At 35.8% G+C, this 72,089-nt stretch overlaps 4 protein-coding genes across 4 annotated transcripts; all 4 read left to right on the top strand.

Annotated features, from left to right (window-relative positions):
- The first annotated feature begins 7,812 nt into the window (after positions 1 to 7,812).
- Positions 7,813 to 8,865, top strand: LOC133795528 (uncharacterized). The gene is made up of 2 exons (XM_062232977.1): positions 7,813 to 8,163; positions 8,266 to 8,865. Exons 1-2 carry the CDS (start codon positions 7,813 to 7,815, stop codon positions 8,863 to 8,865), a joined length of 951 nt encoding a protein of 316 aa, XP_062088961.1.
- A 17,749-nt stretch (positions 8,866 to 26,614) lies between these two features.
- On the top strand, positions 26,615 to 29,142 carry LOC133797602 (probable glutathione S-transferase). Its single transcript, XM_062235556.1, has 2 exons — positions 26,615 to 27,081; positions 28,542 to 29,142. Exons 1-2 carry the CDS (start codon positions 26,767 to 26,769, stop codon positions 28,884 to 28,886), a joined length of 660 nt encoding a protein of 219 aa, XP_062091540.1. The 5' UTR covers positions 26,615 to 26,766; the 3' UTR covers positions 28,887 to 29,142.
- Positions 29,143 to 43,219: 14,077 nt separating this feature from the next.
- Positions 43,220 to 45,461, top strand: LOC133795527 (uncharacterized). Its single transcript, XM_062232975.1, has 4 exons — positions 43,220 to 44,110; positions 44,215 to 44,298; positions 44,398 to 45,037; positions 45,211 to 45,461. The coding sequence occupies exons 1-4, from the start codon at positions 43,220 to 43,222 to the stop codon at positions 45,459 to 45,461; spliced, it is 1,866 nt and encodes a 621-aa protein (XP_062088959.1).
- A 5,514-nt stretch (positions 45,462 to 50,975) lies between these two features.
- LOC133797601 (probable glutathione S-transferase) lies at positions 50,976 to 53,557 on the top strand. The gene is made up of 2 exons (XM_062235555.1): positions 50,976 to 51,410; positions 52,957 to 53,557. Exons 1-2 carry the CDS (start codon positions 51,096 to 51,098, stop codon positions 53,299 to 53,301), a joined length of 660 nt encoding a protein of 219 aa, XP_062091539.1. The 5' UTR covers positions 50,976 to 51,095; the 3' UTR covers positions 53,302 to 53,557.
- Positions 53,558 to 72,089: the final 18,532 nt, after the last annotated feature.

Genomic DNA, 72,089 nt, shown 5'->3' with positions numbered 1-72,089 from the left:
CTCGTGATGATGAGGGGAGCGACCATAATTCTGGAACCATTGCGTAATCATAAATCTCCACTAATAACAAAGGAGGTTATGGAAAAGTAAGTTTTTTAGTTTTAATGTATTCATTGTTAATTTTTTAGAGTTGTGATTATAATATATAGATAATTAATTTTAATTTTTGTAGAGCATACACACAATGTTGGGGAAATGAATACATTGGAGAATTTATAATACTGACGAGAGGTTTTTGTCCAAGATAGCCTGAAATTCATGAATGTCTATTTTATGTATTAAAACACATTTACGATCTTGTAAATGCACCAAATCTGGCAGAAGTTATCAAGAAGAAAATATGTTATATTTTTTTGTTTAAGAAAAACTATATATATATATATATTACTTAATCATCTATTCTATATTTACATGTCAATTTTGTAGTGGTTTGACAAAAATGTATTCAATGTCAATGATGACCTACTCCCAATACAAACCGATCAATGGTTAGCAAGATTGATGTCATTTATTTATGAAGTCTAATTTTTCTCATGTGTAACTAACTAACTTGATTTGTATGTTCTTGTTAATTTTTCTTGTGTGTATACCAAACTACTAATATATATATATATAAATGCCATCTTTGAATTAGTAATGATATGTGAATATTTTTCTTAATTTTAATTTATACATTATATTTATTTAGATAATAATTTATAAAATTAGGTATATAATAATATGTTATATGTTATACTATTATATAAAATATGGTATTTTATATTAAAAAATTTAAATATAATTTGGTATTGAATATGGTATTATTAATACAATTCTATTGGTATTAAAATAAAATATTTAATCTGAAATCAAAATATATATGAAAAGAAAACAAAAATAATTCTAAATAAATTTTTTTTATTTAGTTATATAAAATATGGTATTTTATATTAGAAAATTTAAATATAATTTGGTATTGAATATAATATTATTAATATAATTCTACTGCTATTAAAATAAAATATTTAATCCGAGATCAAAATATATATGAAAAGAAAACAAAAATAATTATGTATAAAAAAATACGACTTTTCTCTGCGGTTTTTCCGTGAACTTTTTTCTGTGGTCGATTACACTGCGGTTCCTATTACTCCCAAAAACCGCAGTGTATTAAGAAAAAAAACCACAGAGAAAACTCTATATTGTAGTAGTGTTTATAGTGGGGGCATCATTTTTGCTCTTACCAATAGGGACATCTTTTTTTTCGGTACGTGGAGAAATCATAACCCAAATTTTTTTATTTGACAATGTACTTTAGGCATATGTGACGCCCTAATAATCTAGGGCAGTCACATCATGTGTTTAAAATAGTTATTAACTTTCTAAGCGAATAATTTGGACTCAAAAGTGTGATTAAAGATAAATAAAAGTTGAAACACGAAAACTTGATTAAAAGATGTAAACCTTCTCATTAAAAATTATAAAAGTCTACATGGGATCCCAAAATGTTTAAACAAAACATATTTACAACCATTGTTCTCAAAATAAGTCGACCTAAGCAAAAAAAATCAAACTTTTACCCTAAGTCCATCAGATAACTCAACCCTAAAGGTCGAGCAAGCCGAACATGTATGCATCGCTGCCAAGCTCTCCAACTCATGGCTGATATACCTTCCATTTGCCCTTACCTGCACCATAGAGCACCGATGAGCCAAGACCTAGCAAGAAAAACTAACATGGCATAATAATAATCACATTAGACATGAATAAAAATTAGCTGCTTTGCAGATTATAACCACATTCATTCCAATCATATAAACAGTTAACACAACCTATGTCGAATAAGGTGCATCCCAGGGCACCAAGATTATGTCCTATGTCGATTGAGTGTATACCGCACTCCAATAATGGCCTGCCATCACAGACTACATTCTGCATGATTATAGCCGAATACGGTCCATGCCGAGTAAACATAACAATTCAATGCAAATAAACACAGCACACACAGATATGCAACAAGGGTACATAACCCTAGCTAAATTTCTAATTACACGGTCATAACCGTTTACATATTAATATCGGGGCCAGTGCCCGCTCTATGTGCATTTGCAAGTTTTCTTACCTGGATTCCAGAAATAAAGCTCACGTCAACCCAAGTGTGATTCTCTTCAAGCATCCTTAGATAGCCTAAGTCACAATCAATATAGTGTAGGCTTAATTTTTCCTTAAACTCAAACCTACCGTAACTTTTCTATAAGCTTTACTAGGCTCCAAATACACTTTAAACATGCCCAATTATGTATTAGGAATCTTAGTTCATGATATCCTAGGGTTACACTTTGAAAACCATTGAAAAAGGACCCAAAATCACATTGTCAGCATGAATTAGTCGACTGCTTACGTCAAACGGCCGACCAGTCCAATTGCCCTATACTGGTTGATCAGTTCAAGTTAGAGATCTTTTCTCTACATTTTTTTTAGAAATCCAACCTTAACCAATTCGACACCAAACCTGTGTCCAGCCAATTCCAAGCATAGTTTTGACCCCAAAATAGATATATAATACCAAATACATCTTCTAGGGACCATTTAAACATCAAATTTCAAGTTCTAAGCAAGGATTGAAATTTCAAGGGTTCTAAAATCTTTTTTCCCCCAATTCCGAAATTTAAACCTCAAATTCATTCATAGACATGTTTCTAACATCAACACATCCACCTAAACAACCTACATCCATCAATTTTTGAAATTCAAGCAAAACCTCCAAATTTACTCAAGAACAAATAGATAAATCCATATATCACTTCTATGTTTGATTCCCTATGGTGGGGAAGGAACTAATGGCTGCAAATTATCCTTTGAAGCTTGGAGGGTGTTTGACTCCTTAACTAAAAAACTGTTTTTTGTTTTTAAAATCTAAAAACTATTTTCTTAAAACAAGTAGGGTTGTTTGGCATTGTTTTCAAAAAATAATTTTTAAAAACAAAGTTACAAAATACAGAAAATTTTGAGAACAACAAAAAGTTATTTTTTAGTTGTTCTCAAAAAAAATTTCTTACATAATCTTTTTAATTATTATTATCTCACATCACTTTCTCTCTCATTAATTTATCTCTCCTCACTTTTTCTCTCATCACTTTCTCTAACATCACTTTTGATCTCCTCATTTTCTCTCTCATCACTTATTATCTCATTATTTTCTCTCCCATCATTTCCTATATCATCATTTTTTTCGATCTCGTCATTTTCTCTCCCATTTTTTTTTCTTGCATCAATTTCTCTCTTCTCAATTTTTCTTCCTCAAAATTTCTCTCTTTATTTTTCATCACTTTTTCTTTCACATTACTTTATCTTATTATTTATACAAACTTTTAAAAGATTTTTCTCTTTGTAATTATATTTATTAATTTTTTATGTAAGATTTTTTAAAAAAATAAAACTAAAAAATTATTTTTAGAAAACACTAACCAAACACCTGTTGTTTTTTTAAAACTACAAAAATTGTTTTCTGTTCTCATTTCTGAAAACAATTCCATATAAGCTCTTGAATTCTGAAAGTACTTAGTAGTAATCTTATGGCATGTTTACTTAGAGGGAATGGGAATCACTTTATGTTAACTATTTCCATTTAAAGTGTTTACTAAATTTTAAGAATGGAAAAGTCTAATAGACCCACATAAATTTAGGAGAAAAGTAAGGGAAAAGTTTTCCTCTCATCTTTTTAATGAATGAGATTACGCTGAAAACTTAATTTGATTTTTTACTTTTTATTTTTTATATTTAAAAATTAATAGACAATTCTACCCTATAAATATCAGTTTAATTTATCTAACGTAAACATCATTTTTTTTCTCTTCTTATCGTTTTTCTTCTGACTTCTTCTCTTCTGCTTTCATCATTTTTTTTTTCTCTTCTTGTTTTTCTTCTTGACTTCTGTTTACACAATCAAATTACTTCCATTGTGGTTATTCCAGACATGCACTTCACCTTCAAGGTAACAAATTATATTTTTTAATTTTTTAATTCTTTTAAATTAAAGATATATTATGTTATGGTATAGATTTGTGTTTGTGTTTTTCACTTTAGTTGTAATTAATCTTCCTGCATCTAGTTTATGATACATATATAGATAGTTTCAATTCCCAACATGTTAACTCGTTATAATTATTTATACATATATAGATAGTGAACATTAAATTCTATGAATCTTTTTTCATTATCAACTTTTGAAAACAATACATGATAGAAGTAAATTTAAATGATCTTAATCAAAACTAATTTATTTCATTTTTTATATAAAAAAATAAAATAGAAAAAAAATCAACATATGGATATTCAAACATATATTTAAGAATTTGAATTTAAAAAGTTATTATTTTCATTATTAATATTATTGTGATTATTATTATTTAGGATAAATATTTTGTTAGAAATTTAAATAAAAATGCATATATAACTAGAATGCTATAAAATCTCAACTAATAATGAGTTTTGTTTTGAATAAATTTAAAAAAAAAAATTGGTAGGCATGTTAGTTTTAGAACTAATCTATAGTAATATATAGAAGTGGTGATCTTCAAATATAGCTCAAAAGATTCCTTAATGAAAGAATATTTCTATATCTATTTAAAGAAAAAAAATATCTAAGCAAATTTCTACTAATGGATCATGTGGACAAATAAATGAAAATGGTATACATCAGAACTTTCCAAACTCCAAACAAATATTAATAATAATATTACTCCACTACACTTTACTTTTTCTTTCGAATTTTCCTTTTCACATTATTATTATTATTTAATATTATTATTATTATTATTATTATTATTATTATTATTGGTGATATGATCAACTCATTCTATCCGGATAACATCGACTGCAAACAACAAGTCAAGTACTCTATGTATACCCACGTCACAATATTTAATGCCTCTACACATACAAATATAATATTTTTATGTATTTCATATTGAATATATTTATATATATATATATATTAGATACACATACAAATAAAACTTCTATATACCTATTATATATAAATGTACAAGTACTGATTCATTATACTTCTTAAGACTGTTTTAATTATATAAAAAAAAACTTTTTATATAAATATTATTATATAATTTTTTAAAAATATTATTATATGAAAAATGTGCACAATTTATTATACTTCTTAAGACTGTGTAGGCAATTAAAGAGATAACTTTCTTAAAAAAAATATTTAATTTTGTTTCATCATTTTAGTTCTGACAATTTTTTTTTCTTATGATGATATATCTCACTAACTTGTGATGTATTTTGTTTTTTAATTGAATGTACTTTTTTTTAAATATGTTCTTTTTATTTTATTTTATTTTTTCATTTGTTTTTATCTATTAATTTACTATGTTTATAATTTACTATATATAAATGGACGATTGTTATTTTCTTAATAAAATAGAAGGAGATTATAATTTGGGATTAGATATTACTTTCATGTTTCATTATCAAATTTTTAATCTACAATCTCAGTTATTAATGATATATATTATTAAAAAAAATTTACATTTATTATGCAGTTTTTTTTAGGTTTGACTTTGTTTATTATAATTTTTTATATAATATAAATATTAAATTACAAATAACCTAATAAAATAAATTACTAATTTATTATAAAGTAAGGTATATACATTTTGAGTAATACTATGTAATTAGTATAAGTAATACATTAATAATAAGAGATGGATAAATAAATAAAATCAATAATAACATGAAAAAATTGTAATAATTGAATTGATAATTATTTATTTAGAACATGTCACTTTTTTTAAAATAATAATAATAATGAAAGTAGTAGAATAATAGGCAATGTATTGTATTATAATAATAGTATTTATGTAAGATATTTTTATTAAAGAAATAATAGTTTTTTTAAAGTTATTATTTAATTAATTATTACAAAATGTTACAACAAAATAAAGTGGCACAGTAGTTTTTTTGTTTTAATAAAAGAAGTCTAACTCATTTATGTACAATATAGTGGCAAGAAGAAAAGAGGAAAAAACAATTAAAAAACATAAAAATAAATAATAACAAAACAAAAGAAAACGATAAATAACCAAATTATTTATATATATATACATAGTATATATATATGTTGTTAATTAATTGGTTGCTATATTTATATTTTGAAAAGAGAATTTGACTATTTATTTTTTATACCAAAACATTTTGTTAATTTATGTTTTTTTTTTGTAGACGAATGACTTCGTTAAGTTTGACAAGGAAACAAAAGATTATTGTCGTAGTACAAAATTTGATTGTACTATTACAAATTATTTTGAGTGTATGTACAACTACATGTGCTTATGCATGGATAGGTCACAAAAAACGTCTCAATCATCTGTTATCTATTATGAGAGTCTATAGACAATTAGAAAACTTACATGATTTAGTGTATGAAAGTGATGTCAAATGTGTTTCAAAATTAAGAATGGATAGACAAACTTTTCAAAAATTATGTAGCATACTCACTACAAGAGGAAATTTAAGAAGGACACGCAATGTATCGATTGAGGAGATGGTAGCAATGTTTCTATATATTCTAGCACACCACCATAAGAATCGTGTTGTTGGTTTTAGTTTTAAGAGATCAGGAAAAACTGTTAGTAAATATTTTCATGAATGTTTAAAAGCAATGATTCGCTGCCAAAAAGAATTTTGGAAAACACCTGAGCCAGTATTAGAGACCTCAATCGATCCAAGGTGGAAGTGGTTTAAGGTATGAATTATGGATTACAAAATTTAGTTTTTCATTGTTAACTAAAATTTGTTATAATAAGTGGAATGAATTTGATGTAGAAATGTTTGGGAGCATTAGATGGAACCTGTATAAGAGTGCGTGTACGTGAAGCTGACAAATCAAGATATAGGATAAGAAAAGGAGAGATCGCAACCAATGTTTTGGGGGTTTGTTCACAAGACATGCAGTTTATATATGTCTTACCAGGTTAGGAAGGTTCAACACACGATGGACGAGTATTGAGAGATGCCGTGACTAGGAGAAATGGGTTAAAAGTCCCTAACGGTAAAATAATAAATTATAGTAAATTTGTAAAAGTTTAATCTCAAACTAACAATGTAGTTTTCCATCGAATAACAAAATTTATTTTATGTTGGTGGTAGGTTATTATTATTTAGTTGATGTTGGATACACCAATGGTCAAGGTTTTCTTGCACCTTTTCGAGGAACACGATACCATCTTAATGATTGGGATGATGGACACCTTCCAAACACACCGGAAGAGTTCTTCAATATGAAACATTCAAGTGCTAGGAATGTAATTGAGCGTTGTTTTGGATTGTTGAAAATGCGATGGGCAATTCTTAGAAGTCCATCTTTTTATGACTTGAAAACACAACGACGTATAATTTATGTTTGTTGTATGTTGCACAATTTTATTCGAAAAGAGATGAACATTGGTCCAGTGGAAAATGAGATGAATAATTTTCCAGAAAATAATACTACAACAAATTATAATTATATAAATAGTGTTGAGTCTTCAAATTCTTGGACCACATGGAGACAAAATTTGGCCGAAGAAATGTGGAATACATGGCGAGCAAATAGAGGTTTAGGATAAATTTTTTTAGTATTTATTATTCTACTATTTGTATTTGAGCACTTTGATCATATTTTGATGTATTAATGACATATGTACATTAATTTGAAATGTGCATACTTTTTGTCCAAGTTGTTTGAGTTTAATTTCATTCATATTGATTTATGAGTACTTAATTCTTCTGAGTTTTGTTTTTATACTCATGAGAAGTTTTATATGAATGTACAGGATGAGTTCTAACTCTAATGTAGGTCAAAGAGGGAGAGGTCAAAATAAACATTACTGGACTCCAATAGAAGAAAATGCTTTGATCGACTGTCTTCTAGAGTTAAGCCAAAATCCTACATGGCGGGCTGATTTTGGATTTAAAAATGGATATTTGCAACAAATAGAGATTATGTTAGAAACAAAATTACAGCGTTCTGGATTGAAGGCCTCACCTCATATTGAATCTTGTATTAAAACTTCGAAGGGAAAATATTGTTGCTTGACTGAAATGTTGTCTTTAAGTGGTTTTGGTTGGGACAATGAGCATGTGATGTTATTATGTGAAAAAAGTGCATTTGATGAGTGGGTGAAGGTAAATACAATATAGTTTGACATATATTTATATATAATAATATATATATTAATGTCTGTTATTTATGATAACATGTGATTGCATTGTTTTGTGAATACACAGAAACGTAAAGATGCAAGTGGATTATATGGAAAACCATTTCCTTATTACTACAAGCTAGCAGAAATATATGGTCGAGATCGTGCTACTGGAACAAATGCTGGTAATGCTGACGATGATGAAGAGGAAATACGACAAGAGGATACAATTGGTGTGGATTTTGGAGTTGATGATAATATAGCTGATGGAGAGGATGATGAAGAAATAGATGAGTTTGATGGTGTCTCAAATACTCAACACCCTAGTAATATGCGTCGTAGATCCACTGAGAGTACTACTAGTGCCCAACAACGTAATAAAAAGAAAAGGTCAAAGGTAATGGATGGTATGTCAGCTAATATTGGTGCATTAGCAGAATCTGTATCAGAAATCGTCCCCAAGCTTCAAGGACTAATCAATGCATTATCAAATGATAAAGAAGTAGCTGATATGCAAGCCAATTTATATACAGAAATAAGCAAGATTGACAGCCTAACTGCAATACAATGTATTAAAGCCACCAACATGTTAGCAGAAAAGCCCTCATTGATGCGAGTGTTTTATGCAATGTCAGATGAGGTGAAAATACAATATATTATGAATATGTTGCAAAATGATGCCTAATAGTTATTTTGAGATATTAGAACATTACTATTTATGTTACAACCTAGACTTTTGTGTTTGTGTTTAAGTTTGACATTTTTTAAGATTGTTATTAGCTATACTTTTTTTGATTTAGTTATATTGACTTCATAAATAAATAATGTGTATATTTACTTTTTTCTTAACAATATTATACTAATCTAATAAGTCTAAGTCTAGGATTTGATAAATAACGTTAAAAAATATTATTATATTTATGTGTAACATTTTGGTTGTGTTTGATAAAATTTTTGTTTTTGAATTTTTTAAATACAAAAATAGAATTATTATTTATATTTTTTTCATTATTTTAAAAAAATAAAAATATGTTTGATAACTATTTTTGTTTTTAAAAACAAAAAATAATAAATGCGTTTGATAACTTTTATATTTATGTTTTGTTTAACAATATAAAATGATGTGCTGATTTGAAGAAAAAAAAAAGAAACTAAAAATGGAAAACGGTTTAAAAAAAATTTAAAGTGAAAATTTTCTATTTTCAAAATTTAATAAATTTTGTTTAAAATTTAAAAAAATAATAAATAAAAATAGAGTTATCAAACACTATTTTATGTTTAATTGTCAAATTTTTAATTAATTAAATAAAAAACTATTTTTTTAATTGTTACCAAACAACACATTTATAATCATAATATTGTATTTTAAAAATATATACCACCCATACCGTATGATATACATTTATGAATATATATTTTTATTCGTTACTCACTTTTTAATTATTTATTTTAATAAATAAAAAATAAAATAAAATTCTTTTTAAAAGGGTAATTTTGTCAATTAAAGCATTCCGATTCTCTTTCTTGGTTATATAAACAAGATAAAATGATTCTGATTCCTTTTCTACTCAGTTTTAGTAAACAACATAATACAATAATGATTCCGATTCTTCTAGATTTTTTTCTCATTCATTTCTCATTGATTTATTCCAATTCCGATTACTATTTAGTAAACGTGTCCTTAAAGAACTTTTGGTGAGGGAGTGTTCTTGGTGATAAAGAGGTGAAGAAAAAAAGTAAAAATAGAAACCCAAAGAAGCTAATAGTCATCTATTACTATTCCTATCATCAAAATACCAAATTGCCCTTCCTACTAATTCCCTTCCTTTGCTAATCCCAAGGGTAATATAGTAATCGCACCCATATTTTATAATTACTACTAATCTCTAATTACTCTAATAATATTAATTAAACATAAGAATTACAATAATACCCCAATACTTGACCAAAGCCGAATATTTCTCATTATGACATTCCGCTATTATCGCTTGAAGGAACCCGCTATTGCTGCAAATCACATACTCCCACATAATAATGTGGTCACATTGCACATAACACATATAATACATAAATGATTTATACATTTTTGGACTATATGTTTTGTCATATTACTTATTTGGACTCTGTGTTTTGACAAATTATTTTTTGGACCCTATGTTTTGAAAATTGTTCAAATAGAATCCTAAACCCGATTTTGGTCAAAGTATTCTCAACTGAAATCACAAATAATTCACCAAACTAACAATTCATAACAAAAATAAAATCATTCTGCTTAAACTGTGTTGTTATATTCTATTTTTTTCATCAAAATTAAGTTTATGGGTCTATTTAAACCATTTTACAAAATATAGGGTCAAAAAATAATTTTTTTAAAACACATGGTCCAAACAAATAATCGAAAAAAACACAGGATCAAAAAATGTATAAAATATACCATCAATAGGTCAAAATTACGAAAAATGTGTGTTCTCACTATGAAGATGACTTAAACACATTTAATTCACATAGTCAAACATATTCAATTATATAATAATATAATTCATCAATTAATTCCATTCATGTCCTCCAGGCATACCATTAAGGTACTTAACCTCATTAGGAGTTTCAGACGTTACAACATCCCACCATTTTTTGATAAATTATAAATAATTTACGATGCCATAAAACCAAGTTCAAAATAGTCAACTGCATGCGTGTAAAAAAACAGGTATGCGTGAAACCGACTGTTTGAACTATGTTTTTGTCACAATAAATTATGTAAATTTTCTTAAAATTTGGTGGGATGCTTGCTATAACTACAATATACATTGTCATATAAAAAAATTGTGCTATAATTTTTCACATGTCGAAAACAGAAACACCCCTACCAACAACGACAAAAATAGCACCCTAACTATAAAATTACCCAAAAAATTATATATGCTAAAAATAGGGTAAATACCATTTTGGCCCTTGTCTTTTGCAAAAGTTAACGATCGGGCCCTCTATTTTATTAAATGATAATTTGGATCATGTGTTATGTAAAATAGAACAAAATAATAGCCTGATACTAATTTTGGTCAAATAATTTTTCAATATGACCAAAATACCCTTATATTTTTTATTTAATGAATTTTAAATATTAAAAATAAATAAAAATGAAAAAAAAGTCATTTAAAATTAAAAAAATAAAATATTATTTAATAAAAAATTTGATATAAAATTAAAAAAACAAGAAACATTGTTAAAAAAACTAGAACCATTTTGTTGTTAAATAAAAATGAAAGCAAATTATGGATCTAAAATACATCAAAAATTTAATTTGAGGTTGAGCCAATCCTAAATCTCTAATCTTCATCTTCATCCTCTTACTCTTTGTTATACCCAGATTTCAAGCCATGAAAATTGTGACCTCGAAATCTGGATTCATAATGAGTGAACTCGTAAAGTCTGGAATATGTTTGAAATCTAAACAACAAGCCTACGAAGCAGAGACGACTTCGAAGATGGTAGCCTCGAAATCCTCACGAGCTCGAAGGATAGGCCCGAGGTGCATCTGTTCTCTGGGATGACCTCAGATCAAGGGATTCGAGCCTGATGCGCGTACGAGCTCGAAGCCATGTGGCCTCGGGATATGTCATAGCTCGAAAGTCAGTAAGAAACCTGGGAGAATATGGCCTTGGTGATATAGGATAATAACTTATGAGTCATCAATAACAAGACGCGGTCTACATTTATTACTGAAAATCCCCTACAATCAGGGGATATTATTTGATTAGTTATACACCCCCTGGTCTTCAGGGGACGTTTCCTTTTACATCGGATTGCAGGCATTTAATGCCATTTAATCTATTTGCAAATATAGAGTAACTACCTGAAATATGTGGGATAGTATTCTGCAATCTTCTCTATAAATAGAGAGGTCATGCACCATTGTAAAGGACCGAACTTTTGTGAGCTTAAGGAAAACTCTGGAGAATTCATCCTTGAAGGATTTTCAGAGATATTCTTAAGTCTTAATAAGAAAGACTCGTGGACTAGGCAGATTTAACTGCTGAACCACGTAAAAAATCGTGTTTGTATTATCATATTTTTATTGGTCATTACTGATTATTGTGTACGTGCTCTTCTTTCACTATTGACGAAAAATAGCATCAACAGTTTGGTGCTTTCATTGAGAGCCTTAAGCATTCATTCCTGAAAAAGTCATGGCCACTAATAATCAGAATACACTTGAAGAGAATTATTTAAGACATCCTAGGAAACAACCGATGGAAAACCCAGATGTCGAAGAAAGGAGTGGATCCTCTGATTCTAGGGGACCACCTCCTCCACCAAGAGATGAGGATATGTACTACAATCCCGAGCGATATGTTCCTATTGTGGAACTCGAGAACCGGAAATTGAAACAGCAGTTGGTGGAGGCCAACAAACGGAATGAGGAGTTGGCAAGGATAGTCGCAGAGGCGCAGGTGGCTCAGCCCCCGCCTCCGCGTGAAAACCAAGCCCCTCCTCCAAGGGACGTACACGTTCCTCCCCGTAGACCTCGTGGGCGTCCACAGAAAGATGCTGCCACGAGGAGGCCGGATCAACCTCCGACACACACAGAGCCATACGCCCCACCTAGGCCCCAGAGGAGTACTCGGGCTAGGGCCCCAGTTAATCCACCTGTGGAAGCACCTGGGGGAACTGAGAACAACCGAGCCCCTGCAGAGGCTCAGACTCAAGCCCCTGGGAATGCACCACACGCAACCAACCCATCTCGGGCAAACTCCGGATCATCTAGGCCGCGAAATGGGTGGCAGCCACCGTCGCCCATACGGTTCCCTCCATCACCAATAAGATATCCTTCGCCCCCTCGCAGGAATGCTCAATTAGTTCGAGATCAGGGAGAAAGGCGTGCGGGAGAGAGACAAGGAAACGAGGAGGCTTTCCAGGAATGGAGAGGTGCCCCATCAGAAAGAAGTCAAACATCCCGGTCTCGCACGGCAGAGACGAGGCGGCATGGAAGAAATCCATCTCGAAATAACTATGCGACGAGTTTTACCAGCCACAATTCTGGAGACACCAAGTCGGTCAGCAAGCATGACCGAGGTCGTAAGAATAATGGAAGCCGCAGAAATCGCCCCGACCTGCGAGAACGCCTGAATCAGAGTCGGGGTAATGTTGACCCGATAAATCCGGACCTGAGGGATCGCTTGAATAGGCGTAAAGATCCTTTACAGAGTCGCGAGCCTGGAATTGTGATCGACGACAACCGATTCCAAACTTTGCCTCTCGCGGACCCAGTCCAAGAGAGAATCGATCAGCTGGAAAAGGCATTCAGGCTTTTGAAAAACGAGTAAGAGCATGATCGATATGAAGATTCTGATGAGGAGCTTGAACCATTTGCTCCCCATATTTCCAACACCCCATTTCCACAAGGGTTTCGGATCCCTCACATCCCAACGTTCGAGGGAAAAACCGACCCATATAGTCATCTGAGTACGTTAAACACCATAATGAGAGCCAGTAACGTGGGTTACGAGCTCAAATGCATGTTATTTCCAGCATCATTGACAGGACCAGCTAAAAGCTGGTTCGAAAAATATAAGAGACATTCAATAACCTCTTGGGAGCAGCTGTCTAAGGACTTCAAAAGCAGTTCAAAGCCATGATGGGGGTTTGACCTGAGGCGTCAACCCTAACTAATGTTCGGCAACAACCAGGCGAAACATTAAAAAGTTACCTTACAAGGTTTAACTTGGAAGTCGCTCGAGCTCGGAACGTGGATGACAATGGAAACTTAATGGTTGTCCAGGCCGGAGCAATGCCAGGAAGCGCCTTCTGGGACGATATGCAAAGAAAACCGGTGAGGTCCCTAATCGAGTTTAATAGACGAGCGCAGAGGTTTGTCAATGTAGAGGAAGCGAGGTCGACACTTAATGTGACTTCCCAGCCTGAAACTACAATGATAAACGTAAACTCTGCCTCAACCTCGGTGGACCCAGTAGCTTCGAAGCCCGCCGTGGAAAACCCTTCCAAGAGAAAAAAGAACGAAGGAAGTAACCCCGAGGCCGAAGGAGGAAAGAAAAATAAGGGGGAGAGATATTTCTCCATGTATAGAGTGTACACCGAGGTCAACGAGTCTCGGGAGAACATATACCTGGCTAATGAAAACCAGGTCCCCTTTAGGCGTCCGGACCCGATGAGAAATCAAAAGTCCAAGAGGGATTCAAGCAAGTATTGCCGATTTCACAGAGACACCGGGCATACTACCGATGAATGTCAACAACTGAAAGACGAGATCGAAGGATTGATCTCAAGAGGTTACTTCAGACAATATGTCAAGAACCAAAGTACTAATCAGGCATCCAAGAACCAGAGAGTTGCCGCATTGCAGTCCACACCAAACAATAATTCCCGAACTCGGGAAGAGGATAGGCCCCCACCGATTGATGGAGAGGATGTGATAACCATCTCGGGAGGGCCTCACCCCGCAGGAACGGGCAGAAATGCCTAAAAGAGATATGTTAACGAGCTAAAGACCGGGGACGAGTCTCCCTACGAACCCGAACCTAGAGCTCCAAAAAGTCAGAGAATTGAATCCCAACCAATCACTTTTACTGAGGAAGGCGCGTCCCATGTTCAGTTTCCTCACCATGATCCGCTGGTCATCACTCTCCAGCTAGCAAATAAGAGGGTCCACCGAATTCTTATAGACAATGGGAGCTCAGTTAACATCCTCTATAAAGTAACCCTCGAGAAGATGGGACTCTCCCTTCGTGACCTGAAAGCATGTGCAACTACTTTATACGGCTTTTCATGAGAAGGAACCGCCTGCATGGGCTCCATAAAGCTCCCCGTAACCTTAGGAGACTATCCAGTCTCGACAACTAAGATGATGGAATTTGTGGTAGTGGATCTACCTTCAGCCTACAATGTTCTGCTCGCGAGACTCGCCCTGGTTGGGCTGGGGGCAGTCTCATCGGTAAGGCATCTGGCCCTTAAGTTCCCGACCCCAAGCGGAGTTGGAACATTGAAGGGAGATCAATTGGCTGGGAGGGAATGCTACAGCATTTGCTTGAGAGGAAAGAAACAGACGAGCGCACAAGCGCTCGCCATTATTCAAAATAAAGACGGGACAATCTTAGAAATTGACGAAGAGATCGATCCAAGGGTTGAGGAGAAAGCTGACCTCGAACCCTTAGAAGAGCTCGAAGAAACCGACCCCTCGAAAAAGGTGAAGGTTGGAAAATACCTCCAAGATGAGACAAAATAGCAACTAATTTGCATTTTGAAGAAGAACCAGGATGTCTTCGTGTGGTCACACTCGGACATGGTGGGAATAAGTCCGAATATAGCTAGCCACGTGCTGAATATAGACAAAAGCTTCCCTCTGAAGCAACAAAAGCGAAGACAACTGGACGAAGACAGAAAGAAGGCACTGAAAGAGGAGGTCGATAGGTTGAAAGCAAACCGATTCATTAGGGATGCCTTTTACCCTGACTGGGTAGCCAATCCGGTGTTGGTCCCAAAACCCAATGGGACATGTCAGACCTGTATTGACTATTCAGACCTCAACAAAAGCTTGCCCGAAAGACTATTTTCCGTTACCAAGGATTGAACAGCTCGTGGATGCCACGGTGGGGCATGGCCTGATGTCCTTCATGGATGCCTATTTTGGATATAACCAGATTCCCATGCATGCCCCCGACCAAGAACATACGAGCTTCATAACGGATAAGGGGCTATACTGTTATAATGTCATGCCATTCGGGCTCAAAAATGTTGGGGCCACATACCAGCGGCTCGTGAACATGATGTTTTCAGATCAGATAGGCAACAACATGGAGGTTTATGTTGACGACATGCTTGTCAAATCTCAACTTAACGATAACCATGTTGATGACCTCGAAGAGTGCTTTGGCGTGCTCCGAAAGTATAACATGAAACTGAATCCTCAGAAGTGCACTTTCGAGGTATCATCAGGAAAATTCTTGGGCTTTATCGCAAACGCTCGTGGAATAGAAGCTAACCCCGACAAGATCAAGGCCCTGATTGACATGCCCTCACCTCGAAGACACAAGGATGTCCAAAGTTTGACCGGCAGGATGGCGGCCCTGAGTAGGTTTATTTCGAAGTCTACGGACCGTTGTCTCCCATTTTTTAACCTTTTGAGAGGTGGAAAGAAGTTTGAATGGACAGAGGAGTGCGAGCTGGCATTCCAGGAACTTAAAAAGCACCTCGCCAAACCCCCCATCTTATCAAAACCTGAAACGAGAGAAATACTGTACCTATACCTTTCCACCACCGAACACGCAATAAGCGCAGTACTCGTTCGAGAAGAAGATAAGGTACAAAGACCCGTTTACTACATCAGTAAAAGATTACTAGGGGCAGAGTCGAGATACCCCTTGATGGAAAACCTGGCACTCAGCTTAATACATTCATCTCGTAAACTTCGCCCCTACTTTCAGGCGCATCCCATTCATGTGTTGACTGATCAACCACTTCGACAAATCTTGTCTAAACCAGAAGCTTCAGGTCGACTTCTTAAATGGGTTGTTGAGCACGAACAGTTCGAGATCACCTACCACCCGAGGACGACCATTAAGGCGTAAGCGTTGGCGGACTTTATAGTGGAATGTACTGGTATGACCAACGACGAATTCATAACCCCGGCCCACGAGCTGTGGAAACTATACGTCGATGGCTCATCCAATGAAAATGGATCGGGGGCAGGAATCATTTTGATTACCCCTGCAGGAAGCAGATTTCATTCTGCCTTGAGATTCAACTTCAAAGCGTCGAATAATGAAGCCGAATACGAGGCTTTACTCGCGGGACTTCATATAGCAAAAGAGCTCAAAGCCAGAGCTATACATTGCTACAGTGACTCCCAGCTCGTGGTTAATCAAATCTTGGGAGAATACCAAGATCGTGGCACGAGGATGGCAGCTTACTTAGAGAAGGCAAGATCCGCATTAGAGCGTTTCAAATTTTATGCGATCGAACAGGTTCCCCGAGAGCGGAACTCAAATGCAGATGCTTTAGCTCGGCTCGCTACCTCCGCTGAGAATGATGAACTGAACGTTGTCCCTATAGAACACCTCTCGACACCTAGCATTCACGAGCAGGAGGAAGAAGACGTATGTATGATCGAGTCCGAGCCAACATGGATGACCCCGATAGTGGAATATCTCGAGACCGGTGTCCTTCCAAAAGACCGGAACCAGGCTCAAAAGTTAATGTATTAGCTTCCCCGATACACCATGATGGACGGAAAGCTATATACAATGGGGTATTCCATGCCATTACTACGGTGCGTAACTCCACCCGAAGCCAAGAGGATCATCGAAGAAATTCACGAAGGGTTCTGTGGAGACCATACTGGGGGGCATAGCCTGTCCAAGAAAATCATACGCCAAGGATATTTTTGGCCCACCATTAAGTCAGATTCTTTCGAATATGTAAAGAAATGTGACAAATGCCAGAGATTCGCCACGATTCCTCGAGCTCCACCATCCGAGCTGACCATGTTGACATCCCCATGGCCATTCGCGGTATGGGGAATCGACCTCATTGGCTCTCTCCTAACTGGCAAAGGTGGTGTAAAGTATGCTGTGGTCGTGGTGGATTACTTCACAAAGTGGACGGAAGTTGAACCGTTGGCAACAATAACTTCCAAAAAAGTCCTTGACTTCGTGGTAAAGAACATTGTATGCCGATATGGGGTGCCGAGGAAGATTGTGTCCGACAACGGAACCCAGTTCGATAGCGACTTGTTTACCAACTTTTGTGAAAATAATGGAATAATAAAGATTTTTTCGTCAGTGGCTCATCCTCAGGAAAATGGCCAGGTCGAGGCTGTAAACAAAACTCTCAAGAGTTCATTAAATAAAAAGTTGGAGGAAGCGAAGGGACGTTGGCCCGAAGAATTGCCCCAAGTCCTATGGGGTTATAGGACCACTGCTCGAACTTCAACGGGACATACCCCGTTCTCTTTAGCATACGGATGTGAGGCTATGTTGCCTATTAAGGTCGAAATTCCAACAGTCCGAACTCAAATTTACGACCAAGACTCAAACCACACTCATCTCGAAGAAACCTTAGACTTGATTGAAGAAAAAAGAAACGAGGCTCAGCGAAGGAACGCTGCCTACCAGCAACGAGCTACCAGGTATTTCAACAAGAGGGTTCGAGATCGAAAATTCGGTGTGGGAGATCTGGTGTTAAGACGCGTATTCTTGGCGACACGAGATCCAGCAGCTGGTGTACCCGGGTCGAATTTGGAAGGACCATACCAGATAGAGTCAGTCATCCGGTCCGGTGTGTACAAACTTGCGAGATTGGACGGGAGCCTGGTACCACGAGCATGGAATGGCGAACACCTTAGACCTTACTATCAGTAGTATAGGAAGTGTGTTGCTTGTAACCATGATTGATTATCTGTACTAATTTGTCTATTTTCGAATTTCGTTAAATAAGGATCTATTTCGTTCATTATGTTATCTCTTTTTATTTTTGCAATCTCTCTTAATTTAATAACCTATGGTCACACTCATAGGATATTAAGGGGGCATCATTGGTACATTTACCACCATCAGCTTAAAAAATAAAATAACATACACGAAAAACATAAAAGTATTTGGATATAACCAGATACGCGAGCTTAGATAGTTTGGACATAACCGAATTATCAAAAACAAAAGTATTTGGATATAACCAAATGCGCGAGCTTAGATAGTATGGACATAACCGAATTATCAAAAACAAAAGTATTTGGATATAACCAGATACGCGAGCTTAGATAGTTTGGACATAACCGAACTATCAAAAACATAAAAGTATTTGGATGTAACCAGATACGTGAGCTTAAATAGTTTGGACAACCAAATTACCAAAAGATAATAACGTTTGGATTTAACCAGATGTGCAAACTTAATAGGTTTGGAACAAACCAGCTAAAACTAATCGACGAGTTGGAATGTAAACCTACTTCGAGATAAGTCGAGATTGAGGCTGGAATATCTTATGGGAAAATAGTTTCGAACTCATAACTTCGGAGAAATAACCGAGGACGATGAAAAGTAACTAAGCAATAGGATATAACTAGACCATTCACATTACATACCATATGAGTACCTTTGGGTTCATGGTTAAAGTAATATCCGACCTTGATGAATAACGAGATCAGAAGCGGATAATTTGAACAAACTATGCGCGAATGCATCGAGTTTCGAGCCTAAATCCAAACTATGTTTGTATGAAGAAATAAACATAAACAACTCATTAATATAAAATACGCAAAATATTTCGAGCTAGGAAATGTAAAGCATATATAAGTTAATATAAAAAGAAATTGTATCAGCCCTACGGGCATAAATTAAAATAGTTACAAAGAATAAAGGGACGCAGCCCCGAGGTGAGGATAAGGAAGGAGAAGTTCCCTTGGCTTTTCCAGCGTCAACGGCACTAGACCCCCCAGGACGAATAGCATGACTATCCTTCTGAGCAGCCTCTCGAGCGGCTTCACTCGCCTCGAGACGGGCACTCCACCGCTCTACATACTTGGCCTCAAGAGGACCCAGGAAGCTAGTATCGAGGTCGGCATTGTCAACCCAAATTTTGTACATGGCCTGGTCAACCGCCTTCTCCTTCTGCTCTTTGAACTCGTTCAGGAGGCGGGCCTTCTCGCTTTCCATGGTGTCGAAAGTAGCAACCTTCTCCAGCTCAGCAAGATGAGTCTTCGCTTGTTCAAGCTCGGCTTTCATCTTCTCCAGCTCTGCGAGACGGGTCTTCACATTCTCGAGTTCGGTCTTCGAGTCCTTGAGTTCATCAGCCATCTTAAGCTGGAGATCCCTCGACTCTTGGGCCAGAGACATACTCGTGTGCACCTCATTGGTCAGTTTATAATTAAGCTGTGCTGAAACGACAAGGGCCTGAAATTCAAAGAATGAATTAGATCACGAGCTGGGACATAAACAATTAAAGGAGAGTCGCGAAGGTTACCGCGACATTAAGTTCAATACTCTTATCATAAAGAGAATTACAGTCTGAGGCCTTGTGCACAAGGTCCCAATGGTCGGCGCCGAAGCCTGAAAAACTCTGACCCACTCGAGAGAGGACGTCTGAGCTAAGTACAACCCCTTGGGCCCCAGCAGCACCGTTAAGCACGAACTCCTCAATATGAGGTCGGGCCATCGGAAGTAGGACCATGGATACGGAAGGCTTCTTCAGAGGCCGACCGACTGTTATTTGAGTAACGGTTGGAGGAAGCAAGATGGGCGCGGTTGAACCAGATGCATCAACCTGGACGATCGGCTCCTCGGTTGTGCTCGCAGTAGCCTGAGCCATTGGGGTCTTCTCGGAGCGTCTGGGGACCTTGGATGGTCGGTCGGACCTCCGCGAGGCTCTCGGGCGCTTACTCTTCTGTGCTCCAGCCCCCTCATCACTAAAGAGCACTGCGTCAAGGTCGGGATCCATGGCACCTGCACAGTTCCAATCGAGGTTAGACATCATGCTAATAAACTTGAAAAAAAAAATAGGGAAAAAACCAAGTAAAGAAAGACCTAACTGGAACTCTCCCCCGAACTAGAGCTCGGGGACCATGAAATTCCCCCATCTTCAGAAGAGACGGGGGGAGTACCTTCCTTATAGGAGGGCGTCAACCTCGAAAGGTACCTATAATCATTGGTCCCATATTGGACGACTATCCCGTTCCACACCTCGTTTAGACTGTACATGGTGTCATACTTCCTGAGCCAACTATCAAACCTATGAACTCGATCATCTACCCGAGTCCATATGTAGAAGTGGTATCTATCATACGGGCATGAAACTAACCTATCGGGTTTATGCTTTAATAAGGTGGGAGACCACATTCTCGAGGTAAGGATGACTTTACCTTCTTCATCCGAGTCTGAGCTCGAGGCTTCATCATTAGCCTCATTCCCCGACGGTGGACTCCTTCGGCAAGCTGGAGGTGGAGGCCTCACCTCTCTCCTCGGGGGGAGGGTGCCTGTGGGCAAGGGCACCTGCTCCCAATGATCATACTTCTTGTTGGACCAGTCCGAGGTGAACTGGCCATCTCCCAAAAGCCCGCAAGCTCGGAGCTTGCTCTCATGTAAGAGGTACGAGAGAGACCTCCGGCCGTAAAGGAGTTGGAGCAGAGTCTCTCTATGCTCCTTCATGGCGTCGATAGGTATAGGGTAGAGAAAGTTGGCTGGAAAATAAGGCACATTGCAACTTAGTACGAACCTACAAATAAGAACCCGAGCACAGAGATAAAGAAGTTTGGAATACTTACGAATCCGCCTGAATGAGTAGCATCGAGACGGGGACAGGCCATCTGTCCAGAATAAGGCTTTTTTGAAATCAGGTGGATGATTAGGGAGATCCTCAAACACCTTTTTCTCTTTGGGATAGCTCGAAAGGTAGTAAAAGCCATCTCCTCCCCGAGCTCGGGAGGGATTACTTTTCAGACAGAAGAGATATAAAATCTCTTGCGGCGAAGGTCCTTCCCACTTCAGCTCGTGGTATAATGACCTCAGGGCAGACAGGACCCTGTAAGAATTGGTGTTGAGTTGGAACGGAGCCAACCCAACAAAATCCGTGAAGTCCTTAAAAAAATACTTCAAAGGCAATAGCGCTCCTGCCTTCAAGTGTTCCTGACTCCATGCTGCATACCTCAGCCTGTTGTCTGGGCTTCCAGCCCCTGGGGAATTGCAGCTACGTTCGTTAGCGGTCGGAGCTTGACATCTCAAGGAGCTTGACAACCTGAGGCCATGGAAAGCCAGAATATCAGTTACCTGATTTATCGAGGTAACCGAGCTCCAATAGTGCTTGGCCTCGAAGATTTCTCTCCACGGTTGCGAAGTAGAATGCTCCCCCATGAGTGAAAATTGGAGCTCTCCCGGGCTGAACGCAACGGTCACTGTCAATTTAGGGTCAAGTGGGATCGGCCTGGGCCCTGAGTTGGATTCTGGATAGATAGCCTCTCGAAGGATCCTCCTTATCTTCTCTATGACTTCGTCTATTTGGCGGCGATAATGAGCTCGAATATCTTCCTATTCGCGCGCGAGATCGTACTCACGAATCCGACGTTGATTCCGAGCAAACAGCGACTCCGGGCTCGGGGTTTTTGGCGAGTAAAGGATTGCTAGCAACGACCCCCACCGTCTTTCCAGATTCTGCGACATCTAGCGAGAAAGAAAAAATGGTGAGGGCCATGCATGCAAGAGTTCAAAGGTTACGAGCATGACAAGACAAGCTCGGAGCTTAAGAACGAACCGAGTTCGAAACTAAGACCCTTATTAAAGAGTCAGAATGTGTATTCCACGAGAGAAAGGAGGAGAGTGGACAATTTTTTTTGAAAATCCTGAAAATCAGGGGAAAAAGAGAGACGGATATCCAGAAAACGTAATCTTGGGTATCGTGCGTTCTTCAAGGCCAAGGTTTTATACCCGATATCTTGGTGTACAAGAAATGTCTTTTAAAATTTTAAAACCCAGAAAAAAGAGATCTTGCTCAAACACCAAAACTGGGTATGGAATCAGTGATGTAAACCCAGTATGGAGACTTAAAACGTGAAAGCCTATCGGTCAAAAATTCCCTAACGTACCGTACTAAGAAAATAAACTAGTACATTCGCAGGAATAACAAGAACAATATGAACAGAAACGGGTATAAGGGAAAATAAAAATTGGACACTTACACAATAATGGTGATTGCAGAGAAATCGTTGACTGAAGGAGAGGCTGCAGATATGAGCTCACGGTCTCGAACAAACTGGAGGTCCTTTGTTTTTTCGGCTGAGAGAACATGCACAAGCAGGAAGTTCTCTGGGATGGCCTCTGGTTTTGTCCCTTCTCTTTTGTTTCTGATGCGTGTAGAATAAGAAGAAGAAGAAGATCTTATATATATAGAGGGAAAAAAGTGATAAAAAGGATTAATCTGAGCCATTGGCCAGAATCCTCATAAAATCCAACGGTCAGGAATTGTTGACATGATGGTGCCGAAAGGGTGGCAGACGAATGATCGTGGGCAGATTTCCAAGTTACTCGAGTACCCTGAATGGGCAATACCCAACTGACACGTGTCCATTCTCAAGTATGTGACGGTACGGTTCCCGAAGAAAGTAGTTCAAAAGTTTCCTTCTCATAGGATTCGAACAAATACTTTTGAGGGGGCAAGATGTTATACCCAGATTTCGAGCCATGAAAATTGTGACCTCGAAATCTGGATTCATAATGAGTGAACTCGTAAAGTCTGGAATATGTTCGAAATCTAAACAACGAGCCTACGAAGCAGAGACGACTTCGAAGATGGTAGCCTCGAAATCCTCACGAGCTCGAAGGATAGGCCCCGAGGTGCATCTGTTCTCTGGGATGACCTCGGATCAAGGGATCCGAGCCTGATGCGCGTACGAGCTCGAAGCCATGTGGCCTCGGGATATGTCATAGCTCGAAAGTCAGTAAGAAACCTGGGAGAATATGGCCTTGGTGATATAGGATAATAACTTTGAATATCCTAATGAGTCATCAATAACAAGACGCGGTCTACATTTATTACTGAAAATCCCCTACAACCAGGGGATATTATTTGATTAGTTATACGCCCCCTGGTCTTCAGGGGACGTTTCCTTTTACATCGGATTGCAGGCATTTAATGCCATTTAATCTATTTGCAAATATAGAGTAACTACCCGAAATATGTGGGATAGTATTCTGCAATCTTCTCTATAAATAGAGAGGTCATGCACCATAGTAAAGGACCGAACTTTTGTGAGCTTAAGGAAAACTCTGGAGAATTCATCCTTGAAAGATTTTCAGAGATATTCTTAAGTCTTAATAAGAAAGACTCGTGGACTAGGCAGATTTAACTGCTGAACCACGTAAAAAATCGTGTTTGTATTATCATATTTTTATTGGCCATTACTGATTATTGTTTGCGTGCTCTTCTTTCACTATTGACGAAAAACGGCGTCAACACTCTTCTTCAACTAGGGGCTGGGCTACCAAGATTCTAACATTTTCTCGCCTTCAAACAAAACCCAGAAATGATAATTGCTCCAAAGTCTATCGTTCACGACTCTTCAGAATCATCCCTGAAAATTTTAGGTTTTTCAACTTCCAAAGAGTAGGCAGTTTCTGAAAACCTCCATATCCAATCCCAGCTCTGATTTGCATCCTCAGACCTTCAGATCGACGATCCATGTCCTCAGATCTCCAGGTCCGGCTCCGAATCCAAACCCATCTCCGACTCGCGTCCTCAGACCTTTAGATCGACACCCCATGTCCTCCAATCTCCGGGTCCGGCCTCGACTCTTTTAGATTTGCGCCAAGCTTCTCAACTCCATATCTGCGCTAAACTTTTCAACCAGTTGGGATTCTTTTGCAAGATCTTCCACACACATAGCATCTGTTCGAGAGATTCTCCCTGTTAATCCACAAGATCCAACAGGTAGCAGAGATCCTCCCTATGATTGAAAGTAAGTAATAGTAGTGAAAAAGGAGACATACAAAGGTGAAGATGGAAGAGTTGGCTTTCAGTGCACTATTCCTCTCCTTTCATCCATGAGATTTTTTATTTTTTTTTGTATATTGCGTGATTTTTTTTTAAATGGGTTGTTGTTTAAATTTTTGTTTTAGTTTTGCTTTTTATTTTTTTCATTTGTTAAATATGATTTTTTTTAAAATTATTTTTACCAATTTTATATTATTTTAAAGTTAATAACATTTTATATTTAATTCTTAAATGAATTAATTTATAAAAGCAAGGGCATTTTGGTTATATTAAAAAATATTTGGACTAAAATTGAGTCCAGAGAACTGTTTTGTTTCATTTGCCAAAACGCATGGTTCATATTGTCATTTAACGAAACACATAATCCAATTAATAACTTTTGCGATTAAAAAAATAATTTAATAAATAATTTTTTTTTTAGTTATTTTGCCTATAAATGTTTTAATTTAACAAGACGAAGTTGTCAAAGTAATTCATTGAGAAACTTATTACATTAAACACAATCCACTAGTAAGTTCATAGTAGTTTTCATTTTGATCCCATATTTGATGTGTCGATGTTCCGAGTTATATTCTGGGTGTTGGGCATTCAGAAGATGAATTCTACATCGCTTAACTTTTACAGTATCTCTATGACTCTATCATGCTTAGAGGAAAACAAGGCTGTAGAACTAGAAGTAGCAGTTGTAGTTACTACGTTATCCATGACATCATCATATTTGACTAACAATAGAAAAGAACCACATATTAAATTTAGAATAAATAATATTTTTGACTTTTAAGCTATGACTATTGTATGATCGTGCTTCCTGAATAATTCAAGAAGTTAAAAATTCTCTTCGAACTATGCACGTTACTAAAATATGAGTCTTTTATTAGATTTCGTCATATGTGGCTAACAAATTGATGACGTAGCATATTGTCTGTTGATGTGACAGTGTCATGTGTAGAATAATTATCAATTTTGTCCCCTGAACTTTGACCATTACTAAATTATACCCATTTTATAAAAATATATATATGTTTTTTCTTAAAAATACTAATCAAATCCTTAATAAATAAATAAATTTAATTATCAACAAATAATTCTTTTTTACTTTTTCTTAAACAATATTAATTAAAATTATTTTAGAATGAATATTTAAAATAAATACTAAAACAAAGAAAAATCTTTTAATTAAAGACGTGGACAAAAGACTTAAATAAATAAATACAAATTTTAATTTAAGAAAAAGATAAAAGAAAATAAACTTTGTTTTAAGATTTATTTTTTAATTTTTATATTAACATATATATTGTAAAAGAAAAGAAAAAGTTAAAAAAAATTATTCACTGTTAATTAGATTTTTATATTTTGAGTATTTAAATTTTATTTAATTAATTTGAAACTTTTATTATTGGTTATTTTCTTAATTTTTTAAAATAATTTTTTTTTTAATTTTTAAGAATTTAATTATCAATTTTGACTAACAATAACGTTATCCATGACATCATCATATTTGACTAACAATAAAAGAACCGGATATTAAATTTAGGGTGTATAAATGATCTGTTTGGTCTAATTATTTATTTATATTATGTGTTTTAATAAATTATTTTTTGAATTTTATATTTTGTAAAATAATTAAAATAGAATTTTAAAGTCAATTTTAGTTAATATTTTCTCAACTAAAAATATAAATAATTTATCAAAATAATAATTCAGAACAAAAATAAAATTATTCTACTTAAAAATTGTATTGTTATATTCAATTTGTTTCTTCATCAAAATTAAATTTAGAATTCTATTTTAAATATTTTATAAAATACAAATTTAAAAAATAATTTATAAAAATACAGAGTTTAAAAAAATTACGAGACGAAACACCAAACAAAAATATATATAAACCATTAAATTTATATATATCCAAAACTGTTGGACCAATAGAAGATAAAGTGTGGTTATACAAAACAAAATTCGAATCTGGTTTATTCGTTTTCTATATAAAGGGAGCTCCATACTCTATACCCTCCGACTCACTGTCACTTCATTCATAATTATTTTTCTCAGCTTATTTTTGGCTTTTGCTCGCTCACCTCTTGTTTGAGAAAATATCACGATGGCGGACGAGGTGATTCTGTTGGATTTCTGGCCTAGCATGTTCGGCATGAGGGCCAGAATAGCTATGACTGAAAAGGGTATTCATTACGAGTACAGGGACGAGGATCTGAGGGACAAAAGCCCCCTGCTTCTGAAGATGAACCCGATTCACAAGAAGATTCCGGTCTTGATTCACAATGGAAAGCCGGTCTGTGAGTCACTCGTTATTTTGCAGTACATCGATGAGGTTTGGCCTGGGGAATCTCCTTTGCTTCCCTCTGATCCTTACCAGAGAGCCCAAGCTAGGTTTTGGTCTGACTACATCGACAAGAAGGTAACTCTTTTTAAGCATCGGACTTTTCTTATCTTTTGTCTTTTTGATCTGGGTTTGAGCCTTTCTTATATATGATTATTCAAGTGAGAAATACTTACACGCATTATGATACCTTTTTTTCTTCTGAAAAATGCATCCGAACTTGGAAATGAATCAACACGGGAAAGCTATTTAGTTTTGAAGATAAGCCCTCTGTCATATTCAGTTTTTGAACTATTATAAAGCAGAAGTTATTAAAAGAGGAATTTGGTCAAAGGGCTACGCTTTAGCAGCTTTTTTTTTTATCAGTAATGAAATGTGTAAAGAAGTTATGCAAAAGTTTAACCCATCAAATTTAGTTTAGGTGTTCTCTATATTTTTAAAAAAGAGTGTGGAATAAATTTTTTTTTTTAATTTTAGTGCATATATTATTAAAAAAAAAATTAATTTTGTTTTACTGACACGCAGATGCAATTTTTTTTTATTATTATTTTCAAAATAGAATGATACTTTCTTTGGAGAGTCTTTTTAGGAGTTTTTTTTTTTCAATACTATACGTGGTTAAAATTATGAACTAAAACATTATAATCATTAGTGACTAGTCATTTTTATTTAACATCAAATTTATTTGAGTTGAAATTCCTTATTATAAATAAGGATATTTGCGAAAGTACATTTTATCTATGTGTTGATGCAGTTTAGTACAATCGTTAATTCTTACCGTTAAATTCGATTGTAACACGTAAACAAAAGTACCTAATTAAATGAATAATTGCGGCGAAAAAACATAATTAAATGGATATTTGTGACGAAAGTACCTAATTTAAAATATATTTGTGGCAAAAATACCAAATTTAAAAAATATTTGTGGTGAACATATACCAAAATTATTAGTAAATTTCATGTCATAGTGGCAGATTTAACGGTGAAACAAATAGATGTACTAAACTGCACCAAAATATAAACAGAATAACATAATGTACTTTTACTGCTAAAATAATAACTTAAATATTTAAGTCATAGTAATTTCACGGTAAATATCTCTTATAAATATCATTATTCTATCTTTTTCTAAATAGAGCATGTAGGTACAATAATTGTACAGTTGACAAGCCTTTACTATAATTTGGCCGTTGAATCAGTTTATTTATATTTTATTCTGTTGATTCAAATTCAATATATAGATCTGAACCTCAAATATTCAGCATTAATACAATTTTTGGCCCTTTTCACTTTTGATTATAGTTCTAATATATATACAGTAGTGTGTACTTGTAGCGTTATACAATTCAAGTAATGTATTCTACTTTTAGCTAAAAACGACTTCTCTGAATCATCAAATGATAAAAATAATAATACGTAGCTGTTGGTACTATACATATTTGTGAGTAAGTAGTAAATATCTGAGCTAAATAGAGATGTATTTGAAAGAAAGCCAACTTGAAAAAGTTATTAATATATTTGTACTGCAAAATATGCAGGTCTTTGATTGTGGAAGGAAGATATGGACCACAAAAGGAGAAGAGCTTGAAGCAGCCAAGAAGGAATACATAGAAATTTTGAAGGTGTTGGAATCAGAGCTTGGAGAGAAGCCATTCTTCGGAGGGGAGAGCTTTGGGTTTGTAGATGTTGCCCTTATAGGATACTACAGTTGGTTTCCTGCCTATGAGACCTATGGCAACTTCAGCATTGAGGCCGAGTGCCCCAAGTTCATTGCATGGGCCAAGAGGTGCATGCAGAGGGAGAGTGTCGCCAAAACTCTACCTGAGGGGAACAAGGTGTGCGAATTCGTCAGCATACTGAGGAAGAAATTCGGCATCGAGTAGAGAAAATCAGAAAGCCTCGAAGTCGTAGCTTGCTGAGGCTGCTCTAGGAGGATGTTTTACTCTGCATGAGCCTGCTATTTTTTCTTATGTGTTATTGTCTTTGTTTAATGGGGTTGTATGCTTTCTTTTCTGCCTGTAGGCAGCTAGTTGGGTTATCTAATTAGACACTTTATTGTGTCTGATTATGTTCTGTTAAAACAGCTAAGACTTCTTTCTCATGCCAATAAATAAAAAGCTTCCTCATTGGTTTGGTTAACATTTTTTTCTTTTTCCATTGAGTTGCTCCTAATTGGTTCATCAATAAGTAATGCATAAAAGTGAGATAATATTACAATAGAAGGATAAAAATCTGGTCCGAACTTTGGTCAAAAGTGGTGTCCAATAACAATACACGGGTTGGATTTTGACAAAAATACCAAGAATAGACCTGCTGTGTGCTTCTATTTCAAACATAGAAGTACTGTGCACATTTTATTCAATGCACGTGTGGGCGCAAAAGTTTCAGAAATTTTCTTTGATTATTTCTAGATAATACCATTGACAAACTAATCCTCGAGCCAAACAAAATTCTTTTTAAAACGGTAATGTTACGTACACGTTTCTCTCTTAGTTGGATAATTCTAAATAATTTATCATGTCGAAAATTAAATTCAAAACAGGTTTGAACCTTATTTTGGCAATATAAATTATTCAAAAAATTTTAAAAATTTGAAAGATACTATAAGAGCTCGAAGAAACTTGAGAGATTTTGAATGGAAATGAAAAACTAGAAATGAATGAAAATGAGCTTGATGTTATGATCTTGAGCTCATGATATTTATAGATGAATAAAGCGAAGCTCAAGGTGAGCTGTTACAACAAACTCAGTGCAAGGGACTGCAAGTAATTGAATAACAGAAAACTGAAGTCGTTATAACGACTGTAACTAACCAAAGCTAGCTAACTCGTCTAATACCCCCCTCAAGTTATACTCTGTCGTAACTGAAGAGTTAACTTGTTACACAAAAACTGAAAACTCGTAATAGGGAGTGGCTTGGTCAGAATGTCGGCTAGTTGCTGATCTGAGGGAATGTAGCGAACCTCCAAGAGTTTGTTGAGAACTCTATCACGCACGAAGTGAAGATCCACTTCGATATGTTTTGTACGAGCGTGAAAGACCGGGTTGGAAGCTAATGAAGCCGCACTAACGTTGTCACACCATAAGATCGGGCAAGGAAGAACAGGTAATCGAAGCTCATCAACACGGGATTGGATCCATATTAACTCAGCAGTCGCAGCAGCTAACGCACGGTACTCAGATTCGGTACTTGACCGGGCTGTAACAGTCTGCTTTTTCGAAGACCAGCTAATCAAATTTCCTCCAAGCATAATGGCATACCCCGAAGTGGACTTTCTGTCGTCTGGACACCCTGCCCAATCTGCGTCTGTAAAAGCCTGAATATCAAGACGACTGGTTGGTGTGAAATGTAAAACAAGTGTTGAAGTGCCAGTTAGATATCTTAGAACTCTCTTGCAGGCCGTCCAATGAGTAGTGGTGGGAGCTTTTAGGTACTGGCTCAATCTATTAACAGCAAAGGAGATATCAGGGCGCGTCATGGTTAAGTACTGAAGGGCACCTACAACACTTCGATAGATGGTTGGATTAGCAAGTGGAGTCCCTGAAGAGGATGCTAGTTTAATACTGGGGCACATTGGTGTAGGTTGAGGAGAGGCATCATTCATACGTGTTTTAGCCAGAAGATCACGTATATACTTGGTCTGAGTAAGATGAATACCAGTTGCATCACGAGTAACTTCAAATCCCAGAAAGTAATGCACTTGCCCGAGAACTTTCAAAGCAAACTGAACATTGAGATCAGTAATGAGTCGATGTATCTGCGCAGCATCATCACCTGTTATGAGGATATCGTCGACATATACCAGAACTAGGAGTCTCTTGCCACCTTTGTTGAGGAAAAACAAACTTGTATCTACTACTGAGTTGGTGAGGCCCCATCGAATTAGTGCCTGTTTCGAACGATCAAACCAGGCCCTGGGGCCCTGTTTGAGTCCGTAAATTGCCTTATTGAGCCTGCAAACATGGGAGGGAAATTGGTCACTTTCAAAACCTTGGGGCTGCTGCATGTAGACTGTCTCTTGTAGGGAACCAATGAGAAACGCATTGTTTATGTCGATCTGCTGGATTGGCCAGTTGTAAGCAGTTGCTAGTGTGAAGATGACTCTGATGGTGCAAGGTTTGATCACTTGACTGTATGTCTCGAAGAAGTCAATCCCAGGGGTCTGCTAAAAGCCTTTGGCAACTAACCTCGCCTTGTACCGATTGATGGTGCCATCTGCATTGAATTTTGTCCTGAAAATCCACTTGTTATTGATAACAGCCATATCAGATGAGTAGGGAACAAGGCACCACGTGTTGTTCTTCAGAATGGCCTGATACTCCACTTGCATTGCCTGTCTCCAATTGGGGTTAGTAATAGCATCTTTGAAAGATGTTGGTTCAAGATCTGTTAAAAGATTAGCAACAAAAGTCCTTGGTTTAAGATGACCAGTTTTAGATCTTGTTACCATTGCATGACCCTTTTGAATTTGAGGAGGAATAGGCATAGAGATATGAATGTCTGATATTGGAATGGAAGGAGGTGAGCTATCTGTACTGGGTTCGGATTGAGAGGTGTTGGGAGTATCAGTGGATAAAGAAATGGCAGGAATATCATTTGTTATATTAGGCTGAACAGGACTGTGATGTGGGGTCAATGGAATTGGTGTTGGGGGCTGAGTTGGTATAGGAATGGTTGGTATCCTATATGCATTAGAATCTATGTTTGGGGAAGTAGTGGAGGTACTTGGTGACACAGGAGTGAACAGAGATTGATATGGGAATTCTGACTCATTAAAGGTGACACTCCGAGCTATGTAAACTCGGCCAGAGGGGTGAAGACACTTGTAACCTTGATGATAGGGACTATAGCCAATGAAGATGCACTTAGATGATCTGAAAGACACTTTATGTTGTTGATAGGGTCGAAGTAAGGGAAAACAGGAGCAGCCAAATGTTTTGAGTAGATTGTAATCGGGTTTGATGTGATGTAAGGCTTCATAAGGTGATATGAGGTTGAGGGTTGGGGTGGGTAGTCGATTGATTAGGTAGGCTGCTGAGGAAAAAGCTTCGAACCAGAATGACAAGGGCATGTTAGATTGAGATAAAAGGGTGAGGCCAATGTCCACTACATGTCTGTGTTTTCTTTCTATGTTTCCTTGTTGTTGGTGAGTATGAGCACATGAATTTCTTCTACGGATACCTAAGGTAGTGAAGAGATCATAAAGGGGTTTATACTCTGTACCAAGGTCAGTTTGTATGCTTTTAATTTTTGTGTTAAAGTGTCTTTCAATAAAGGAGTTATAGTGCTTGAAGATAACCGAAACTTCAAATTTTTGCTGCATGGGATAAATCCAAAGATAACGAGTGAAATCATCAAGAAAACTGATATAATATTTGTAGCCATGCATTGTGGGATAAAAGGAGGGACCCCAAACATCTGAGTGTATAAGCTCAAAAGGAGAACTTGTATTATTAGAGGTAGTTTTGAAACTAAATTGATGTAACTTGCCAACTTGGCAAGCATCACAGAAAGGAATGTTATTACATTTGGTATTAGGACTTACAAAAGATAGTTCTTTACTTAAGATGGGAAGAGAGGGATGTCCTAATCTACGGTGCCAAACAGAGGCAACTTGGGTTTTGTCATAGACAACATTACTAGTTGTAGTACAATTGAAAGCATGAAAAGGAGTACACTTTGAGGTGGCTTGACCAGAATTGGATGCGGATGCAGTAGTGCTATCAGATGGTTGAACATCAAGAGTATAGAGTTCGTCATGAAGAGAACCCCGAAGAAGTACTTGGTTCGAATTCTTGTCCTTGACAAGGCAAGAAGTGGAATCAAACATTAGAATGACATTATTGTCTCGAGTGAACTGGGAAATACTTATGAGATTTTTGGTTAAAGTGGGTACATGCAAGATATCTTTTAGAATTAAGGACTTATTTGCTTTTAATGTAGAAACAGAATTTGAACCAATATGAGATATTGAAAGAGCATTACCATTGCCTACCATAACCTTGGCCTTGCCCTTGTAATCCACTTTGTCATGAAGTTGAGTCAGCTCATTGGACATGTGATTGGTTGCCCCACTATCAAGAAACCACGAACCTGGGGAGGCATCAGAGAAGTGAGCCTCGGATAGCATTGCTTGAGGAGAGTCTGTTTGTTTTGATGAGGGTGGTTCGGTCGATGTGGGAGGGCCCAAGAAGTTGATGTCGAATCTATGGTAGCACTTCTGAACTGTATGTCCAACACGGCCACAGAGCTGACAAGAAACTCTATTTCCACGTCCTGAATATCTGCCATTATTGGGTGGCCTGTTTCCGCGAGAAGCACCACGAGGAAACCTGTTAAACTGCCTGTTTTGACCACGGAAAGAAAGACTAGAAAGATTAGCTTGGATATTATCAAGATTGGAGGCAGATAGTTGTTGGATGCGCATCTCATGACTGTGAAGACTGAATTGAACGTCTTGAAGAGTTAGAGGATCCGATCGATTCGTCAAATGAACAATGGTTGCTTCGAATTCTTGGCCAAGTCCTCCAAGTATGTAGAGGCACAAGCTGTCGTCTGAGATTGGTTCTCCTGCTTCAGCCAAGGTATCTGCAAGTTGTTTCATCTTTAGAATGTACTCGTCGACGGAGAGAGAGCCTTTCTTGGTGGATTGCAAGAGGCCTTTGATCTGGAGTACTCGGGCTTTAGATTGAGTAGCAAACAGGCGTGAAAATACGGTCCAGACCTCAGCCGCGGTTTGACATTGAACAATGTGACCCAGCATCGTTTCATGCACAAAATTCAACAGCCAATGAAGTAGAAACTGATCAAAGCGATTCCAGAGATGATAAGCAGGGTTTGGATCGATAGTACCTGGAAGAAGTACCGGAGGTTGAGGAGTCGATCCAAGAAGGTAACCATCAAGATCGTACGCTCGTGTGGCAGCAAGAACAAGCGCTTTCCAGTATGAGTAGTTGTTGCGATCCAAGCGAACGGTGAGAGGAAGAAGATGATTGCTAGGCAAAGCAACTGGATCTTGGTGGACGATCGGTGGAGGTGGAGGGATTTGTTGTGCATTGTCAGCTTTGGAATCGTTCGTTGCAGCAGACGCCATGGCCCTAGGGCTCTGGTACCATATAAGAGCTCGAAGAAACTTGAGAGATTTTGAATGGAAATGAAAAACTGGAAATGAATGAAAATGAGCTTGATGCTATGATCTTGAGCTCATGATATTTATAGATGAATAAAGCAAAGCTCAAGGTGAGCTGTTACAACAAACTCAGTGCAAGGGACTGCAAGTAACTGAATAACAGAAAACTGAAGTCGTTATAACGACTGTAACTAACCAAAGCTAGCTAACTCGTCTAATAGATACTCTAAATAATTATAATGTATACAGTCATAAAAAGTAAATTTGCTAAAAATACCCAAAAGTGCATCAGTGTACTTCTTTTACAGGGGTGCACCCGATAATTTGTGTAAAATATCATGTCAAATATTTTAAAAATTAATATCAATATAAGTGCTAACAATAAGAGAAACAATTAAAAATTTATGTTGCACTATTGGTCCGTGAACAAATTGCTATTGCCATGTAGTGAAAGTGTTGGTTTAATTATTATTATTATTATTATTATTATTATTAAAATGATGTCATTGGTGGTGTTTCATCCTTTGTTGCCCACAAGTTATTTGGGTGTGGAGATTAGTTTTATATAGAGTAATGATATGTGCACACAAATTATACACAAATATTACATACATCTATGTGGCAAATCACTTCAACCAATCATATTTATTTAAAATGAGTCTCACTAAGTAAAATTGATTTGCCACATAGCTATGTGTAATGTGTTATGATTGGTTAAATACATGTTGAAAGTGGTTAGGTACGAAGATGTACAAAAATCATAACGATTTCACAAAAGTCAACATATGAGAGTTGAGTTTCAGTATATGCATTTATTAATCATCATTTTGGGTCTAAAGTATTTCTTTGGAGTATATGAGAGTACCCAAAAAGTTTGGGAGTATTTGGGGATATTTCGAAACAAATTTTGGAGCGTCAAAACAGATGCATCAGCGATGCATCGCATGGCCAAAAAATGGTAGACCATGCAACACGTCGCCTAGGCCATCCGTACAGTCCCATACAGTGACACATTTTTTGCTCAAAAATTCAAACTAAAATTCTCTAATCTCATTGGTTGAGTCTGATGAGGTTCATATACTATTTAAAGGGTTCATTTGAGTTAATTGGTGACTTGATCACTCACCCCTCTCTCGCTCCACTACTACAAAACTGGATTATCCCGACACTCAACCACAACAATCAACTTGGTCAGCGTGACTCTACGCGGACAGTTAAAAATTATAGGCATAGAAACCAACGCCAACTTTTAATAATTGTCACAATTGCTTTTGACTGTCGCTATTGACCCCAACACCGACAATTAATTTGAGACCAATGCCGACAGTTAAAAATTATCGTCGTTGACCCCAATGCTGACAGTTAATTTGAGATCAATACCGGCAGTTAAAAAATTTTGGCGTTGACCCCAACGCCGACAATTAGTTTAAGACCAATGCCCACAGTTAAAAATTGTCGTCATTGACACTAACGTCGACAGTTAATTTAAGATCAATGCTGACAGTTAAAAAATTTCGTCATTGACCCCAACGCCAACAGTTAATAAAAGTCCATTACTAAAAGGTAAAAACTGTCGTCAAAATTCAAAAAAAAAATCTAAAACTATAATTAATGAATATTATAATTTTAAAAATAAACTAAATTATGTAAATATATTTATAAAAATTATGTATTAATTACAATATTAATAAAATATTTTACTTTATTAATTAGATCAACTTTATAATAATTTTTAAAATCTCTACAAGTTTCTTAGTTGTAATTTTTTTATTATATTATTCTATTTTTTAAATTAGTTAATTATATTTGAAATAATTAGTAAAAAAAGAACATTAAAAAATATTTTATATGTGAATAGTAGATAATTTTCTTTTTAAAATAATTATATATGTTAACATTACATTATTATATTGTAATGTCATATCATTTCTTTTAGTATTATTATTTTTTGTATTAGAATAATTTAATAAAAATGTCAATCTACAATATGATCTACATACACATTGTGGTATTATGTTATTTCCGGAACATTAGCAAAGTAGATAAGATCGGATGTATTTGTTACATTGATCATGACCAATATTGACAGTTGATAGGGTAAGTAAACATACCGTTATTATCTATTCTAGCCATATCATATAGTTGACCATGAGTCAATTTAATCTCAATTCTGAGTAGTTAGTATTCTAACTGATTGTATTATTTGAGTTCTTTGACTTGTTCGTTACCAGCTCACCCTACAGACTAGTCCATACTTACATCTTGGGAACTCGGTAGTATAATTGAGTGGGAGTGTTAATCATAGATATGAACATCTATAGCTTCTGATGAAGAAGTGAAATGATGGTTTCCTTTTAGTTTGGTTCAAAGTGCTAAATGATGGAGATCTCATTTCAGTAATTAATATTAGTTTACTGAAATATCATGTACAAGGAACTAAATGTTTTAAGGATAAAATACAATGAGGGGTAAAACGGTATTTTAGTCACATCTCATTGTAGACCTTCTATAGAGGATTGAGTGACAATTATGGTTGTAACAATGGATAATTAATAGTGTATCTATATTTGTTATAGAGCGTTCTATAAATTCAAGAGTGCAATTCTGAGTCTTTAGTGGAGTCACGGGGAATTAATAAGTTAGTAAATTTATTTGTTAGATTTATGATAATTTATTGAAGCTTGATTTCATAGGCCCATGTTCCCCACTGTACCTTGGATAAAATCATCTAGATAGTCTCAATTAATTGATTTAATTATCAATTGTAATTATCAAAGTTGACCAGATCAATTTTGGATAGTTTCACAGAGTTATACAATTTAGAGAAGAAAAAAGAAATTATGGCAGATTTATTAATTAAGATAAATTGGTATCTAAATTAATAAATAGGTTTAAATCAAGGTTCAAATTATAAATAATTATTTAATTAATTAAATCAATAGAAAATAATACATGCCTTGATTTTAAGTCCAATAGGCTTATAATCAAATGGGAAATTTCATGGGCCTAAAGCCCATGATAATTTCAACCTAAAGTTGATTATTGACTATTATTTTATTGATTTTTTAATTAGATAAATGACATAATTGAATTTATAAAAGGAATGTTAAGTGAGAGTTGAAAACACAAGTTTAATCACTCATTTTATGATAGATTCTCTCTATAAACATAAGTCATTTTCTAAGTCTCATTATTCTTTCTCTTCTTCTCTTTGTATCTATCTCACGTGTTGAGAATTGCCCACCCTAGTCTAGGTGATTCTAAGGATACTTTGGAAGACTGTAAAGAAAATTGAAGAACGGTTCAGTTTCTTAGTAATACTCTGCGATAGAAAGGATACAAGGGTTAGAGAAACTGAAGGAATGACTCATTCATTCCGCTGCGTATAATGTAAGTATTCCTATCATTATTTCTCTTTGAATTCAATTTTAGAAACATGTTCTAGTTTATCTCATATTAATTTGTTTAATATTATATCTACATGAGAATAAATAAATATCTTGTATAATTTTCCTAACAATATTATTATATAAGATTTAGTTATATAAAATATGGTATTTTATATTAAAAAATTTAAATATTATTTGGTATTGAATATAGTATTATTAATACGATTCTATTGGTATTAAAATAAAATATTTAATCCGAAATCAAAATGTATATATGAAAAGAAAACAAAAATAATTATAAATAAAAAAGTTATTTATTTAGTTATATAAAATATGGTATTTTATATTAGAAAATGTAAATATAATTTGGTATTGAATATAATATTATTAATATAATTCTATTGGTATTAAAACAAAATATTTAATCCGAGATCAAAATATATATGAAAAGAAAACAAAAATAATTATGTATAAAAAAATACGACTTTTCTCTGCAGTTTTTTCGTGAACTTTTCTCTATGGTTGATTACACTGTGGTTCCTATTACTCCCAAAAGCCGCAGTGTATTAAGAAAAAAAACCACAGAAAAAACCCTATATTGTAGTAGTGTTTATGGTGGGGGCATCATTTTTGCTCCTACCAATAGGGACATCTCGTTTTTCGGTACGTGGAGAAATCATATCCCAAATTTTTTATCTGACGATGTACTTTGTAGTTATAATAAGCATATGTGATGCCCTAATAATCTAGGACAATCACATCGTGTGTTTAAAATAGTTCTTAACTTTCTATGCGAATAATTTGGACTCAAAAGTGTGATTAAAGATAAATAAAAGTTGAAACGCGAAAACTTGATTTAAAGATGTGAACATTTTCATTAAAAAATATAAAAATCTACATGGGATCCCAAAATGTTTAAACAAAACATATTTACAACCATTGTTCTCAAAATAAGTTGACCTAAGCGAAAAAATAAAACTTTTACCCTAAGTCCATCAAATAACTCAACCCTGAAGGCCGAGCAGGTCAACATGTATGCACCACTGCCAAGCTCTTCAACTCATGGCTGGTCTACCTTCCATTTGCCCTTACATGCACCATAGAGCACCTGTGAACCAAGACCTAGCAAGAAAAACCAACATGGCATAATAATAATAATCACATTAGACATGAATAAAAAATTAGCATGCTTTGCACATTATAAACACATTCATTCCAATCATATAAACATTTAACACAACCTATGTCGAATAAGGTCCATCACAGGGCACCAAGATTGCGGCCTATGTCAATTGAGTTTTAACCGCATTCCAATAATGGCCCTGCCATCACAGACTACATTCTCCGTGATTATAGCCGAATACGGTCCATGCCAAGAAAACATAACAATTCAATGCAAATAAACATATTAGGCACAGATATGCAACAAGGGTACATAACCCTAGCTAAATTTCTAATTACACGGTTGTTGACTGCGTTTTTGGCCAACGACGTGAGAACGACAAAAACGATAAAACCTTCAAGAGAAAATAAACGACACAGAGGATTTTATAAAGAAAGTAAATAACACACGCAATTTTTATAGTGGTTCAGCCCCAATGTGTTGGTAATAGCCTAATCCACTTAGAGTTGCGATTATAGATATATACTCAAGATCAAATGAACTGAGCCAACTGAGTTTCTTCAGTACAGATTACAAGAATACAAGAATTCTTTCACGAAAAAGCTCTTTCTCTCTCTAGAAAATTCAAATCCCGAATTCCAAAAAAGAAGAGCCCCTTTTCTAATCCCATAAGCCATATATTTATAGGCTTAGGATCATACATCTGCTATCCCCTAGAATCGGGATATTTTATTATATTTATTACATTTAAATTACAAAAATATTCAAAATGTAACAGAACACCAAATTTGTGGGAAGAATGAGAGATTCCCGCGTATGCCAAGACCGATTCTTGTTGAAGCCGTTTCTGGGAACCTTGACGTAGTCAGTTCTATCTGGTTGATAAATATCACCTTCTGGTCGGCCATACCTCCACTGGGCAGTCATGCACTTAACTGGTAGGACATGCACTTTACTGGTAGGACATGCACTTGGCTGGTAGGACATGTGCATGACCGATCGGCCAAGTTCATTCCTGGGCAGCAAGTCATTCCTGGGCAGCAATGTCACTCCTGGGCAGCAATGTCACTCCTTTGGTCTAACATGTCATATCTCTGGTCTAACATGGCACATCTCTAGTCTGGTCTAACATGACACATCTCTGGTCTAACATGGCACACTGGTCTAGCATGACATTTCTCTGGTCTAACATGGCACACTCTAGTCTAACATGACACATCTCAAGCCAGTCAAAATTCTTCAATGGCCTACTCGGCTACTCCTAAGCCAGATCACTTTATCACAACTCTGAGGAGCCAATATATTTATTGACTTATTAATGTGTCTTTTACGGACCATGTACTGCCACTTGTCACCTCTATTGCCACGTCATCGATCTCCAATTTTTGGGGATTGCATGTCCTACCAGCCAAGTGCATGTCCTACCAGTTAAGTGCATGACTGCCCAGTGGAGGTATGGCCGACCAGAAGATGATATTTATCAACCAGATAGAACTGACTACGTCAAGGTTCCCAAAAACGGCTTCAACAAGAATCGGTCTTGGCATACGCGGGAATCTCTCATTCTTCCCACAAATTTGGTGTTCTGTTACATTTTGAATATTTTTGTAATTTAAATGTAATAAATATAATAAAATATCCCGATTCTAGGGGATAGCAGATGTATGATCCTAAGCCTATAAATATATGGCTTATGGGATTAGAAAAGGGGCTCTTCTTTTTTGGAATTTGGGATCTGAATTTTCTAGAGAGAGAAAGAGCTTTTTCGTGAAAGAATTCTTGTATTCTTGTAATCTGTACTGAAGAAACTTAGTTGGCTCAGTTCATCTGATCTTGAGTACAGATCTATAATCACAACTCTAAGTGGATTAGGCTATTACCAACACATCGGGGCTGAACCACTATAAAAATTGCATGTGTTATTTACTTTCTTTATAAAATCGTCTGTGTCGTTTATTTTCTCTTGAAGGTTTTATCGTTTTTAACATTCTCACGTCGTTGGCCAAAAATGCAGTCAACAACGGTCATAACCGTTTACATATTAATATTGGGGCCGGTGCCCGCTCTGTGTGTATCTACAAGTTTTCTTACCTGGATTCCAGAAATAAAGCTCACGTCAACCCAAGTATGATTCTCTTCAAGTGTCCTTAGATAGCCTTAAGTCACAATCAATATAGTGTAGCCTTAGTTTTTCCTTAAACTCAAACCTACCATAACTTTTCTATAAGCTTTACTAGGCTCCAAATACACTTTAAACATGCCCAATTATGTATTAGGAATCTTAGTTCATGATATCCTAGGGTTACACTTCGAAAACCATTGAAAAAGGACCCAAAATCACATTGTCAGCATGAACTGGTCGACTGCTTTCCTTAAACGGCCGACCGGTTGGCCAGAAAATGTGTGTGCCGAACCTTAAGGCGGTCGACCGATTGCCCTATACCGGTTGATCAATTCAAGTTAGAGAGCTTTTCTCTACATTTTTTTAGAAATTCAACCTTAACCAATTCGACACCAACTGTGTCCAGCCAATTCCAAGCATAGTATTGACCCCAAAATAGATATACAATACCAAATACATCTTCTAGGGACCATTTAAACATCAAATTTCAAGTTCTAAGCAAGGATTGAAATTTCAAGGTTTCTAAAACCTATTTTTCCCCAATTTCGAAATTCAAACCTCAAATCCATTCATAGACATGTTTCTAACATCAACACATCCACCTAAACAACCTACATCCATAAATTTTCAAAATTCAAGCAAACCCCCAAATTTACTCAAGAACAAATAGATGAATCCATACCTCTCTTCTATGTTTGATTCCCTATGATGGTGAAGGAACTAATGGCTGCAAATTCTCCTTTAAAGCTTGGAGGGTGTTTGACTCCATAACTAAAAAACTGTGTTTTGTTTTTAAAACCTAAAACTATTTTCTTAAAACTGTTTGACATTGTTTTCAGAAAACAATTTTTAAAAACAAAGTTACAAAAAACAGAAAATTTTGAGAACAACAAAAAGTTATTTTTAGAAAATATAGCTGAGTGTTGGTTCGTTCTCTCCCATGGTGAAGAGGAAGAAGCTAATACATAAGCCAGTTCTTCGGGTAGGAGAGCAAGATATGCAGCTGGTTTCAGAGGAGAAGACTCCAATTCATGCTTTGGACAATGATCGGGTGCCTGACGGCCAGGGGTTTGCTGTAACAGAAGAAGAAATTGCGACCCATGCTGCGGAATTGACTCATCAAATAGAAGAAATATCTGGATCAGGGGAAAAAGGAACCCAGGTTTTTACCAATGTAGGGAGTGGAAATGATGCTACGACTTCTACAATGGATTCATGGGCAGATAAGGTGGATGAAGGAGACTTCCAAGCTACAGCTCAGAGACAGTGGCAAAATTTCACAGCAAGTAAATTGTCCTTTTCGGACAAAAAGCTTGCTTTCACTGAATTGTTATACAGGGAGGGATGGAAATTTGCAAGCATTGATGTTGAAGAGGTTAAAATACAATCTGCAAATTGGAGCTCGGCAGTCATTTGCATGGTTCTAGGTGCTAACCCCCCAATGGCTGTATTTGAAGGGTTCATAAAAAGGGTTTGGGGCCATCTAGGGATAGCTCAGATATCAAGAATGACTATGGGTTTGACTATGGTCAAGTTCAATGATGATGCAACCAGGGATCATGTTTTAGAAAATGACATTCTTCATTTTGATAGGAAGCCTGTTATTGTCCGGCCATGGACGACAGATCTGAATGCTATTCGTCTTGTGCGATCTGTTCCTCTTTGGATTCGTTTACAAGACTTGGGGCTACAATATTGGGGTAGTAAATGTCTCAGTGCCCTAGTGAGTACAATTGGCAAGCCAATTATGGTGGACAAATTCACAAGGGAGCGTTCACGTATTCAGTATGCTAGAATTCTAGTAGAAATGGAAGTTACAGAGAACCCTCCTAAAATTATACAATATATCAATGAGCATGGTCAAATCATGGAGCAGGGGGCCGAGTATGAATGGGTACCGATTAAGTGTAAGACTTGTGCTGGTTTTGGTCACTCAATGGCAGACTATAGGAAGGCCCAAAATACTCAATGGGTTGTGAAGGAGCCTACAACTAAAACGGAGAAAAAGGATCAGAGTACTGAAGGACTTCATGATGTAGAGGTGGAGAAGCCTACAACTCAGGCTAGTTCAGATGATGGAAAGGTTTAGGGCAATCCAATCGAAACTATATAGCCTTCAAGTGAGATATCAGCTGCTAATGACAAAGGTAATCAGGCAAGCCAACCTTGGCTCACTCCGAAACGAATTGCTGCTCTAGCCAAGGAAGGACAGAGTTCAGGAATTACTACTAAAAACTCAGGTCAAAAGAACAAGAAATCAAATAAGTTTGTGGTGCTACAAGAGCAAATGGTAAGTGGTAAAGAAGGTAACACTATTTCTGTTTCCTCCAATGGATAATAGTAATATTTTGAGTTGGAATGTTAGAGGGCTTAATGGTTCTAATAAGCATAGCCCTGTTAGTGACCTTTGTTGCATAAATAAATTGGAGTAGGTGGTCTTTTAGAGACTAAAATGAAGGGAAACAACATAAGGAGGTTTATGGAACATCATTTTTCGAACTGGGATTTTCACACTAGTTCAGTTATAGAAGGCCGACTGTTGATAGTTTGGATAAAGTTATTTGCTAAAGTCAATATTATTGAGGAATCTAATCAATTTGTTCATTGTTTGGTGAAGTTGGCTGGTATGCAGCAATATTTTGGTGTCATTTTTGTTTATGGTCTTAATTCGATTGAAGGTAGGAGAACTCTCTGGGAAGGGTTGCAAAGGCCTGCTCTTATGGACAAATCATGGTTAGTTTTAGGGGACTTTAATGCCCCTTTTTCAAGTAAAGACAAATCAGGTGGTAAGCCAATTTTCGATTTAGAAATGGTTGATTCTGTTCAGTGGCTTGCGGATGCTCATGTTGAGCCTCTAAGAAGTGTAGGTTCGTATTTTACTTGGACTAATAACCAAAATGGTGCAGCTAGAATATACTCAAAAATAGACCATGCTCTTATGAATGAGAAATGGATTGATTTGTTTCCTCAGTCCACTCCAGTGTTTAGATGGGAAACTATATCAGACCACTGTTCCTGTATAGTTAAAATTCAGCCATTAGAGAAGATGGGGTTAAAGCTATTTCGGTTCTATAACTATTGGACAAAGCACCATGATTTCCATGACCTGGTTTTATATAGCTGGAGGTCTCCGATTAGAGCCACAGGTATCAAAGCAATTTTTCTTAAGTTGCTGAGACTTAAACACTGTTTGAAAGTTTTTAACAGGGACAGAATTGGTGATCTGAAGGCTAACTATTATAAGGCTAAAGAGACCTACCAAGAAGCTCAAATGCAAGCTCAAGCTTATCCTCATATATTTAGTTATCAGGAAGATGTGAGAATAGCAGCTGAAGATTTTTCGGTTCAGGAAAGACTTTATCATAGATTTTAATCCAGAGGAGCAAGATCACATGGCTGAGACAGGGTGATATGAACACTTCATTCTTTTATGCTTTTTTAAAGAAGCATAAAGCTGAAAATGGTATTGTCTCTTTTATCACAGAAGACGGAAAATTAGTGGATAACTTCTCAGAAGTTGTTTCTCATTTTGTGAGTCATTTCAGATGCTTTTTAGGTAGTCCTAGCTCAGCTACAGGCAAAATAAATATTTAGAATGTTGAGATGGGATCTAAGCTTTCTGTCGAGCAGCAATTGAAGCTTCTTAAACCTTTTTTGAAGAAGGAGATTCGGGATTCATTGTTTGGCATTCCTATTACCAAATCTCCAGGACCTGATGGATTTGGTTCAGACTTTTTTAAAGCTATTTGGCAAGATATAGGGGATGAGGTCTGTACAACAATAACTCAGTGTTTTGAAACAGGTTATTTCCCATCTGAGCTTCATGAAACAGCATTATCTCTTATTCCTAAGGTAGCTAACCCCTCCCGGGCTGTTGACTATAGACCCATAGCTTGCTGCTCTACATTGTACAAGTGTATGGCTAAATTGATTTGTAAGAGACTGGCATTAGTTCTCCCTGATCTTGTACAGCCAAATCAGAGAGCGTTTGTTAAAGGTCGTTCTATAGCCCATAATATAATGATATTTCAAGATCTCATCAAAAACTATGGGAGGACTTCTACTTCATCTAGATGCGCTATCAAGATTGATCTAAGTAAGGCCTATGACACTGTAGACTGGGAATTTCTTGAGGACTTGTTAAAAGCTCTAATATTTCCTATGAAATTCATAGGATGGGTTATGACTTGTGTTCGGAATACATCCTATTCTCTTCTGATGAATGGCAGAGTTCAAGGAAAATTTAAAGGAGAAAAAGGGCTGAGACAAGGTGATCCCATGTCACCTCTGTTATTTGTTCTTATAATGGAATATTTGACAAGAAGTCTTCAACTAGCAGCGCTCCAATCCCCCCTTAGATATCACCTTATGTGTAAAAGTCTCAAGCTAATTAATCTATGCTTTGCAGATGATTTGCTTTATTCTGTAAGGGTTCTATCTCAGCTGTAAAAAGTGTCAAGGAGGTTCTTGATGAATTTGCTGCTGCTACAGGGCTTTCAATCAACTATGGTAAGTCTCATATTTTCTTTGGTGGAGTCACTAGCAATGACAGAGCTCGGATTGCCCAAGAAGTTAAGCTGGCTGAAGGTACTTTTCCTCTTAAGTACCTTGGGGTTCCCATAAGGCCTACCAAATGGAGACATGAAGATTGTGAGGTAATTCTTCAGAAATTTCGTTTAAAAATTCAGAACTAGGCAAGTAGACATCTTTCCTTTGCTGGCCGTATACAACTCATCCATTCTGTTTTGCTTGGGCTTCAAAACTATTGGATGACCATTGTTGTTTTGCCTCAAAGCATTATCAAGGAAATTGAAAAACTTTGCAGGGGCTTTTTATGGGGCACCTCTAGGCATAGAAGCAAGATACACATCCCCTCTTGGCAGAAGGTTTGCCTCCCCAAAGCTTATGGTGGATTGGGATTCAGAGATGGTTCAAGTTGGAATCGAGCTGTTTTAGCAAAGTATGTTTGGGATTTATCTGCTAAACCAGATTTGTTATGGGTTAAATGGATCAATTCCATTTATCTGAAAGGAGTCAATATCTGGAGTTATGAACTGAAGGGAGATTGCAGCTGGTATTGGAGGAAGCTCTGCCATCTAAAAGATCGTTTTAACCATGCTGTTATTCTCTCTGCTGGTGCACAAGGGAAGTTTCAGTCATCAAAATTGTATAACAGCCTTTTAGACCAGCAAATGGTTGATTATTATAGGACTATTTGGAGTAAACTAATCCTTCCTAAACACAGATTTATGCTTTGGCAGGTGATTAACTCTCAGCTTTTAACAAGAGACAATCTCAGTAGACTTCATGTTCATATGAATACATTGGTATGTCCGGTTTGTGAGAGATATCCTGAGAGTCACTCTCATCTTTTTTATGACTGTATTCTCTCAAAATTGGTGGTTAAAAGTATCTTTGATTGGTTGGGATTCGATGCTTGGCCTATTGAGTTTAAGAGCTGGAAGGTGTGGCTGGCTAGAGCTCGGATTGGAGTTTCAGCTACTATTGTGAATATGGTTTTTGCTGCTATTATATACACCATCTGGAGGAATAGAAATAGGTGTTTTCATGATGGTTATTCTTTGACTGTTATGAAGCTAGTACAAGAAGTAAAATACACAACTAAATATAGGCTTTACATAGTGACCAATAGGCAGCTGTCTGTTAAAGACCAAGTGTACATTCGGAACCTTCAATGTAATTAGTTGACTATTTTTTCTGGTTTGTAGTTGGCAGGTATTCCTATTTGTTTTAGAGTCTTTGACTCTCAATTGTATTGTTCATTTGTTCAATGAAGTTCATTTTTCTTCTTGATCAAAAAAAAAAAAGGTTATTTTTAGGTTGTTCTTAATTTTTTTTTTGTCAATTTTTTTTCACATAATCTTTTTAATTATTATTATGTCACATCACTTTCTCTCTCCTCAGTTTCTCTAATATCACTTTTGATCTCCTTATTTTCTCTCTAACCACTTTCTATATCCTCATTTTCTCTCTCCTCATTTTTTTTTATCTCGTGATTTTCTCTCTCATCACTATCTCGTTATTTTCTCTCTCATCACTTTCTCTCCTTATTTTTCATCACTTTTTATTTCACATTACTTTATCTCATTATTTAACCAAACACCTATTATTATTTTTTAATTACAAAAACTGTTTTCTGTTCTCATTTCTGAAAACATAATTGTGAAAACAAAAATAGAAAACAATACCATATAGGCTCTTGAATTCTAAAAGTACTTAGTAGTAATCTTGAAGAACTTTTGGTGAGGGACTGTTCTTGGTGATAAAGAGGTGAAGAAAAACAAGTAACGTGAAATAGAAACCCAAAGAAGCTAATAGTCATCTATTACTATTCCTATCATCAAAAGACCAAATTGCCCTTCCCATTATTTCCCTTCCTTTGCTGGTCCCAAGGGTAATATAGTAACTGCACCCATATTTCATAATTGCTACCAATCTCTAATTACTCCAATAATATCAATTAAACATAAGAATTACAATAATACACCCCAATACTCAACGAAAGACGAATATTTCTCATTATGACATTTCGCTATTACCGCTTGAAGGAACCCGTTATTGCTGCAAATCACATACTCCCACATAATAATGTGGTCACATTGCACATAACACATATAATACACAAAGGGTTTATACATTTTTGGACCCTTGTTTTGTCGCATTACCTATTTGGACCCTGTGTTTTGAAAAATTATTTTTTGGACTATGTTTTGTAAAATTGTTCAAATAGAACCCTAAACCCGATTTTGGTCAAAGTTTTATCAACTGAAATCAATTTACTAAACTAACAATTCAAAAAGAAAAAAAAATCATTATGCTTAAAACTGTGTTGTTATATTCTATTTTTTTCTTCATCAAAATTAAGTTTAGGGTTCAAAAATAATTTTTTTGAAACACAGAGTCCAAACAGATAATTGAAAAAAAAAACAGGATAAAAAAATGTATAAAATATACCATCAACAGGTCAAAATTACGAAAATGTCTATTCTCACCATGAAGATGACTTAAACACATTTAATTCACATAGTCAAACATATTCAATTATATAATAATATAATTCATTAATTAATTCCATTCATGTCCTCCAAGCATGTCATTAAGGCACTTAACCTCATTAGGAGTTTTAGACGTTATAACATCCCACCATTTTTTGATAAATTATAAATAATTTACGATGCTATAAAACTGAGTTCAAAATAGTCAATTGCACATGTGTAAAAAAATAGGTATGCGTTAAACCGACTATTTGAACTATGTTTTCATCACGATAACTTATTTAAAATTTCTTAAAATTTGGTGGTATGTCTGCTATCACTACAATATACACTGCATATAAAAACTATGTGCTATAATTTTTTCACGTGCCGAAAATAGAGACACTCCTACCAACAAGGACAAAAATAGCACCCCGACTATAAAATTACCCAAAAATTTATATATGCTGAAAAATGGTAAATACCATTTTGGTCCCTGTGTTTTGCAAAAGTTATCAATCAGACCCTCTGTTTTATTAAATGACAATTTAGATTCTGTGTTTTGTAAAATAGAACAAAATAATACCCTAATACTGATTTTGGTCAAATAATTTTTCAATATGACCAAAATACCCTTATATTTTTTATTTAATGAATTTTAAATATTAAAAATAATTAAAAATTAAAAAATTAATTTAAAATTAAAAAATAAAATATTATTTTTATAAAAAAATTGATATAAAATTAAAAAAAACAAGAAACATTGTTAAAAAAAACTAGAACCATTTTTTCGTTAAATAAAAATGAAAACAAATTATGAATCTAAAATGCATCAAAAATTAAATCTAAGGCTGAGCCAGTCCTAAATCTCTAATCTTCATCTTCATCCTCTTGTTCTTCTTCAAGTAAGGGATGGGTTACCAAGTTTCTAACATTTTCTCGCCTTCAAACAAAACCCAGAAATGATAATTGCTCTAATATTTATCGTTCATGACTCTTCAGAATCATCCCTGAAAATTTTGGGTATTTCAACTTCCAAAGAGTAGGGCAGTTTCTGAAGACCTCCGGATCCAAACCCAACTTTGATTCGCATCCTCAGACCTTCAGATCGACGACCCATGTCCTCAGATCTCCAGGTCTGGCTCCGGATCCAAACCCATCTCTGACTGGCGTCCTTAGACCTTTAGATTGACACCCCATGTCCTCAGATCATCAGGTCTGCCTCGACTCTTTTAGATCTACACCAAGCTTCTCAACTCCATATATGTGCCAAACTTCTCAACCAGTTGGGATTCTTTTGCAAGATCTTCCACACACATAGCATCTGTTCCAAAGATTCTCCCTGTCAATCCACAAGCTCCGACAGGTAGCAGAGACCCTCCCCATGATTGAAAGCAAGTTGTAGCAGTGAAAAAGGAGACATACAAAGGTGAGGAAGATGAAGAGTTGGCTTTCAATGCACTGTTCCTCTCCTTTCATTAATGAGAATCATTTCTTTTTGTATATTACGTGATTTTGATGTAAATGGGTTGTTGTTTAAATTTTTGTTATAGTTTTGCTTTTTATTTTTTTCATTTGTTTAATATGATTTTTTTAATTATTTTTACCAATTTTATATTATTTTAAATTTAATAACATTTTATATTTAATTCTTAATAAATTAATTAATTTATAAAAGCAAGGGTATTTTAGTCATAATGAAAAATATTTTGACCAAAATTGAGTTCAGGGTACTGTTATGTTCTATTTTCCAAAATACAGAGTCCAACCAGTAATTTTTGCAAAACACTTAGTCTAAAATTATATTTACAAAAAAAAAAAGTTTAATAAATAATTTTTTTTTTAGTTATTTTGACTATAAATGTTTTAATTTAACAAGACGAAGTTGTCAAAGTAATTCATTGAGAAACTTATTACATTAAACACAATCCACTAGTAAGTTCATAGTAGTTTTCATTTTGATCCCATATTTGATGTGTCGATCTTTCGAGTTATATTCTGGGTGTTGGGCATTCAGAAGATGAATTCTACATCTCTTAACTTTTACAGTATCTCTATTACTCTATCATGCTTAGAGGAAAACAAGGCTGTAGAACTAGAAGTAGCAGTTGTAGTTACTACGTTATCCATGACATCATCATATTTGACTAACAATAGAAAAGAACCACATATTAAATTTAGAATAAATAATATTTTTGCCTTTTGAAGTATGACTATTGAATGATCGTGTTTCCTGAATAATTCGATAAGTTAAAAATCCCCTCCGAACTATGCATGTTACTAAAATATGAGTCTTTTATTAGATTTCGTCATATGTGGCTAACAGATTGATGACGTAGCATATTGTCTGTTGATGTGGCAGTGTCATGTGTAGAATAATTATCAATTTTGTCCCCCGAATTTTGACCATTACTAAATTATACCCATTTTATAAAAATATATATGTTTTTTCTTAAAAATAATAATCAAATCCTTAATAAATAAATAAATTTAATTATCAATAAATAATTCTTTTTTACTTTTTCTTAAACAATATTAATTAAAACTATTTTAGAATGTACATTTAAAATAAATACTAAAACAAAGAAAAATCTTTTAATTAAAGACGTGGACAAAAGACTTAAATAAATAAATACAAATTTTAATTTAAGAAAAAGACAAAAGGAAATAAACTTTGTTTTAGGATTTATTTTTTAATTTTTATATTAACATATATATTGTAAAAGAAAAGAAAAAATTAAAAAAAATTATTTACTGTTAATTAGATTTTTATATTTTGAGTATTTAAATTTTATTTAATTAATTTAAAACTTTTATTATTGATTATTTTCTTAATTTTTTAAAATGATTTTTTTTTAATTTTTAAGGATTTAATTATCAATTTTTTTTAAATAAATTAGTCTTAATAAAAAAGACACAATTTGGTAGTGGTCAAACTTTGGAGGGTAAAATTTTTAATTATTCTACACATAGCACTCACACATCAAGAGATAAAATACTACATCATCAATCAATTAGCCACCTCCGACGAAATCTAACTAAAGTCTCATATTTCAGTAACGTGCATAATTCGGGAGAAAATCAAATCATTTGAGGAGCGATCACAGTTCCAAGGGCAAAAATATAATTTATTCTTAAATTTATATATATCCAAAACTGTTGGACCAATAGAAGATAAAGTGTGGTTATACAAAACAAAATTCGAACCTTTCTGGTTTATTCGTTTTCTATATAAAGGGAACTCCATAGACTCACTGTCACTTCATTCATAATTATTTTTCTCAGCTTATTTTTGGCTTTTGCTCGCTCACCACTTGTTTGAGAAATATCACGATGGCGGACGAGGTGATTCTGTTGGATTTCTGGCCTAGCATGTTCGGCATGAGGGCCAGAATAGCTATGACTGAAAAGGGTGTTCATTACGAGTACAGGGACGAGGATCTGTGGGACAAAAGCCCCCTGCTTCTGAAGATGAACCCGATTCACAAGAAGATTCCGGTCTTGATTCACAATGGAAAGCCGGTCTGTGAGTCACTCGTTATTTTACAGTACATCGATGAGGTTTGGCCTGGGGAATCTCCTTTGCTTCCCTCTGATCCTTACCAGAGAGCCCAAGCTAGGTTTTGGTCTGACTACATCGACAAGAAGGTAACTCTTTTTAAGCATCGGGCTTTTTTTATCTTTTGTCTTTTTGATCTGGGTTTGAGCCTTCCTTATATATGATTATTCAAGTGAGAAATACTTACACGCATTATGATACCTTTTTTTCTTCTGAAAAATGCATCCGAACTTGGAAATGAATCAACACGGGAAAGCTATTTAGTTTTGAAGATAAGCCCTCTGTCATATTCAGTTTTTGAACTATTATAAAGCAGAAGTTATTAAAAGAGGAATTTGGTCAAAGGGCTACGCTTTAGCAGTTTTTTTTATCAGTAATGATATGTGTAAAAAAAGCTATGCAAAAGTTTAACCCATCAAATTTATTTTAGCTGTTATCTATAATTTTAAAAAATAGATAGTAATAGTTTTTTTTTATAATTTAAAAATTAGTTTTGTTTTACTAACACGCAGATGCAATTTTTTTTATTATTATTTTCAAAATAGAATGATACTTTCTTTGGAGAGTCTTTTTAGGAGTTTTTTTTCAATATTTTTTTTTATATGAGTAACAATATGTGCACTAAAATTATGAACCAAAACATTATAATTAGTAATTAGTAGTGACGAGTAATTTTTATTTAACATCAAATTTATTTGAGTTGAAATTCCTTATTATAAATAAGGATATTTACGAAAGTACATTTTATCCATGTTTTGGTATAATTTAGTACCATCGTCAATTTTTACTGTTAAATTCGATTATAACACGTAAATGAAAATACTTAATTAAATGGATAATTGTGGCGAAAATACATAATTAAATAGATATTTGTAGCCAAAGTACCAAATTTAAAATATATTTGTAGCAAAAATACTAAATTTAAAAGATATTTGTGGTGAACATATACCAAAGTTATAAGTAAATTTCATATCATAGTAGCGAATTAAACGGCGAAACAAACAAATATACTAAACTACACTAAAACATAAACGGATCGGAATGTACTTACACTACAAAACAATAACTTATAAATATCTCTAATAAGTTAAATACTTAAATCCTACAAAACACAATAATTACACCGCAAATATCTCTTATTAATGTCAACACAATAATTACACCGCAAATATCTCTTATAAATGTCATTATTCTATCTTTTTCTAAATAGAGCAGGTAGGTACAATAATTGTACAGTTGACAAGCTTTTACTATAATTTGACTGTTGAATCAGTTTATTTATATTTTATTCAGTTGATTCAAATTCAATATATAGATGTGAAGCTCAAATATTAACTTTTTCAATGCTTATGTCAGCATTAGTACAATTTTTGGCCCTTTTCATTTTTGATTATAGTTCTAATATATATACAGTAGTGTGTACTTGTTGTAGCGTTATACAATTCAAGTAATGTATTCTACTTTTAGCTAAAAACGACTTCTCTGAATCATCAAATGATAAAAATAATAATACGTAGCTGTTGGTACTATACATATTTGTGAGTAAGTAGTAAATATCTGAGCTAAATAGAGATGTATTTGAAAGAAAGCCAACTCGAAAAAGTTATTAATATATTTGTACTGTAAAATATGCAGGTCTATGATTGTGGAAAGAAGATATGGAGCACAAAAGGAGAAGAGCTTGAAGCAGCCAAGAAGGAATACATAGAAATTTTGAAGGTGTTGGAATCAGAGCTTGGAGAGAAGCCATTCTTCGGAGGGGAGAGCTTTGGGTTTGTAGATGTTGCCCTTATAGGATACTACAGTTGGTTTCCTGCCTATGAGACCTATGGCAACTTCAGCATTGAGGCCGAGTGCCCCAAGTTCATTGCATGGGCCAAGAGGTGCATGCAGAGGGAGAGTGTCGCCAAAACTCTACCTGAGGGGAACAAGGTGTGCGAATTCGTAAGCATACTGAGGAAGAAAGTCGGCATCGAGTAGAGAAAATCAGAAATCCTCGAAGTCGTAGCTTGCTGAGGCTGCTCTAGGAGGATGTTTTACTCTGCATGAGCCTGCTATTTTTTCTTATGTGTTATTGTCTTTGTTTAATGGGGTTGTATGCTTTCTTTTCTGCCTGTAGGCAGCTAGTTGGGTTATCTAATTAGACACTTTATTGTGTCTGATTATGTTCTGTTAAAACAGCTAAGACTTCTTTCTCATGTGAATAAATAAAAAGCTTCCTCATTGGTTTGGTTAACATTTTTTCTTTTTCCCTTGAGTTGCTCCTAATTGGTTCATCAATAAGTAATGCATAAAAGTGAGATAATATTACAATAGAAGGATAAAAATCTGGTCCGAACTTTGGTCAGAACTGGTGTCCAATAACCATTCACGGGTTGGATCTTGACACAAATACCAAGAATAGACCTGCTGTGTGCTTCTATTTCAAACATAGAGGTCCTGTGCACATTTTATTCAATGCACGTGTGGGCACAAACGTTACATACTGAAATTTTCTTTGATTATTTCTAGATAATACCATTGACAAACTAATCCTCGAGCCAACAAAATTCCTTTTAAGAAGGTAATGTTACGTATACGTTTCTCTATTAGTTGGATAATGGTTCCGGGGAATTCTAGAGTGCATTCTCAAAAAAAGAATACTGGTGCATTTTTAATATATTTTTTTATAATTGTGTATATTGTAGTTATTTAGAGTATTTGTAGGTTTTTTTGAAAATTTTAAATAATTTATAGTGTCGAAAACTATATTCAAAACAAGTTTGAACTTTATTTCGGTATTATAAATTATTCAAATTTTTTTAAAAATTTGAATAATACTCTAAATAATTACAATGTATACGGTCATAAAAAATAAATTTGCTAAAAATACTTTTCAAACCAAAAACATTGCATCGGTGTGTCTCTTTTACAAGGGTGCACCCGAGAATTGCATAATATATCATGTCAAATATTATAAAAATTAATATCAATTATATAAGTGCTAACAATAAGAGAAACATTTAAAAATTTATGTTGTGAAACAATGTGAACAGAGAAGAAAAGAAAACAGAGAGAACAGAGATTGAGAGAGTTTCTGAAAAAGCTTAGGAAGCCTTGATTACTCACTGTATTGATTTCACTGTTTATATACAACTAGTTTTCATACAACTAACAGAAACTAAAACAGAAAACTAATGCTATTAACCAACAACTTTAACAGAATCTGTTAGTTGGTTATCATCCCCCCTCAAACGAAAAGGGGTAGAAACCACTTTGAGTTTGGTCTTCAAATAGTGAAATCGATCTTTGTAAAGTGCCTTGGTAAGTATGTCTGCAATTTGGTCAATCGAAGGCACATAACGAACTGAAAGTTCATTATTTAAAATCTGATTACGAACAAAATGCTGGTCTATTTCAATATGCTTGCAGCGAGCATGAAAAACCGGATTCGCAGCCAATGCAGCTGCTCCTTGATTGTCCACCCAAACAATCGGTATTGCAGCAACCTTAACTTGCAACTCAATAAAGAGAGAATGAAGCCACTTAATTTCAGCTGCAGTGTTGGCTAAGGCACAAAATTCTAATTCAGTTGATGATCGAGCCACCACTTGCTGTTTCTTAGCTGACCAAGAAATCAAATTTGGTCCCAAAAAGATAGCATATCCACCTATGGATCGTCTGTCGTCAGGGCAGCTTGCCCAATCAGCATCTGAGTAAGCTACAAGCTCCATTCTAGAGACAGGTTGAATAAGTAGACCCTCTGAAATGGTGCCTTTTAAGTATCTTAACAACCGTTTACAAGCTTCCCAATGTACATTTGTAGGAGCATGAATGAATTGAGATAACTTGTTAATAATAAAAGCCACATCTGGTCTGGTCAAGGTTAGATACTGTAAGGCTCCAATAGTACTCCTGTAAAGTGTTTTATCTTCAAAAGGTGTGCCTTCTGTCAAAGCAAGTTTGTGAGAGCTGCTGGTTGGACTAGTACAAACTTTTGCGCCTTCTAGATGCACTTTAACTAACAAATCTGTAATGTACTTGCTTTGAGAGAGATACAGACCTTCAGATGTTCTGTGCATCTCCACTCCAAGAAAATAATGCACTTGTCTCATGTCAGTTAAAGAGAAAGACCTGTTAAGATCTGTAATAAGTTGCTGAATAAGAGCAGAATTGGGACCCGTAATCAAGATGTCATCTACATAAACAAGTAAAATGACTAGGTTGATGCCAGTACCATAGATGAAGAGAGAGGTGTCAGCTCGAGAAGCAGTAAAACCCCAATTAAACAGTGTAGTTTTAAGCTTGTCATTCCAAGCTCTAGGTGCTTGTTTCAAGCCATAAATGGCTTTGTTCAACTTGCAAACATATGTAGGGTGAAGAGGATCCTCAAAACCTTTTGGTTGGGTCATATACACTGATTTTTGAAGATCTCCATTAAGAAAGGCATTAGAGACATCCAATTGTCTTACTTCCCAATTATAAGAGACAGCAAGAGTTAAAACTAACCTCACAGTAACTGGTTTAACTACAGGACTGAAAGTTTCTTCAAAATCGATTCCAGGTTGTTGAAGATAACCCTTGGCCACTAATCTGGATTTGCACTTATCAACAGTCCCATCTGCATTAAGTTTCACCCTATAAACCCATTTGTTATCAATGAGAATCATAGAAGGTTCATAAGGTACTAAGGTCCAGGTTCCATTTTTGATTAAAGCCACAAACTCCTTATTCATGGAAGCATTCCAAATAGGGTCTAGAAGAGCTGCTTTGACTGATTTAGGCTCCCTAGGAAGCAGGGAAGAGGGTAACGTGTGCTTTGTTGCCAAGTAAGCTTTGGGTTTATAAATACCCCTTTGAGACCGAGTAACCATGTGATGAGTTCTTTGTGGCTCAGGAGCTTGCGGAACAGCAGCTAAACCAGAGTTAGACATACCAGTAGCAGAAGGAGAAGGAGCAGCAACATCTGGTGCAGAAGATTCAGAATTTGGAGCTAAATTCTGTGAAGAATCAGTAGGTGAAAGTTGAGGCTCATCATTGGTGATTGAGTGATGCTCAGATACAGTAGCAGACATACCAGCAGAAACAGTAGAATTAGCACCAGAGATATGTTGATTAGTGAAGAAATGAGCAGTGGGAAATGAAACAGGTGTAGAAGATACCTGAGACATTGAAGCAGTGCTATGTTTAGGAAAAGAAAACTCATTGAAAATTACATTTCGAGCTATAAAAATCCTCCAGCTGCATTTTCACATAAATAGCCCTTATGCTGAGATGAGTAGCCAAGAAACAAGCATTCCTCAGACCTGTAATCAAGCTTGTGATGATTATAAGGTCTCAAATGTGGGTAACAAGCACACCCAAATGGTTTCATAACTCTGTAATCAGGAACTTGCTGAAATAAGCACTCAAAAGGGCTAATGTTTCCAAGAACTGGAGTAGGCATTCTGTTGATGTTGTAAGTGGCACACTGAAAAGCAAACCACCAATATGTGAAATCTAAACCAGAGTGAGCCAATAAAGTCAGACCTGTTTCAGTAACATGTCTATGTTTCCTCTCTACTCTTCCATTTTGAGCATGAGTATGAGGACAAGGATGCTGAAAGAGTATGCCTTGATCACTTAAAAACCTCTCAAAAGACCTATATTCTCCCCCACCATCAGCTTGAATTGCTTTTATAGGCAAGTTGAATTGCTTTTCCACTAAACTTTTGAACCTAATAAAGGTAGCAAAAGCTTGTGATTTAAGAGTTAAAGGGTATATCCAAGAAAACCTGCTGTAGTCATCCACAAAGATAATGTAATACTTGAAATTATCTTTAGATGAAATATGAGAGGGACCCCACAAGTCAGTGTGTATAAGTTCAAGGGGTTGGCTAGCCCTAGATTGAGACAATGGAAAGGGAAGTCTATGACTTTTACCCTGCTGACAAGCTGTACAGAACTGTAAATTTTTTAGATTGTGAGGAATATTAGCAGTTTGTAAGATTTTACTTAATGTGGCAGGTGTAGGGTGACCAAGTTTATTGTGCCATAGATTAAGATCAGAGGATAAGTTTGTAAGAAAGACATTTTGAAATGATGCATCAGTGTTGAAAGAATCAGAAGTTTTATTGATAGAATTGTGTATACAAGTTGACAAATTGGAATTACAATTCTTATGACAGAAACTGACACTAGAAGTACAACACTGATGAGAAGAACTAGAAGTACATTCAGAATCACAACATTGACTAGTAGTCAAGTGACATTGTAAGGCAGTATTTGACAGACTCGATTGGTCATCTCCAAGTCGATAGAGGCCACCTTTTAACTTCCCTTTAAGTAGAACTTCCCCCGATTGCTTGTCCTTAACAAAACAGCAAGACTTGTGAAATTCCAAGAAAACATCATTATCTTCAGTAAGTTTAGACACACTGACTAAGTTTTTAGTAATAGCAGGCACTTGTAAAATCGAATTTAAATGCAAGGGATGAGAAGAATGGGAAGATAAAGTTGATTTACCAATGTGGGAAATAACTAATTTCTTACCATTCCCTACAGCAACAGTGTCCTGACCAGAGTAAGGAACTGAGGAATCAAGATTGTCCAAATTGCAGGCAATGTGATTGGTAGCTCCTGTATCAACATACCAGCCTGAATCATCACCAAAATCAGGCACAGACTGAGCAATAAAAGCCTGCGGATAATAGTCAAGGGTATGTTCAGTAAGATTAGCTTGGGGTTGAGCTGAAGGAGTTTTAGGAGTGACCCAATTCCTGTCAAAACGATAGTGACATGTGGGAGCTGTGTGACCAAATCTCATACAAACTTGACACAAAGGTTGATTAGAGTGAGGAGGTCGGGGATAGTGCCTGGGAGGGAATCTTGATGAGCTTTCTTGAGTTTGGCCTCTGCCAGAGCCTTGATAAGGACGATAGTAACCATTCTTGGATCCAATAGTAAGATTTGCACTCATCTTGGTAGTAAGATCCATCATCGAATTGTGTCTTTCAAGTCGAGATTCATGAGCCATCAACAAAGCTTGAATTTCTTCCATGGATAAGGTGTCACTCCGAGATGTGATTCCAGAAACCACGGGATCAAACTCAGGTCCAAGACCATTTAAGAGATGCAAGATCATGTCAAGATCAGTAATCGGATGTCCAGCAATGGCTAAAGCATCACAAAGAGACTTAATTTTATCCACATAGTCAGAGATGGAGACACTACCTTTCTGAAGATTCGACAGCTAACTTTTAAGTTGAAGCAATCTAGCCTTGGATTGACTGGAAAACTTCTGTTCCAAAGCATTCCAAACAGAGTAGGATGTAGTATAACTCGCCACAGTGCCAAGAATCCCTTCAAACATAGACGATCTGAGCCAAGAAAGAAGAAGTTGATCTTTACGTCGCCACTGTGTAAAAGCAGGATTGATGGCGCCATTGAGAAGTGTCGATGGAGGAGCAACATTGCTGAACAGAATTTCGTCAAGTTCATGACCAATGACAGTAGGTACGACTTGAGATTTCCAAACAAGAAAATTAGAGCGATCGAGTTTCGTGGTAAGAGATGAGGAAAGAGAATTAGAGAAAGGATTCCAGTTGTGTAATGGAGCAGAGAATTGAGCTTGAGAGGACGCAGGATCGGTAATGCCTACCGGAGACGAGTGGTCGCCGGAAAAAGCCATTGACGCTAGTCAAGTGGCTCTGATACCATGAAACAATGTGAACAGAGAAGAAAAGAAAACAGAGAGAACAGAGATTGAGAGAGTTTCTGAAAAAGCTTAGGAAGCCTTGATTACTCATTGTATTGATTTCACTGTTTATATACAACTAGTTTTCATACAACTAACAGAAACTAAAACAGAAAACTAATGCTATTAACCAACAACTTTAACAGAATCTGTTAGTTGGTTATCATGTTGCACTATTGGTCCGTGAACAAATTGCTATTGCCATGTAGTGAAAGTGATTGTTTAATTATTATTATTATTAAAATGATGTCATTGGTGGTGTTTCATCCTTTGTTGCCCACAAGTTATTTGGGTGTGGAGATTAGTTTTATATAGAGTAATGATATGTGCACACAAATTATACACAAACATTACATACATTTATGTGGCAAATCACTTCAACCAATTATATTTATTTAAAATGAGTCTCACTAAGTAAAATTGATTTGCCACATAGCTATGTGTAATGTGTAATGTGTTATGATTGGTTAAATACATGTTGAAATTGGTTAGGTACGAAGATGTACAAAAATCATAACGATTTCACAAAAGTCAACATATGAAAGTTGAGTTTCAGTATATGCATTTATTAATCATCATTTTGGGTCTAAAGTATTTCTTTGGAGTATATGAGAGTACCCAAAAAGTTTGGGAGTATTTGGGGATATTTCGAAACAAATTTTGGAGCGTCAAAACAGATGCATCAGCGATGCATCGCATGGCCAAAAAATGGTAGACCATGCAACACGTCGCCTAGGCCATCCGTACAGGCCCATACAGTGACACATTTTTTGCTCAAAAATTCAAACTAAAATTCTCTAATCTCATTGGTTGAGTCTGATGAGGTTCATATACTATTTAAAGGGTTCATTTGAGTTAATTGGTGACTTGATCACTCACCCCTCTCTCGCTCCACTACTAAAAAACTGGGTTTTCCCGACACTCAACCACAACAATCAACTTGCTCAGCGTGACTCTACGCGGACAGTTAAAAATTATAGGCATAGAAACCAACGCTGACTTTTAATAATTGTCACAATTGCTTTTGACTGTCGCTATTGACCCCAACACCGACAATTAATTTGAGACCAATGCCGACAGTTAAAAATTATCGTCGTTGACCCCAATGCTGACAGTTAATTTGAGATCAATACCGGCAGTTAAAAAATTCTGTCGTTGACCCCAACTCCGACAATTAGTTTAAGACCAATGCCCACAGTTAAAAATTGTCGTCATTGACACTAACGTCGACAGTTAATTTAAGATCAATGCCGACAGTTAAAAAATTTCGTCATTGACCCCAACGCCAACAGTTAATAAAAGTCCATTACTGAAAGGTAAAAGTTGTCGTCAAAATTCAAAAAAAAAATATCTAAAACTATAATTAATGAATATAATAATTTTAAAAATAAACTAAATTATGTAAATATATTTATAAAAATGATGTATTAATTACAATATTAATAAAATATTTTACTTTATTAATTGGTTCAACTTTATAATAATTTTTAAAATCTCTACAAGTTTCTTAGTTGTAATTTTTTTATTATTATATTCTATTTTTTAAATTAGTTAATTATATTTGAAATAATTAGTAAGAAAATAACATTAAAAAATATTTTATATGTGAACAATAGATAATTTTCTTTTTAAAATAATTATATATGTTAACATTACATTATTATATTGTAATGTCATATAATTTTTTTTAGTATTATTATTTTTTGTATTAGAATAATTTAATAAAAATGCTTAATACATAAAAAATTATTAATTAATAATTTGTAATAAGTTAACAATAAGTTATTTAAATCATTTACCCAATTTGTTAATAATATATGATATTAGCTATTAATAAATTATCTATTATATAATATTAGCTATTTTTTTAATTGAAAAATATATTAGTAAAAAATACAGGCCAAAGCCCATTTTTCTCTAACCCTAAAAGCTTCTCATTCTCTTTATTCCTTCTTTCCCTCCCTCATTCTTTCCAGCCGACACTTCCACTCTCTCTCCCATTTTCTTTGGTTTCCCTTTCTTTCTTTCTATCTACTCGATGCACGGCTAGGTTCCAACGACACACACCTCTCTTCGGTAAGCTCTCTCTCTCACTCGCTCATGGCCTGTCTCTCTCTTTCAGCATCTCTCTCTTGCATTTGTATTTCTCCCTTACGTTTGTATGTATCTATGTCATATTTACATATATATACTGAATGTTGTTTTGCTGCTACAACTTTTCAGATTCTTCTGTCTTTTCCTATTTTGGTGGTTAACATTGATCATCCATTTTTTTTATTCTCTAAACTAAATGTATTTATTATTTTGTATAGGTTATATATGTATTTATATTGAACACTATAGAAGAGGACATTAATTAACGAATACATGCATGTTATTGATTCGTCTTTGTTACATCCAAATTTCGAACATGAGAAGTTATGATCCCAAAATCTAGGCACGTTAGGTGTAAGCTCGAAATATGCACGGACGTCATATGATCCTTCATCAGACCGCTTTGTTGTAAATAGCGACCTCGAAAGCTCAAGGGTGTGTTGCCTCGAATATGCTCTGAGCTCGCAATAGCCATGGTTTGACACATGTATGCATTTCCCCGATACATCTCTTGCCTTCAGATGAGATGGTTCGAGCTCGAGAAGTGTAAGCTTGAATGTAATGACTTCGTCAATGGTAACTTGCTCCGAGCATAGGCAAAGTAAGATGACGAGCTCGCGATTAATAAGTAGTCTTGGAGACGAAGTTGACTCCGTATCTGAGATAATCAGTTAATATGAATGTATTTATTGTTGTAAAATCTCAATGTTTAAGGGATATTATATAATTTGTTATCCAATCCCACATTTTATGGGATGTTTCCGTGTACGTAGGAAATAATGCATTAAATGGCATTATATTATTTAATTCACAGAATATCTTCCCGAAATATGTGGGAATGAATTCTGAAACCTTCTCTATTGGAAACTCCATTTGGAAGGGACCGAGAATTCTGAAATCTGGAGAGAAAACTTTAGGCAACTATTCCCTGAAAAGTTTCTAGAAAACTCCCAAGTACTAATAACACAGACTCGTAGACTAGGCAGATTTAACTGTTGAACCACGTAAAAAAGATCCTATTTTCTTCGTCTTTTATTTCCTCTTATATATATTTGTTTAATTGCTCTCATTTTTAAGTTGACGAAAAACGGCATCAACAGTCTTGTCTGGATAATGGTTACTCTGGCTTTTGGTAAAGAAAATATGTCTATATTAGATGGTAAACTTCACTTAATATAAAGATTAGGTTGTGAAACCTAGTTTCTCTTCAAGTTTGAAACTAGAATCATGTTTGAACCATTCTCTTTCTCCACTTCATATTTTGTTGTTAGTATAACAAATAAAGACAACCAAAGACAACTATTAGTATTCTTGTGATTTAATTATTTGAGTTGATCCAACTGAAAAATTGACAATGATAGAGTCATTGAAATGCCTCGTTATGTTTCTTTTTTCTCTTTTACTTAAACTCTTAGACAATTATATGTGAATTTATGTATGTATATATGTACGGTCAACAATTGTGGCCCTTTTTTGATAATAATATGATAGAACAAGTTGTATGCCAGTGAAGAAGTGTGTGGGAATGCATACTCAGATCAGTAGCAAGATCAACTCGTAAGCTTTTGTCATATTGATCATGTGGCTTATTGTCTCCACACTTGGTCAAAGCCAACTTAGCTGCAAGTCTAGTAGTAACAACAATAACAACACTTCATCTCGAGATGCCTTTGGTTTTCACTGCAGTACTACTATTACTAGCAAAGGATCAGGTGATACATTTATATATATATATATATTAGTAATCATTACTACAAAACTATACTTAGGCAACACATAAGAGACAACAATTTCTGTAGAACTGTTGTCGCGTGTCAAAAATAGACATGTGACAACAGTAGCTCTTGAACTGTCGTGTCATGCAAATTAAAACTTACATGAGATGACAATTCTGGTGAGACTACCGTAGCATGTCTATTTTTAACACGAGATGACATTCCTGCGAAGACTGTTGTCTCATCCAATATAATTTTTTTAATCAAGTACGAAAAAATTTATATATTTTTTATATAATTTAATATATTAAATAAATATATTAAAAATTGTCGCGGTAGAGAGTAATTACGACAGTTAAAAACTGTCGGCGTACCTACCCCTACGCCGACATAGCAAATACGACAAGTAGCCGATTGTCGTCGTTACTCAATAGTGATAGTTAAAAACTGTCAGGAAAGCTCAATTTTGTAGTAGTGCTATCTCTAAAAGAACTCTCTAGCTTTCAAGATTACTAGTTTTCTTCAAGATCTTCATCAAGAAAGCTTGACTTGTATGAAGAATCAAGGCTTGTGAATCCCAATCTCATTCCATTTCAGTAGCTTCAAGCAATTCCAAGGAGAAAACTAGGAATAGAGATTTTTGGACAACAAATCTACATTTGCGTTAAACCTTGTTACTTTTGTGTTTCACACAAAATTATAGACTTATGATTTTGTGTTAGAAGATTGTTCTTCAAGAAAGGTCCACTCTACACTTTGTCATTTGTGATTATCTTCCATTAGAGTTAGATTACTTGTTGTTATTGCTTTGAGTTGTAATACAAAACCAAGGTTGATTACGCAAACCCCCCAACAATAAAAAAATCTCTCACTACAACAATTAGGGCTTTAGGGGCGACATGTCGCCGCTAATATTTCGATGCTAATGTTGATTATTAGCGCAACAAAAAAAAGTCGTCCATAATAATAAATATTTACAGCGACAGTTTCGTCCCTAATAAATTGAAAGTCGCCCCTAATAACCGTGCCTCCTGACTAATAAGTCAAGACTTCACGACCAATACTAATACCAATGTCGTTTCTGACTAATAAGTCAGTACCATTCACAAATAAGCAAAGTGACTAAGCATTTACAATGCAATCAATGTCCATATTTAGAGCACTCAACATGCCTCATCAATAACCATGCATGTCACATACTGGGTGCAGTTTTTTTACCTTTGGTTCAAGCGTGAAATAATAAAAGAACGACCCTTGAGAATGATCGGTCCTTAAGCCCCTGAGTAGTCACTTAGTCATAACCAAATATGAAATCACATTTATAAAATAAATCATAAAAGGTTCATGGTCTAAAACCTCGCTCCCGGGACCTCAAATATTTTGGGAATACTTATACAGGTTCTTTATTTATTTTCATGTAGATCTAATATTAAACAAGTTAATATGAGATAACCTAGAACATGTTTCTGAAATTGAATTCAAAGATAAATAATGATAAGAATACTTACATTATACGCAGCAGAAAGAATGAGTATTTCCTTCAGTTTCTCTAACCATTGTTCCTTTCTGTCGCAGAGTATTAACAAAAAACTGAACTGATCTTCAATTTTCTTCACAATCTTCCAAAGTATCATTGGAATCACCTATCAGAAAACCAGTGTATGTCATCTCATTTAAACTATCACTTCACATTCCTTTTATAGACTCATTTATATCATTTATTTAATTAACAAATCAATAAAATAAAATCCAATTAATAACCCTAGGTCGAAATTATCATGGGCTTTAGGCTTGTGAAATTTCTCATTTGATTATAAGCCCGTTGGACTTAAAATCAAGGCCTGTATTATTTTCTAATTGATTTGATTATTTAAATAATTTATCAAATTAATTATTTATAGTATGAACATTGATTTAAACTTATTTATTAATTTAGATACCAATTTATCTTAATTAACAAATCTGCCCTTATTTCTCTTTTCTTCTCCAAATTGTATAACTCTATAAAACTATCCAAAATTGACCTGGTCAACTTTGATAATTCTAATTGATAATTAAATCAATTAATTGAGACTTTCTAGATGATTTTATCCAAGGTATAGTGGGGACCATGAGCCTATAAATTCAAGCTCCAATAAGTTATCATAAATCTAACAAATAAATTTACTAACTTATTAATTCCTCGTGACTCTACTAAAGACTCGAAATTGCACTCTTGAATTCATAGAACGCTCTATAAGAAATATAGATACGTTATTAATTATCCATTGTTACAACCATAATTTTCACTCAATCCTCTATAGACAGTCTACAATGAGATGGGACTAAAATACTGTTTTACCCCTCGTTGTATTTTATCCTTAAAACACTTAATTCCTTGTAAATGATATTTCAGTACACTAATATTAATTACTGAAATGAGATCTCTATCATTTAGCACCTTGAACCAAACAAAAAGGAAATCATTGTTTCCCTTCTTCATCAAAAGCTATATAGAATCTCACAATCATAATCTTTTACTAACTCCAGCTAACACCTTTGTCTCAGATTCAAATCTTTCTGCATGAAGAAGTACTTCAGGCTTTTGTGGTCAGTATAGATCTCACTCTTCTCCCCATAAAGGTAATGCCTTAATACTTTCAAAGCAAAGACCACAGCCACCAACTCTAAATCATGAGTGGGATATCTCTGTTTATACTCCTTCAGGAGACGTAAGGCATAAGCAATCACCTTCCCTGACTGCATCAGGACACAGCCCAAACCTTGATGTGAGGCATCATAGTAAATCACAAACTTTTCCTGATATGTTGGGAGACTCAGAACTAGAGCTGTAATCAACCTCTGCTTTAATTCCTGGAAGTTGTTCTCACACCTGCCTGACCACACAAACTTCTGATTCTTACGTGTCAGCTCAGTCAATGAAGTAGCAATCTTAAATAACCCTTCCATGAAACATCTGTAATAACCTGCCAAACCAAGGAAATGTCTAACCTTAGAAGCATTCTTTGGCCTTGGCCAATCTATAACTGCCTCAATCTTGGCTGGATCTACTTTAATCCCCTCCTTACTGACAAGGTGTCCAAGGAAAGATACATGAGATAACCAGAACTCACATTTCTTGAACTTTGCAAACAATCTATGTTCCCTCAATCTCTGTAGAACCAATCTCAAATGTTGTTCATGTTCTGACTCTGACTGAGAGTAAACCAGGATATCATCGATGAAGACGATCACAAACTGGTCCAAATAACCCTTGAACACCATGTTCATCAAATCCATAAAAGCAATTGGGGCATTAGTCAACCCAAAACACATGACTAAAAACTCATGATGCTCATATCTAGTGCGAAAATCAGTCTTTGGTATGTCTCCCTCCTTGACCCTCAACTGATGATAACCAGAACGAAGGTCTATCTTTGAGAATACCTTTTTACCTTGCAACTAGTCAAACAAATCATCTATCCTTGGTAGAGGATACTTATTCTTGATTGTTAACTTATTCAGTTCTCTGTAATCAATACACATCCTCAGATAACCATCTTTCTTCTTCACAAACAGTACTGGTGCACCCCACGGTGATAAACTAGGTCTGATAAAACTTAAGTCTAACAGCTCCTGCAGTTGTACCTTCAGTTCTTTTAACTATGCTGGGGTCATTCTGTAAGGTGCTCTAGATACTGTCTCCATCCCTGGTGCCAGTTCTATCACAAATTCAATCTCTCTGTGTGGTGGCAACCTTGGTAAATCTTTTGGAAACACATCTAGAAACTCACAGACTAGTCTGGTCTCCTCTGGTCCCACTGGTATGACCTGGGTGGTATTAACCACACTAGGTAAGAATCCTATGCAACCTCATTGCAATAGACCTCTAGCCCTCAAAACAGATAACATAGGTATACAAGGTCCATGCACAGTGCCAACAAATACAAACGGATCTTCACCTTCAGGCTCAAAGGTTACCATCTTCCTTCTGTAATCTATGGTTGCCCCATACTTTACTAACCAATTCATACCCAGAATCATGTCAAAGCCAGTCATAACCAACTCTTTCAAATAAACAGATAACTCTCTTCCCTTCACTATCACTGGCAATGATCTGATACATCGCTTGGATACTACCAGGTCCCCAGTGGGTAGCAAGGTCCCAAACCCCACAGCATAATAATCACATGATCTACACAGTCTATCAATAATTCTACTAGCAACAAAAGAATGTAGCACCAGAATCAATCAAAACAGTATAAGAGGTTCCAGCACTAAAAAGCTGACCTGTAACTACTAAGGGTGAAGCCTTGGCTTCTGCCTGAGTCAATGCAAACACTCGAACTGGGGCAGAGCTATCCGCCTTTCTGGGTTCTTCCTTTCTTGCTTTCGAGTAATCTTTCTTGAAATGTCCCACTGCCCCACATAAGAAGCAAGTTTTTCTCTACACTCCCCCATATGGCGCCTCTTGCACCGAAGGCATTCAGGATAAGTCCTTCAAGATTCACTACCAACCTAGCGGCCCATTGAAATACTATGTGGTCACCTATCAGGGCCTGGGGCTGGGAAGGCATCAGAAGCCTTCCTCTTCTGATCACTGAGGCCTCAGCCTCTACCTGAACCCACAAATGGAGGTCCCACCCTCCTAAACTCTCTTATGGCTGCATTTTCCTACCAGATCTTATTCTCTATGCTCTCATTTGTAAGCGCCTTCTCAACCAGCTGTGCATAACTAATAACTCCAGCCAAAGTGGCAATACGAACATCCCGGGCTATTCTAAGTTGTAGCCCCTGGAGAAACCTCTCCCTCATGGTCCCATCAGTGGGGACCAGCTCCATGGAAAACTTTGCCCTTCTATCAAATTTTAGAGCATATTCAGTCACTGACAGACTCCCCTGAATTAATCTGCTGAACTCTTCAGCTTTTGCAGCCCTGATGGAATCATTATAATACTTTTCATTGAACAAAGTCTGAAACTCTTCCCAACTCAAGGCATTAACATTTCTGGTCTGAGATGTCACTTTCCACCAAATTCGGGCATCCTCCCGAAACGTATATGTGGCACAAGCCACCCTCTCATTACTAAACACCCTTATAAAGTCAAGGATGGTGGTAACCATGCTCATCCATTGCTCAGCCTTAGTTGGATCTACATTGCCCTAAAAAGCTGGAGGTTGTTGTTTTCTAAACCTTTTATAAATATGTTCCCATTTACTTCCAGCCTCTGGCAACTGCTCCACTGTTGGCACCGTTGTAGGTGGTGCCTCTGGTAAAGCGTTCCCTACATGAACCTGTTGTTGACTCAGGAGGTGAATTTCTTCTTCTTGCCTCATAACTCTGGCTTGCAAATCAGCAAACAACTGCTAGCAGTTATCAGGAGTTGTCTGAGGGTTCTGACTCTGGTCATTTTCCTAACCCTATCTGTCATTCTAGCCCTAATCTTTCTGGCCAGCTGATGAGTCTATCTGCCTTGGAAGCATATTATCAACTTATATTGTGCTGAAACAATCAATACGACCAGTTAGGCAGTGAAAACTAAACCTCTTGCCGCCTCACGGTCCAAGATCAAGTAGATATTCATCCATATTCCACAATCATATAGATAAACATTTTGATTCATGATCGTAACGTTTAACATTTAGCATTTAGCAATTAACAATTAACAATGCAAATAAGCATGTTCTAGCAATATCAGTACTAATAAGCACATTCTTGCTTATCATTCAGTAGTCAACGCCAAGCCTTATTAATGTATCTCATGTAGGCAGGTAAAGTATTTATATTCTATTTAAGTAGTTAAACACATAACTATGTAAATAGTTAGCAAACAATGAGTCGAGCTTGTCTTCAGTGGTGAAAGTACATGCCCAGCCAGTCTACAGGAACCCTAAACCTTAGCACGCTCTGATACCAAGTTGTAACGCCCTGGTTACTCCAAGACTGCTAATGTGGACTTTAAATAGTGCTTAACTCGTTAAACAAGTCATTAGGTTATAAATGTGCATCTAGGTGTCGTTAATAGGCCAGGGTGAAAAAAATATCGGTCAAAAGGAATGGATATATATTATTTAAAACATTAAATTGTACATGGGGCTATAAAAGTGTTTACAAAGTTATTTACAATCCAAAATGGTCACTACAGTATAAAAATTACAACCCGGCGACCTAAGCGGCAAAATATAGGGTTAAACCCTAGTTCCTTTGAGAAACACCTTGGCCGTAGGGGTCAAGCGGCCGCATATGTACACATCACCACCTAAGCTCTCCACTCAAGGCTGGGTGAGCTTTTCTTTCCCTTTACCTGCACCACATAGCACCCATGAGCCAAGGCTCAGCAAGAAAACTTATTATTGCATGTATACAATATCAATAAATGATCATGTAATCATTTTGGGGCTTGCAGCCCTAATCAGATAGGAGACTAATAAGCCACTCCCTGGGTTGGTGACTAATGAGTTACTCTCTGGATAGGTGACTAATGAGTCACACTCTGTATAGGTGACTAATGAGTCACAGTCTGGTCAGGTGACTAATGAGTCACACTCTCGGGCTCCGCACCCTAAGCCATGTGATGTTTCAATCACATTAGCCTTTTGGCCCTGACTCTAAGTAACTAGCCTTTAGACTAGACCAGTGCTTCAGTTTTCTTCAACCTTAGGGTCGGTTAAGCATTTAATGCTCAAGTTGATTAGATCTAATCATATCTGTAACGCCCTGGTTAGCCAAGACCGTTACACTGTGTGTTTATAAAGTGCCGGACTTGCTAATCAAGTCTTTTAATTAAAATTGTGTCACAGAAGTTTCAAAGGAACTAGGGTTAAAAGCATTTTGGTCTCAAAATTCACATTTTTCATTAAGAAACACTATTTGTTTATACGGGATCCCAAAAATACAAGCTCAAAGATCGTTTACAAAAGTTGCAAGACTTAGGTACAATATCCAGCCATACTAAGGCAAAACAAGCGGTTAGGTAATCTTTGTCCTGGTCCACTCCTCGACCGTGGTGATCGAACAACTGGCTATGTACATTTCACCTCGGAGTTCTCCACCTCAGGCTTAGTCCAACTTGCCCTTGCCTTTACCTGCACCACGTAGCACCCGTGAGCCAAGGCCCTGCAAGAAAACACAATAACAATAAAGCATAAGCAATTATCAGACAAGTCAATATCTCACGTTGCGTCACATAACCTCAGTCAGATAACCATTCAATATAGTCAAGTATTCCACATACTAGGTATATCAACACATAACATGCACATTTTATAAACGATAACCAGGGCTAGCGCTCACAGGCTGCTCCCTCTGTTATCCCAGTGTTCATGGCTCCCAGTGGCCGAGTCGCGCTCTGTGCGCTATTAGTATGTACGGCACTCTTAGGCCGCTTTTACATGTCCCATGGAGTGATACCAACATTGATATGATACAATTCTCGGGAGCACTTAGTCCCATCACAATCATATAACCAAGTGCAGTTTTCTTACCTTTCAATTCAATAGCTTTGATCCCTCGACACCTTGAGCACGATCCCACTCGAGCCCTAGCACTCACCTAAATACAATCATGGCCAAAGTCATCATCAACCCTCAAGTTCAAAACCTAGCCCCAGGGCCAATCCCGAGCCCCTCGGGATGTCCTAGTTCCACCAAACAAGGTGGTGGAACCAAACCCCAAACCTTAGGTCAAAAACCCTTGCAAATTACCCTAAAATCCCCTTCAGAAGGCAGGGTAGCGCTACAGCGTTCTTGGGTGGGCGCTATAGCGCTACAGACAGAAGCCAAAACCCTTCCAGCAAAATGGCCTAGCGCTACAGCGCCCAAAGGGTAGCGCTGTAGTGCTAGTCACAGACAGCCCAACACCAAAATTTCCCTTGTGCGATTTTCTCGAGCCAACCTCAACCAAACCTCTTCCAACTCTTACCCAAACCTAAAAACAACCTCATGACCACACTCCACTCATCCCAAGCACCCTAAACATCTAAAACCCAAGCACATGCAATCACAAACCCAAGATTCACCATAGCCACCTCCAAACTCTAAAACCCAACATAAACCAGCTAAACATCAGAATTAGAGCTTAGAATTCATACCTTTGATAGAATTTCGCCCACAAGCTATCCCTAGGCTCCCTTGGCTTGCTACTCCTCAGCCTTAAGCCTGAATTCCCCAAAGTTCCATTCAATTCAGCTCAAGTACCACAACTTAAAAACCAGAAACAGAAATGGATGAACTCTTGAATCTTACCTCAAGTGTTAGTGAAACCCTGCTAAACCTCTGCCAATTCCTTAGTCTTAGGTCAAGATCCTTGATGTTTAGTTATCCCAGCTCTCCTCTAAGCTTTACTCCAGAAATTCTCAAGAAACAGGTGAAGGAAAGTGTAAACCGACTTAGAGAAACTCTCTCTGCTTTCCCTCTTTCTTTTCCCTTCTTTTTCAGACTTCTTTGATATTCTACAAATTCCACTAACGTAAAACCTTAGTAATACCCATCCTTAAGAGTCAAATGACCTTTATGCCCTCCCTATTAACTCTAATCCTTTAGTCCACTTAAGGGCATTTTAGTCATTTTACCCAATTCCCACTACTTCCTCGAGTGTCTCTATTATTTCCCGCTTAATTCCCGATACCTAATTAATCACCAATAGCATTCCTCAATGTCATAATAATCTCCAGCTTATCCACTAAATTCCCATTTATACCCCTGAGCTCACCCCGAGCCGGGTATAAATCCCCGCTATGACTTTTCCGCTACTTTGCTCACTAGGATCGTCTCGAGTCACTGATCGCGGATATATCCACATAATAATGTGGTCTCAACAATTATCACATATATCAAAGCAGTTATGCCCATAATGGTCAAAATTACGATTATGCCCTTCTAACCTAATATGGGCCTATATGCATACTAACACACATAGTCATGCATCTCAAATACTCAAGTAATCATATAACATGCTTTAAATCATAATCATGCATCTAAATTATTAAAACCACACAAAATCTCCGTTATGCCCTCCAGGCATACTAATCAAGGCCCTTAAGCCTTATTAGTGAATTTGGGTCGTTACAATATCGGCCTGCGTTAAACACATTAATGTCGTTCTTGACTCTTAAGCCAATACCATACGACCAGTGCTCAGTACTACTGTTGATCATGACTAATAAGTCAAGACTTCACGACCAGTACTAACACCAATGTCGATTCTGACTAATAAGTCAGTAACATTCACAAATAAGCAAAGCTGCTAAGCATTTACAATGCAATCA

The sequence above is a fragment of the Humulus lupulus genome, chromosome 8 (genome assembly GCF_963169125.1).
Source record: "Humulus lupulus chromosome 8, drHumLupu1.1, whole genome shotgun sequence".
Taxonomy (NCBI): Eukaryota; Viridiplantae; Streptophyta; class Magnoliopsida; order Rosales; family Cannabaceae; genus Humulus; species Humulus lupulus.
This window is presented reverse-complemented; position numbering and strand designations above follow the sequence as displayed.

Coding starts and splice junctions, on each gene's coding strand:
- LOC133795528 (XM_062232977.1), top strand. CDS start 7,813: ATGAGTTCTAACTCTAATGTAGGTCAAAGAGGGAGAGGTCAAAATAAA. Junction 8,164..8,265: donor CATTTGATGAGTGGGTGAAG/GTAAATACAATA, acceptor GTGAATACACAG/AAACGTAAAGATGCAAGTGG.
- LOC133797601 (XM_062235555.1), top strand. CDS start 51,096: ATGGCGGACGAGGTGATTCTGTTGGATTTCTGGCCTAGCATGTTCGGC. Junction 51,411..52,956: donor CTGACTACATCGACAAGAAG/GTAACTCTTTTT, acceptor TAAAATATGCAG/GTCTATGATTGTGGAAAGAA.
- LOC133797602 (XM_062235556.1), top strand. CDS start 26,767: ATGGCGGACGAGGTGATTCTGTTGGATTTCTGGCCTAGCATGTTCGGC. Junction 27,082..28,541: donor CTGACTACATCGACAAGAAG/GTAACTCTTTTT, acceptor CAAAATATGCAG/GTCTTTGATTGTGGAAGGAA.
- LOC133795527 (XM_062232975.1), top strand. CDS start 43,220: ATGAAGGGAAACAACATAAGGAGGTTTATGGAACATCATTTTTCGAAC. Junction 44,111..44,214: donor TAGCAGCTGAAGATTTTTCG/GTTCAGGAAAGA, acceptor TTTTTAAAGAAG/CATAAAGCTGAAAATGGTAT. Junction 44,299..44,397: donor CAGAAGTTGTTTCTCATTTT/GTGAGTCATTTC, acceptor TCTGTCGAGCAG/CAATTGAAGCTTCTTAAACC.